The following is a 71,581-nucleotide window of genomic DNA, read 5'->3' on the forward strand; positions in this document are numbered from 1 at the left end:
CCTGTAATCCCAGCACTTTGGGAGGCCAAAGAGGGTAGATCACCTGAGGTCAGGAGTTCAAGGCGAGCCTGGTCAACATGGCAAAACCCCCATCTCTACTAAAAATACAAAAATTAGCCAGGCGTAATGATGGGGGCCTGTAATCCCAGCTACTTGGGAGGCTGAGGCAGGAGAATCGCTTGAACCTGGAGTGCGGAGGTTGCAGTGAGCGGAGATCGCACCACTTCACTCCAGCCTGGGCGAAAGATCGAGACACCATCTCAAAAAAAAAAAAAAAAAAAAAAGAATGTTTGCTGTAGTGCTGCTATAATTAGAGTTTTGTTATAAAAGCAAATGAAAAGAAATGGGTATATACCTAAAGCAGAATAAGATCTTAGATTAGAACATAAGGGTCCAAACTTGACCCTGTGATGAGATACCTGATCTTTTAGGGTAACAATAATTTTTTTAAATAGTGCTTTCTACTTTATAGCACTTTATAATTTATAAATAATTTTTATATCCACCATCTCATTTGATCCAGTGGATGGATTAGCCAATGCTTTTCAATTATGAAATATACATACACAGTTGGTTGCAGTGGTTTACACCTGTAATCCCAGCACCTTGGGAGACTGAGGTGGGCAGATCACAAGATCAGGAGTTCGAGACAAAGCCTGGCCAGCAAGGTAAAACCCCGTCTATACTAAAGACACAAAAAATTAGCTGGGCATGGTGGCATGCACCTGTAATCCCAGCTACTCGGCAGGCTGTGGCAGAAGAATTGCTTGAACCCGGGAGGCAGAGGTTGCAGTGAGCCGAGATGGCACCATTGTACTCCAGCCTGGGTGACAGGGTGAGACTCTGCCTCACAAAAAAAAAAAAAAAAAAAAGAAACACGCACACACACATACATACGTATATATATTATAATATATATTTTACTAAGATGCTAAGACTCTCACCTAATAAGCTGCATTTGGGCCATTATCACTCTGCTGTTTTTTACAGCATAATCTGAGCTACCTCTGTAACATAAAATAGACATCTACCCCATGAGAATCTTTATTTACCGGCAGAGATGTCTCTGCATGATTTTCAAAACAGACTGTGCTTTTAGTTTTTAGCTGCAGTTGTTATTGCCATCCTGCTGTTGACAACTCATTTTTCTAAACACCAAAACGACTAGTAGGGATGGTTACTTAGAAAATTGAGAAAATCTGTCAACTTTATGAAAAGCGTCACTGTGGTAGTCATAAGTACTGTTTTCCAAATATTTCCGAACTCTCTTGTCTTCTGGGTACACCACCAGTTTGCACTTTTGCCCCTTTTGAGGTTGTGGGGGACGATGATGCTAATTCTGCCCTATAAGTTGTGAGCAGAAATGATGTCACTTCCAAGTTCCTTAGGGATCAAAGCAATTAACGGATGCAAGGTCTTTGTGTGCTTTTCTTCCTCCCATGGTGGTAAGCAATATTCCACATAGGAACTGCTGCATTCATCTGGCTTCCATGATGAACATGCAATGTGTGAAAGAAATAAACCCTTTGTTGTTGTTGGAAATAGATGCTTGGTGCCCGAAAGAAAAATGAGCACTGAGACAAAGGATTTTTTAGCAATGGAATTTTTACTTCCAGGGCCGCAGAAAGGGTAGTCTCGCTAGCCATTTTGCCACGAGAGTACAATGAACAAAGGGAATACACACAAATTTATTCCTTACGCATTTGGGGTCATCCTTACTGCTGTGTTTGATCTCCACTGGTTAGAGCCAGAACTCACAATCTAAAGTAAAACCCAATTGGCTAACAGCTTAAAATTTTTCTAAACAGGTAAAAGCAATGGAAAGCTGGGACATGCCTGTGAGCATGTCCATCACAGATATTTTGACTAAAGTCCTTACATAGAATGTACTATGTGCTTGTAAGGATGGCATGTTTAACAACTACATAGGATAGGGCTTAACAAAGTTATTAGCACACTTACTCTTTTTTTTTTTTTCTGTGAGTCGGAGTATCATGCTTGTTGCCCAGGCTGGAGTGCAATGGCACGATCTCAGCTCACCGCAACCTCCACCTCCTGAGTTCAAGCAATTCTCCTGCCTCAGCCTCCCAAGTAGCTGGGATTACAGGTGTGCACCACCACACCCAGCTAATTTTGTGTTTTTAGTAGAGATGGGGTTTCTCCATGTTGGTCAGGCTGGTCTCGAACTCCCGACCTCAGGTGATCCACCCACCTCGGCATCCCAAAGTGCTGGGATTACAGGCATAAGCCACCACACGCAGCCAGCACACTTATTCTTCAACAAGAAAGGAAACTGTAAAAAGAAACTTTTCTACTTCCCACAGCCACCAAGACTTGAGGCTATTTGTTACCTCAGCTAGCCCAGCCTGTCCTGACTGGCATAGCCACTGAACCAGTCATTTGGTATCCTGAGGAGTTACTTGTCTGAACATTTTACTTTACTATCGGTTATTCTAGTGTTCTTCAAAGACATTCTTAGATCAAAGAAGAACCGTCCCACTCTTGACTGATGCATGCCAGACTACTCTGCCAGCCATGTGGCTCCGTGCTTGTCCACATAATTACAATTCACAGAGGCAGCTTGCTTCCATCATAAAGGCATGTAGAAGGTCACCCCACAGGCAGCAGAGGGCTGGTCTAAGGTGGAGCCCTCGAAGTGTGGCCTCCAGACCTGGGCCCCGGTGGCTTTCTTGTTAAAGCGTAAGTGTGCTAATAACTTTGTTAAGCCCTATCCTATGTAAATGTTAGATTAGACATGTCATGCTTACAGACACATAGTACATTTCTATGTCTTTGCCACTAGTCTACCACAAAGTAAGTACAGAACTCAAGAGTAAGCACTTAGAAACTTCTGTCTCCCAGACAAAAAGTAATTCTATCTAAGAGACTGAGGGCAAAACAGACTTCACAGAGGAGGTCAAAAGCTCAAGCTCTGTCTTACTCAGGAGTGGTGGGGGTAGAAATTCACTGAGCAGATGATGTCAGGAATGATACTCAGAACAGTCACACAGAGGAGTCTCTGTGTGAGTGAGAAACGCGTGCCCCCTCTGAGTGGATGAATTTGAAAATGTGCCCCCACTCCAAAGGATGAGGCCTCAGGCCAGGGTCCAGGGCTTGGCCAGCACTGAGGCTGGATTCCAATCCCACCCCAGCCATCTCAGCCAGGTGACTTTGTGCAGTGCAGAAAACCCAAACTAGGCCGGGTGCAGTGGCTCACACCTGTAATCCCAGCACTTGGGGAGGCTGAGACGGGCAGATCACAAGGTCAGGAGTTTGAGACCAGCCAGACCAACATGGTCTGTACTAAAAATACAAAAATCAGCCAGGCGTGGTGGTGCATGCCTATAATCCCAGCTACTCAGGAGGCTAAGGCAGGAGAATTGCTTGAACCCCAGAGGTGAAGGTTACATTAAGCTGAGATCATGCCACTGTATTCCAGCCTAGGTGACAGAGTGATACTCCATCTCAAAAAAAAAAAAAAAAACTAGTCAACTGACTGCACTGGCCCAGGTATGTGGGTCAGAAAAGTCTGTCTGCAGGTGAAGCTGCAAGGGAAACCAAGGCTCCTTCAGCAAGCTGCATGGCCTCCTCATGCGGGAGCAGAGATAGACAAAGGGAGAAGCAGGGGAGAGGCTGGCTCTGCCCGCACAGGGCTTCCAAATGGAAGAATCTAGGCGTGGTCTGCGTGTGAAGAGCATTGGAAGGAGAGGCCTGATCATCAGTGAGCACTGCTGCGCCAAGCTCTCTTGGAGCCCGAGGCAGAAGGAAACGTGTGCGTTCCTATGTGCACTTATCAAAATACCCTCCCATGCTCTGAACCAAGTGGAAAAAGCTAATTTAAAAGTCTCCAATAAAAAAATATAAACCCTCGCCCAGGTGCAGTGGTCCACACCTGTAATCCCAGCACTTTGGGAGGTGGAGGCGGGTAGATCACTTGAGGTCAGAAGTATGAGACCAGCCTAGCCAATGTGGTGAAACCCTGTCTCTACTAACACAAAAACATTAGCCAGGCAAGGTGGCATGTACCTGTAATCCCAGCCACTCGGGAGGCTGAGGCAGGAGAATCACTTGAACCTGGGAGGCAGAGGTTCCAGTAAGTCAAGATCGCACCATTGCATTGAAACCTGGGCAACAGAGCAAGACTCCACCTCAAAAAAATAAAAATAAGTAAAAAATAAATACATATATAAATGTTCCTTTCATCTCTCTTTCTTCTCTCTTTTAAAACAGAAATAAGTATAAAAAGGCCAGGTACAGTGGTCCACACTTGTACTTCCAACACTTTCAGAGGCCAAGGCAGCAGGAAGACTTAAGCCCAGGAGTACAAGACCAACCTGGGCAATATAGCAAGACCCCCATCTCTACCAAAAAAAAAAAAAATTTATGCAATAAAAATAGCCAAGAGGATGGGCATGGTGGCTCATACCTGTAATCTCAGCACTTTGGGAGGTCAAGACAGGATTGCTTGAATCCAGGAGTTCAAGATCTGCGTGGACAATATAGCAAGACCCCATGTCTACTAAAAATCAAAAAAATTAGCTGGGTGTGGTGGCATGTACATGTGAACCCAGCTACTCGGGCAGCTGAGGCAGGAGGATTGCTTGATCCCAGGAGGTCAGGGCTGCAGCGAGCAGTGATCAGCACCACTCCACTCCAGCCTGGTAACAAAGCAAGACCCTGTCTCAAATATTTTTTTAATTTTTTTAAAAGTATCCAAGCATGGTGGCACACACCACTTGGTTCAGAGCATGGGAGGGTATTTTGATAAGTGCACATAGGAACGCACACTTTTCCTTCTGCCTCAGGCTCCAAGAGGGCTTGGCGCAGCAGTGCTCACTGATGATCAGGCCTCTCCTTCCAATGCTCTTCACACGCAGACCACGCCTAGATTCTTTCATTTGGGATGGAAGCCCTGTGCGGGCAGAGCCAGCCTCTCCCCTGCTTCTCCCTTTGTCTATCTCTGCTCCCGCATGAGGAGGCCGTGTAGCTTGCTGAAGGAGCCTTGGTTTTCCTTGCTGCCTCACCTTCAGACAGACTTTTCTGACCCGCATAACTGGGCCAGTGCAGTCAGTTGACTAGTTTGGGTTTTCTGCACTGCACAAAAGCACCCAGCTGAGATGGTTGAGTGGGGCTGGAATCCAGCCTCACTGCTGGCCAAGCCCTGGACCCTGGCGAGTTCGTATCCTTTGAGAGTAGGGGGCACATTTTCAAATTCCTCCACTCAGAGGGGGCACATGTTTCTAACTCCCACAGATACTCGCTGTGTGTGGCTGTTCTGAGTACGTGTTCCAACTACTTGGGAGGCTAAGGTGGGAAAATTGATGGGACCTGAGAGGTGGAGGCATCAGTGAGCCATGATGGTGCCACTGCACTTTAGCCTGGGTGACAGAGCAAGATGCTGTCTCAAAAAAAGTTTTGTAAGCCCTTCCTTTCATCTTTTTTTCTTCCCTCTCAAAATACAAACTGTGTGTGTGTGTGTGTGTGTGTGTGTGTGTGTGTGTGTGTGTGTCTATATAAAGCTCTTCATTGCCCAATCTGTTTGTACCCCGTTGTCAACCCTCACAGACCCATGGCAGGCACACGGCAGCCACACAAACCCAAGATCTGAAGCTCATCAGAAATGGCTCCTCTCATGCGATAACCCAGAGTAGTAAAACAAGCCAGACAGCCCGGTTTTATAAAATGTTGATATATTGTTTATCATGAGCTTTACAGCATTTTTTTTTTAAGTCGGAGTCTCACTCTGACACCCAGGCTGGAGTTCAGCAGCACGATCTCGGCTCACTGCAACCTCTGCCTCCCGGGTTCAAGTGATTCTCCAGCCTCAGCCTCCTAAGTAGCTGGGATTACAGCCGCGCGCCACCACATCTGGCTAATTTTTTGTATTTTTAGTAAAGGTGGAGTTTCACCATGCTAGCCAGGATGGTCTTGATCTCCTGACCTCATGGTCCACCCATCTCAGCCTCCCAAAGTGTTGGGATTACAGGCATGAGTCACCGCAACCGGCCGGCATTAATTAAATATATATACTTATATAGTGGTAAGGCAGAAGGAGAGACTGAGGCAAGTATTAGAGCAGGAAGGAAAGTTTGTTTAAAAGCTTTAGAGCAGGAATAAAAGGAAGTAAGGCCAGCTGGGCGACTTGAGAGATCGAGTGCACAGTCTGACCTTTGACGCAGGGTTTTATACACTGGCATGCTTCCGGAGTCTTGTCCCTTCTCCCTGGATTCTTCCCTTGGTGTGGACTGTTCGCGAGCGCTGTGGCCTGCCAGCCCCTGGGAGGGGACCATACGCAGTGTGTTTGTGCGCGTGCTGCAGCTGTACACACGCTAACGTGAGACGTTCCTCCTGTATCAGTCGAATGTCCCTAGGTCGTCACATACCAGTTAAACTCTGCCATTCTGCCTCTCAGTGCTCATGCTTGAGCCCACTCGCCCAGCTCCTAAGATCTTATCGGGAAGCGGCTGCTCACCAGTTTCAGGTGTTTTCTATCTACTGGGAGCCTGCTTTTCCCTGGCACCGGCTGTGACCAATTACTACTACTAATTACATACTCAGAACAGCCGCACACAGCGAGTCTCTGTGTGAGTTAGAAACATGTGCTCGAGCCGGGCGCGGTGGCTCAAGCCTGTAATCCCAGCACTTTGGGAGGCTGAGGCGGGTGGATAACGAGGTCGAGAGATCGAGACCATCCTGGTCAACATGGTGAAACCCCGTCTCTACTAAAAATACAAAAAATTAGCTGGGCATGGTGGCTCGTGCCTGTAATCCCAGCTACTCAGGAGGCTGAGGCAGGAGAATTGCCTGAACCCAGGAGGCGGAGGTTGCGGTGAGCCGAGATTGCGCCATTGCACTCCAGCCTGGGTAACAAGAGTGAAACTCCGTCTAAAAAAAAATAAAAAAGAGAAACATGTGCTCCCTCTGAGTGGATGAATTTGAAAACGTGCCCCCACTCCAAAGGATGTGACCTCAGGCCAGGGTCCAGGGCTTGGCCAGCAGTGAGGCTGAATTCCAACCCCACCCCAGCCATCTCAGCCCAGTGCCTTTGTGCAGTGCAAAAAACCCAAACTAGTCAACTGACTGCGTTGACCCAGGTATGCAGGTCAGAAAAGGCCAAAGGTGAGTGACAGACTAACAGCCACCTGACCATCACCTGATGATCACCTGAGGTTCCTGGTACTGAGGGTGATCCGCGTCGACCCTGCCCAAACCTGACAGCTACCTACTGTAACATACCCAGGCAGATGAAGAAGAGGTTGTGGAGTTCCAACAGAGGCGGAGTGAAATGCAAGGCGGAGGTGGCAGTGGGGCAGGCAGATGAGGTTGCACGGGCTGCGTAAGCAGAGCGCCCCAGTGGGCCTCGCAGTGGAGCAGGCTGTCGCATCTCCAACGAAGCTGCCCCCATGCCTCTGTTTCCATATGGAGTCCCACGTTAATCCTGGCATCTGCAGCAAGATCCCTACGCGGAGGGGGAATGAATCTGAGTACTATTTGCAGAACCACACAAGACAGCTCTGAATGAATAAGCCTAGAGAACACCCGGAGATTCTTCCTGCGAATTTGGGTTCCCAGGCCGGGAAGAAGCTGTCGGAGCCTGCATGGAAGGTGGGTGGATCTGCAAAAAGACAGCGCGGCTGACCGGCTGACGCCTCGTCCCAACCCTGTCCAAGCAGAACTATCGCTCGGATACTTGCTCCAGATACAAATTCTGGGACCCTGACCCAGGCCGACTAAATTAGAACCTCCAGAAGGCCTCGAGACACTGCATGTTTTTAAGAAATCCCATGTGATTTTTAACACAGTATAAGTTTAGGAAGCGCTGCTGTGTTGACGATGAAAGGCTCCTGGTCTGGTTTGCAGAGGATTGGCCAGACTTTCCCGATTTAGTCCAAAAAGGCAGAAAGTGATTGGCTTGAGAGGGCAGAATCAATGGAAAGCGTTTATGAATTATTCCTGCCCCTGGGAATATTCAGCTTTCACTTTTCACCTTCTTCACCCCCACCTCTTTGGGGTATCCTCTCAGCTCACCCGATGCCACCGTTCCGCATCTGCACTGACCGGGGGCTCCCACCCAGCCTCCATCCAGGACGCGCTCGCCCTGTTTTTGTAAGAGAAAACATTGCCAAAAGCAGCTTATGCCTGAAAATTCAGGAAGATAAATTATCCCTGAGCCTATTTGCTGGCATTTTCATCTGTTTCCAGTTTGGTGTATATCACCTGAAGGGTCCTTGTTCGTCCATTTTGGTTCAAGTCAGTTTAGAAAAGAAATGCACTTTCTGCCAGGCCAGTGATTCATGCCTGTAATCCCAGCACTTTGGGAGGCCGAGGCGGGTGGATCTCTTGAGGTCAGAAGTTTGAGACCAGTCTAGCCAACATGGTGAAACCCTGTCTCTTATACAAAATTAGCTGGGTATGGTGATGGGCGCCTGCAGCTACTCGGGAGGCTAAGGCGGGGGGATTGCTTGAACCCAGGAGGTGGAGGTTGCAGTGAGCAGAGATCACACCACTGCACTCAGCCTGGGCGACAGAGTGAAACTCCGTCTCAAACAAAAAGAAAGAAAGAAAGAAAGAAAGAAAGAAAGAAAGAAAGAAAGAAAGAAAGAAAGAAAGAAAGAAAAGAAATGCACTTAGAAAACAATGCAATTGATGTTTGGGGAAAAATCCATCTAAAGTGCTTCTCTTATTATTTTTTGTTGTTGTTTTTGGTTTTGTTTTGCTTTGGGGTATGCTTTTCTCTTTTCTCATATTAAAGTTTGTTCTTCCCAAGCTTGACAAAGAAAAGCCTCAGGGAAATAAATCGGGATGTGATGAAATGTATCCAGCCCAAGAAGTAAAAAATTCCTTTCCTTTCTTCCACACAAAAATCTGACGGTTGATCAGCTGAAATTCATCAAAATTATTTGACTACAAATCGGCATTCAAGACAAGAATAGACAAGAGAGGAATCTGAGAGTTGTGTTCTCTGAGTGAAAGGCCATCATTCTAATTAGCCTGTGACCAAAAAAAAAAAAAAAAATACCCTTCTCCCAAAAAGTTTATTCATTTGACCCGTGTGTGCAGGCACTGTCCTAGGCTCAGGGAATACTGGCAAAAAAAAGAACACATTTCTGTCCTCTAAAGTCTATATGATAGTGAGAGAAAAACACACAAACCAACAAATAAACCTAAATTCAAAATTTCAGTACTCTGAAGACTTAGCACTATGGGAACCTGGCATTAAACTGCCTGCTCTGTCGGGCCAGGTGCAGTGGCTCATGCCTGTTATCCCAAAACTTTGGAAGGCTGAGGCCAGCATATCTGCTGAAGTCAGGAGTTCGAGACCAGCCTGGCCAACATGATGAAACCCCATCTCTACAAAAAATACAAAATTAGCCGGCATGGTGGCTTGTGCCTGTAATCGCAGCTACTCAGGAGGCTGAGGCAAGAGAATCTCTTGAACCTGGAAGATGGAGGTTGCAGTGAGATGAGATGGTGTCACTGCACTCCAGCCTGGTCAATACAGCAAGATTTCATCTCCAAAAAACAAAACGAAAAAACTGTCTGCTTATATCTCGGTTTGGGCCAGCCTGTAGTCTCAGCTATTTGGGAGGCAGAGGCAGGATGACTGTGTGAGCCTAGGAGTTCAAGATCAGCCTGGGCAACATAGTGAGATACCATCTCTGCAAAAGACACAAAGTGAATAAAAATGAAAGATCATGAAAATCAAGGTCACAGGAATGGATCACTCACTGTGAGTTAGGGACAGTTGGTGACATGCACTGCTTTTCAGCTACACAATTGACAACCTTGTTGTGCTACTGATTGGAATGGAAATGTGTTTCATTTGGCATGACAATGTGCATATACACACAGTGATAGGATGTAAGGGCACTCCACTTTCCCATGTGGAGATGACTCTCCATACCTTATGCTTACAGCCAATTTGTGTATACGGTGGCGGCGGGGGGGGGGGTGCAGGACATGGATGTGGGTGGATGTGTGGGTGTGTGTGTACACCCAGCCATCAGCAGATACCCCACACATACCAAGAATTTCTGAGATTCTCACAGACTCCTGAAGATATCTGGGGAGCATGAAAGCTTCTCCACAGCCAGGCATGGTGGCTCACCTGTAATCTCAATACTTAGGGAGGCCAAGGCAGGAGGACTGCTTGAGCTTGGGAGTTCAAGACCAGCCCGGGCAACATAGTGAGACCCCCATCTCCTTTTTATTATTATTATTATTTTTTTTTTTTAAAGACAGAGTCTCACCATGTTGGTCAGGTTGGTCTCAAACTCCCGACCTCAGGTGAGCCACCCGCCTCAGCCTCCCAAAGTGCTGGGATTACAGGTGTGAGCCACCACGCCCAGCCCCAAGACCCCCATCTCTACACAAAATCAAAAAATGCTGAGTGTGATGGTGCACACCTGTAGTCCAAGCTACTGAGGAGGCTAAGGCAGGAAGATTGCCCAGCCTGGGCAAGATCCTGTTAAAAAAAAAAAAAAAAAAAAAAAAAAAAGAAAGAAAGAGGAGAGAGAGAAAGAGAGAGAGAGAGAGAGAGAGAGGAGTCAGGGAGGGAAGGGAAGAGAGAGAGAGGCACGGAGTGAGGAGGAGAGAGAGAGAGACAGGGAGGGAGGGAGGGAAGGAGGGAAAGAAAGACTTCTCCATTATGCAGAGTATATAAACAGCCATCTTCTTCCTAAACTCTAGTTTTCTTTTAAAGTTAAATGCAACACACTCGCAGGCACTCTAGCCCTGATGACGTGGGGGAAATATACAGGTGCCAATTCATTGTTTCTGGTACTGCCACCAGGTTTGTCAGAGACAGGAAGGGACAGAGGACCTAACCAGGGCATTTGGGCAGGGAGGGGACTGCCAACATCATCAAAAGAACCTCCTATGAGCATGCTGTGTTCTGAGCTTTTAGGAGGACACTCTTCCTCACCTCGCAGAGGAGAAACTCGAAGGACGTTCTATGAGGAGGTCAAACCTATCTGCCCAATTTCACAGACAGGTCGTGACCCTTTGGGAATTCTAACTTAATATTTTCCTGAATTCCTGACTCTTAAGTCCCTAATTTTAACTTCACTGTAGCATTGTTTTATCTTCATTACTTTGCCAAGCCTCTGATTTTACAACTCTTCCTCCTACTTATCACTCCCCATCCCCTACCCCTCACTCTGACCTTTCTTCCCAATGAAACCCTGGTGCCCCACCCCTTCCTCTCCCTCCCTCTAGTTCAGTACAGTCAGACCTCCCTTGGACTCTCATTCTGGCTCCCACATATCCAGAGGTCATGGGCTTGTGACTTGGATGACTAAACTCATGCTCCCCAAGTTCAATGCACAAGCCTTTTTGATTTTGCTGAGTGACACGAATCATGGGGTTCTTTCTTGTGCAATTAATCACCTTCAAAGACACCACAGACTAGTTAGCTTTTACTTAAAAAGACAGTAGCTTTTGTCTAAAGAACTAAATCAGAAAATATTTAAGACATGGACTACATGTATCTGAGGTGGGGGGACGCAGTGGTGTTTACAAAATTCAAGTGCCTTTGCAAAGTATTTTACATTATCACCGTGTCCCCAATAACGTCATATTAACACAGCATGAGCACTATTCCCATGGCAGCCTCCATTCTAAAGCGAGGCTCTGAACAAGGAGGGTGTCCTGCAACACACAGAATTGATTGTAATCCACACCCAATCATAACACTTGCTAAAAGGTGAGGACCCATTCCAAGAGTGAAGACCAAATTCCATTTTCACCCAAAAGGTAAAGGAGTCTTTTGGGTTGGAGGTATAGGGAAAAAAACTGTCCAGAAAACTGTCCCTCCATGGCTCTTAGATTCAAATATGAGGAATAACAACTCAGCCAATAAAAGTCCAAACCCTAAGAGTTATGAGATGCTTCAGCCGAGTGCAGTGGCTCACATCTTTAATCACAGCAGTTTGGGAGGCCAAGGTGGGCGGATCACAAAGTCAAGAGTTCAAGGCCAGCCTGACCAACATGGTGAAACTCCATCTCTACTAAAAATACAAAAATTAGCCTGGTGTGGTGGCACATGCCTGTAATCCCAGCTACTTGGGAGGCTGAGGCAGGAGAATTGTTTGAACCGGGAGGCAGAGGTTGCAGTGAGCCAAGATCACACCACTGCACTCCAGCCTGGGTGACAGAGTGAGACTCCGTCTCAAAAAAAAAAAAAAAAAAAAAAAGGGAGAGAGAGATGCTTCAAGTTTATCTAAGGCCTTGCTACAGACAGAATTCCCCACATTGTCCCCAGCAGAGCTGGGGGATGTGTCCTCATCTTTTAATAAGTGTTATTATCATATGTCATTGGATTGAACTGATTAGTTCATTGAGCTTGAACATCACCAGCCAAGAGAGGACCCGATATTTTGCAGGAAGCTCTTCTGGAATCTGCTTCCCTAAAATGTCTAACCACAGAGCCACCTGTTAGGCCGTGATTATTAAAGATGGTTGGGAGGGAGCAGGGAGTTATGCCCTGGCTCCCAGCCCATCACTTGGCAGCTGGGTCGCCTTGGGTGTTACTTAGCCCCTGGGTGCTACAGTGTCTGCAGGTGTTAAATAAAAAGGGGATGACAATAGTAATAACTCATGAGGGTTTTATTTTTGGTTTGTTGTTGTCCTTGTCGTTTTGAAATGGAGTCTCCTTCTGTTGCTCAGCTGGGATGCAGTGGTGCAATCTCGGTTCACTGCAACCTCTGCCTCCCGGGTTCAAGCGATTCCTTTGTCTCAGCCTCCGGAGTAGCTGGGACTACAGGCGCGTGCCAGCGTGCTAAATTCTGTATTTTTAGTAGACACAGGGTTTCATCATGTTGGCCAGGATGGTCTTGATTTCTTGGCCTCATGATCTGCCCGCCTCAGCCTCCCAAAGTGCTGGGATTACAGGCGTGAGCCACTGCGCCTAGCCATCTCATACGGTTTTTATACACATTAAATTATATTATACAACTAAAGCACTTAGGCCAAGCAAGGTGACTCACGCCTGTAATCCCAGCACTTTGGGAGGTTGAGGAGAGCAGATCACAGGGTCAGGAGTTAGAGACCAGCCTGGCCAACATGGCAATACCCTGTCTCTACTGAAAATACAAAAATTAGCCAGGCATGGTGGTGTGCGCCTGTAATCCCAGCTACTCAAGAGGCTGAGGCAGGAGAATCGCTTGAACCCAGGAGGCGGAGGTTGCACTGAGCCAAGATCTTGTTACCCACTCCAGCCTGGGTAACAAGAGCAAAATTCTGTCTCAAAATTACATAAAGCACTTAAAACGAGCCTGGCACGGAGTAAGCACATAGTAAATGTTAGTGATGGCGATGTTCATGCCCCTGTAACATTTCCTCCTCTCTGGATGAACTAGCTCCAGTCCCATCAGCCATTCTGTATGTCATGAAATTCTAAAAATAGCTTCTCCATTACAAGCTCCTCCACTAGCGTGAGCCGCACAAATGTAGATTTTATGCTCTGATGTGGTGCCTCGTGGGAACAGCACGTGCCTTGACTTGGACTTCACAGCTGTGTCCGTGCTGCCTACAATGGCTTTGACTTTCTGGCTGTCATCTCGTCGCTGGTTCTTCTCAGTTTTCTAGACGCCTCAAACTACAAGGTCTTTTTCATAAAAACTACAGTCAAACCAAGTCTTTCCAATCTGTATTTATGTAATTTACTTTGAGGGCATGAATATATTTACATCTATTAAGGTCAATTCTTGGCTTAGGGGTCTTTATTCCAGCTTCTTGAAACATATTTGTATTCTGGTTTTATTATTCAGTCTTTCCTAATTTTATGTCATGTGCAAAACTTGAGAAATGTGCTTTGTCCTTATCCAAGTGGTTGAAGAAAACGTTATCCAAACAGAGGCAAAGATAGAGCCCTGTGGTACGTCCCTAGAGACTTCCATCTAGTAAAGGATCTCTTCTTGAATGTTTGAGTTATGACTCCACCTAACTCTGTTATCATGATCTCCGCCTTTTTCCATTGTTCATAAATATATCGTGCTAAAGATTGACACATGCTTTTTCTCTTTCAATTCCTTGTAGATAAGAAAAAAAAAAGTTGATCTGGAAGCATTTCTTCTTAGAAAGAAGAAAGGTAGTAGCTTTACATAATCACGAAGCATGGCGCTACCCCTATGATCGTGTTCCAGAGCTCACAGCATGGCTACATGGGTTTGTCAGGGGAGTTTTCTGAGTTGAGTTGATACAAACCCAGCAGGATTGACAGATCATCATATAGAAGGGGGTTGCGCTAGAAGCAACTGGAACCAGGGAATTTGGTGTGGCACATGAAGCAACCAAATTTTCACTAAAATGCCATCTTCTCTGCTGAGGACCATGATTGGCTTGGATTTGGATTGAATCACTGAGCTCAGGGCAAGTATCTTGGCTGAGCTATTACAAACACAAGTTATCTTCGGGAGCTGTCCAAGAACTACCTCTGCACCTGCTCCCAGAAGCTGCCCAGGGAGGGAGGGCTCTCCCAGGTGCGGCACATGCTCCCTGAAGGCAACCAGAATTCCATGCAAAGAGAAAGAAGGGATACAGCTGTGGGTTTTTGGCTCATTATGGGCCTTGGGGAATTTGAAGGAATCAACAACACAAACAGGTGAATAAGAATGTACTGTTGGTTGGGGCATGCTGACTCACACCTGCAATCCCAGGTGTGAGAGGCCACGGCGGGAGGATTGCTTGAGCCCAGGAGTTCAAGACAAGCCTAGGCAGTATGAGATCCTGTCTCTACAAAAGAAAATCTCAAAAATTAGCCAAGCGTGGTGGCGCAAGCCTCTAGTCCCAGCTACTCAGGAGGCTAAGTGGGAGGATTGCTTGAGCTCAGGAAATGGAGGTTACAGTTAGCCAAGATCACATCACTGCACTCCAGCCTAGGCAACAGAGCAAGATCCTGTCTTTAAAAAATAATAAAAATAGCCGGGCGCGGTGGCTCAAGCCTGTAATCCCAGCACTTTGGGAGGCCGAGGCGGGTGGATCACGAGGTCAAGAGATCGAGACCATCCTGGTCAACATGGTGAAACCCCGTCTCTACTAAAAATACAAAAAAGTAGCTGGGCATGGTGGCACATGCCTGTAATCCCAGCTACTCAGGAGGCTGAGGCAGGAGAATTGCCTGAACCCAGGAGGCAGAGGTTGCGGTGAGCCGAGATCGCACCATTGCACTCCAGCCTGGGTAACAAGAGCAAAACTCTGTCTCAAAAAAAATAATAATAATAAAATAATAATAAAAATAAAGAATTAACCGTTTACGGGATCCTGCGCTTTCTTATAAGACTGGCTGGGGGCTGGGCGCGGGGGCTCACACCTGTAATTCCTGTAATCCCAGCACTCTGGGAGGCCGAGGCGGGCAGATCACAAGGTCAGGAGTTCAAGACCAGCCTGGCCAACATAGTGAAACCCCATCTCTACCAAAAATACAAAAATTAACCAGGCATAGTGGCAAGTGCCTGTAGTCCCAGCTTCTCAAGAGGCTGAGGCAGGAGAATCGCTTGAACCCAGAAGTTGGAGGTTGAAGTGAGCTGAGATTGAGCCACTGCACTCCAGCTTGGGCAACAGAGTGACACTTTGTCTGAAAAATAAATAAATAAATAAATAAGACTGGCTGAATCCGGCCAATTCTGAGATGAGTCAAAAGATGAATGGAAAATAAAATCTCAAGCTGGGTGTGGTGGCTCATGCTTCCAATCTCAACACTTTGGGAGGCAGAGGCAGGAGAATCGCTTGAGCCCAGGAATTCAAGACCAGCCTGGGCAACTGAGGGAGACCCTGTCTCTACAATTCTTTTTTTTTTTTAATTAGCCATGTGTGGTGGTGTGCACCTGTGGTCCCAGCCAGTATTCAGAAGGTCAGGACTACCTGAGCCCAGGAGGTCACGGCTGCAGTGAGCCACGACTGTGCCACTGCACTCCAGCCTGGGTGACAAAGCAAGACCCTATCTCAAAAGAAAAAAATCACATTTAAAATTTTAAAATTTTTTTAGAAAAAGAAGGTCTCAGTAAAGGGGAGTGTGGAAGAACCAGTTGAAACCTTGAATATATTATGATATGAAACTAATTACATCAGAAGGTGGTGCTTGAAAATAACAAATTTTACCACCTGACTCAGACTTCTTAAGTGTTGTTTTATTTAAAATATTATTGTCTCTGATTAGGAAATACAGTCACGAGGACTAACAATTGAAATGATGTATAAAGGTATCCATTAAGCAGTGTTGCCCACCACCCCTCCATCAGTCCTGTCTCATGGGGGCAGGGAAAATGAAGACAGAACTCTTTGCCTTGCTTTGCAATCCCTCCTTTGAAGGCCTTCCGTCCCGGGAAGCAATGTTCATTTGATGTGGAAGAGGGACCTGGGTTTAACCAGAAACTGTCCTCTCCGTCCCTTTCCCATGGCTTACATGCAGAAGGGAGAGGAGATGACCAGAGAAGAAATCAGGGGAAGAAAAGGCAATGGGGGAGGCAAAGGAAAAGGAGAGGGATGCTTAAAATATAGAGTGAAGTTTGAGTAGGATTCTCCACTCAAAGACTTCTCTGGGAAAAGTGTCTAGAATTGAGTACACAGGCACTGACGGCAGAAAGAACACAAAACCACAACCCTGCTCCTGGTTACATTAATTCCATTAGGCCTGAGTTCCTCTGTAAAATGAAGGCTGTGGAGGCACCAACTAGAGGATTTCTGCAGACTTCCAAAACTCTAAAGTTTTTGGCACTGAACTCTTCTTTTTATTTTTGAGACGGAGTCACCCAGGCTGGAGTGCAATGGCATGTGCTCAGCTCACTGCAACCTCCGCCTCCCGGGTTCAAGCAACTCTCCTGCCTCAGCCTCCCAAGTAGCTGGTATTAACAGGTGCACGCCACCACGCCCGGCTAATTTGGGTGTTTTTAAGTGGAGACAGGGTTTCACCATGTTAGTCAGGCTGGTCTCGAATCCCCTGACCTCGTGATCCACGTACCTCAGCCTCCCAAATTGCTGAGATTACAGTCGTGAGCCACCGCACCTGATGCTGAACTGTTCTACTCTGAAGAGTCAAGAATGAAAGCTGGAGGTTGCAGAAATCAGGGTCAGGCACCCACACACAGATCCACCAGCATCCTTGGAACATCCTGAAGTCAAGAAAGGCACAGCACTGTCTGCCCCGGATGGAAGGAATTCCAGAAAACAGCTACAAGGTTGGGCCACAGAATTTCCAAAGACGGCAATCTACAAACCGGTGGTTGATTTCCCAGTTCCTGGATCTCAGCCGTCAACACCCGAGAAGGATTTTTTCTGAAGCGGCCACCTCCAATTCTGAAATAATCCCATGTTTCACATTGGGGCCAGGACGGTGGCAAACTTGCAGACCCTGACAGCCACAGGAGGGAAAGGAAGGAAAAGGTCGCCTGGGCACAGTCCAGTTCTCAGCAGTAATGCCAGGTCTAGAAATGAAGGAAGGAAGCTCAGAATGAATGCATGGGGGGAAATGGGTTTCGCTGCTGCATTTCCAGGGCCGGGCCATACTCTTTGTTTTGGCACACTTTTCCTGACAAACAGCCAGTGTTCTCAACACATAAATGCTAGCCGACATTAAAAACAACAGCAATGAGACCGTTCTTCCTAACGATGCCAGATCGCAAGCAAATGGACTGGAAATACCTTGGAAGGTTTCACAAAAATCAGACAAAGGGCAAAGGAACTCTGCCAAAGGAGATGGAGAGCAATTCTTTAAAGACAGTGGGAGCTTCATAAATACAAGCCTCTTAAAATGGGACGCATTTGCCTCGCGCCCTCCTGGGTGTCGGCAGCTCAGCTTGGTGCCCTGCACAGGAAAGCGGCTTTAGGGGGCTGCCTTTGCAAGGCTCCGAGGCCCTGAGGGTTGATACCTGAGGTGTCACCGCCATCTAGTGGTAGCATGGGGTATGGCCGCCTTGGACAGCCTCCGCCTAAAGTGAGAGGCAGAGACACGGTCTATTTCGCAACTGACAATGAAAGATGAGAGAGAGACTGTTGAGTTTTATTTCATCATCGCCCGTTTAGGTCAAAGGAGATGCCACTTTGGCTCCCAGCTATCAATCAACTGGCAACACCCAAGGACCAGGCTGGGCTACATTTGCACATTCCATTTCAGCCCAGGTGGAGATGGAGACACTTGGAAAGAACAGCTTCGGAATCTTCTTCACCAGTATGATTCTCAGATGCCAAAGCCTCCAGGCCCTGAGAGGTCCGTATTAAACAGAAGAGCTATCCTGTGGTACCCTCTCCAAAGAAAAGAAAGAGTAAAAAAAAAAAGTTTTGTTTCGTTTTGTATGTTTGAGATGGAGTCTTGCTCTGTCGCCAGGCTGGAGTGCAATGGTGTGGTCTTGGCTCACTGCCACCTCCAACTCCCAGGTTCAAGCGATTCTTCTGCCTCAGCCTCCCAAGTAGCTGGGATTACAGGGGCCTGCCACTGCACCCAGCTAATTTTTGTATTTTTAGTAGAGAAGGGGTTTCACCATGCTGGCCAGGCTGGTCTCAAACTCCTGACCTCATGATCCACCCACCTCGGCCTCCCAAAGAGCCGGGATTACAGGCATGAGCCACCGCACCCGGCAGTAATAATTTTTTAAAAGAGCTTATTTATGAGCCGGGCACGGTGGCTCAAGCCTGTAATCCCAGCACTTTGGGAGGCTGAGGCGGGTGGATCACGAGGTCAAGAGATCGAGACCATCCTGGTCAACATGGTGAAACCCCGTCTCTACTAAAAATACAAAAAACTAGCTGGGCGTGGTGGCGCGTGCCTGTAATCCCAGCTACTGAGGAGGCTGAGGCAGGAGAATTGCCTGAGCCCAGGAGGCGGAGGTTGCGGTGAGCCGAGATTGCGACATTGCACTCCAGCCTGGGTAACAAGAGCGAAACTCCGTCTCAAAAAAAAAAAAAAAAAAAAAAAAAAAAAAAAAGCTTATTTATGTGCAGAAGGTGTGTGACCTGAAGATGAGTTAACAGCCACAGCAGGGGGAAAAGGGACTGCTCAAATGGACAACACCCTTCTACCATCTGGCAAGAACAGGCATTCAGTGCATAGCTGGCCTGACTCCAGAGACTACTGTGTTTTTTAGAAGGGAAACAACAGGGCCGGGCATGGTGGCTCATGCCTGTAATCCCAGCACTTTGGGAGGCCAAGGCTGGTGGATTACAAGGTCAGGTTCAAGACCGGCCTGGCCAATATGGTAAAACCCCATCTCTACTAAAAATACAAAAATTAGCTGGGCATGGTGGCGCACACCTGTACTCCTAGCTACTCAGGAGGCTGAGGCAGAAGAATCACTTGAACCCCGGAGGCAGAGGTTGCAATAAGCCAAGATCACACCACTGCACTCCAGCCTGGGCAAAAGAGAGAGACTCCATCTCAAAAAAAAGGGGGGAGGTTGAAAAAAAGAGGGGGGAGGTCCAGAGATGATGCCATTTCTGGATCCTCTCCGACTCTGGAAGAGGTTGATTGAGGAAGGCAGCCATGGGGATAAAAGCTCCCACAGATCCTCTTCCCTAACAAGAAAGGCCCAGTGCAGTAGCTCACACCTGTAATCCCAGCACTTGTGCGAGGCTAAGGCAGGAGAATCTCTTGAGTTCAAGACCAGCCTGGGCAATATAGCAAGACCCCCATCTCTACAAAAAAATACATTTTTTTGTGTTTGTTTTTCAAGAAGCGATTCAAATTACTGCTCAGATTTTAAAACTTACTGTGACTACCTGTGTGAAGACCCATGCATAGATCCTGTTTCATTTTTACACAAATTTGGTGAAAACGCTGTTCTTGACACCCTGTGATCCTTGCCCTCCCACAAGTAAACCACACATGATCTCTGAAAAAATAAAATTAGCCGAGTGTGGTGGTACATAACTGTGGTCCCAGCTACTCAAGAGACTGAGGCGAGAGGATACTCGCACACAGGAGACTGAGGCTGCAGGGAGCTGTGATTGCACCACTGCACTCCAGCCTGGGCCAGAGAGCTAGACCCTGTCTCAAAAAAAACTAAAAAAGAAAGCTGATCCAGAGAATTTTACGATTTTATCTTTCACTCCTCCCCCGTTGCTTGGTTGGTAGGATGAAGACCAGAGAAGGAAGGAAGAGAGGGAAGGGAAGCTGGGCATGGTGGTTCCCGCCTGTAATCCCAGCACTTGGGGAGGTCAAGGCGGGCAAATCACTTGAGGTCAGATGTTCCAGACCAGCCTGGCTAACTTGGTGAAACCCCGTCTCTATTAAAAATACAAAAATTAGCTGGGCGTGGTGGCACATGCCTGTAATCCCAGCTACTCAGGAAGCTGAGGCAGGAGAATCGCTTGAACCCAGGAGGCGGAGGTTGCAGTGAACTGAGATCGCGCCACTGCACTCCAGCCTGGGTGACAGAGCAAGACTCTATCTCAAAAAAAAAAAAAAAGTAAGAGAAAGAAAAGAGGGGGAGAAAATGTGCATTTCCTGAGTCCCTCGCCTGTGATAGATAATATATGTGAAACCACATTGCTTTTTTCTCACAACAAACCTCATTAGGTCACACCTCCTGGGAAAGACCAGAGGACCTGTGTCACTATGTGTCCTTCCCCCTTTTCGGTACAAAGCTTGGCTAATCTTAGTGCAAAGCCTGCCAACCAAACCTCTGCGGCATATGCACATTCCCACCTCAGCACATCATTCGTTCACCTCCCCGCCCTCGCCACTGTCCCACTCTGGTTGGTCCTTTTGATGAGAAGCAGAGTAACAGGCTCTCAGGAGGCAACTCCCTGACTTAGCTACACATTTTTACATGTCATTCAGTTTCTACATAGAGGGTTTTGTTTTTTTGTTTTGTTTTGTTTTTTCTCTGTAACCAAAGAGAGACTTCCTATTGCTCTGCCCTACGGAGCTGTTTCTTGGATTAAGTCAATTATCGTGGTTAGGTATCACATCTTCGCCGAGAGATATTTGTGAACTAATTCTGTCGAATAGGGGACGCAGATTTGTCCTCTTCCACGACTAGACCTTGGGTGAAACATGAAACTGGCTTTGAGGTCTCCTCCCTGCCTTTCCTGGGCTGCCAAACCCCATTCCGAGGTGGCCATTCCTCTGCCTTCCTGGAGTGAAGCTTCAGGCCCCGTGACGATCCTGGCTGTCTCACCATTGACGGCCTCAAAAATTAGAGGAAACACACTTGTTTTAGAGGCAACAGAAGGAGAGACACATGGAGAGGTGTCAAGTACAAATGCAAAGGAAGTGAACCTTGAACTTCAGCTCCAAAATGAAGCCCACGGGGCAGCCCGTGTTCTCTCCCCCAGCATCTAATGCCCACTGCTGGTAACTGCTGCCACCCCCGAGAAAGTGGCCAGCACATCTTTATTGCATATCCAGGTGAATAACTTATTACACAATGAACACTCCTCCATTAGGAGACCATGCCCAGTTCCAGAATGCAGCCGTGAATACAGCAAATCTGTTTACAGAGGCTGGGCTGCAAGGAGCTGGGAGAAGAATCAGCGCCGGGAGTTTAGAGTGAGATTCGTCTACAAATTCTCCTGACAAGGAGCAGCTGGGCCCGTGCTGGTGAGGTCTGAAAGAAGAACTCCTGGCTGAGCGTACGGGGAGATTAGGTCCGGGAATTGACAGTGAGTTTGGGGACGGTGCAAATAGAGAGGCGTGACCTGTGAATTGGTGCTGGGGAGCTGCTGAGGCCCGACATGAAGCAGCATCAGAGAGGTGAGTATATTTAGGGTGGCCTTCAGCCTCTCCTACCCAGGCAAAAAGGGTTAGGGATTGGGGGTGCTAGCAAGTTGGCTTCCAGTGTAGATTCAGGCCAGTGGGCTGAGAGACAGGCCTTTGCTGTCCTTGCGCAGGTGTGCAGGTCTGGGCTGGGCCAAGCAATCCTCACAAAACCCACCGTAAGTTAGAGGCGTGTGAGCCCGTGTGCGCTCAGATGACCAGACCTTTAGTCCATGGAAAGTAACAGCAAGAGTAAGGGTCTAGGCTGGGAGCTGTGGCTCACGCCTGTAGTCCCAGCACTGTGGGAGGCGGAGATGGGAGGATTGCTTGAGCACAGGAGGTGGAGGCTGCAGTGGGCTGTGATGGCACCACTGCACTCCAGCCTGCGTGACAGAGCCAGAGCCTGTTTCAAAAAACAAACAAAAAGTAAGGGTCTAAACTTGAGTTGCCCGAGACTCCCACTTAAAAGAAGTATCCTAAGGATGAGACAAAAAAAAAAAAAAAAAACCTACAGTGCCACTAGGAACTGGAGTCTTATTAGCCCACATCAGCCCCAGCCTGGAAGAATCGTGGTTGAGGCTGGGAGGGAGGCAAGCTGTTCCTGTAGCGTTTTGTACAGTTTTCTCAGAGGACTCAAGATTTCGCCCACATCTCTTTGAGCTCCCGCTGGGTCTGCCACCTGACTTCGTTCGTCCTACTCTTCGGGACAGAGTTAGCTGCCCTCTTTCCTTCCTTCTAGTCATTGTAAGGGCTCGACCGGGTGTGGGCCCGTGGGATGGAGAATTCCTTTTGGGGAGGCCGACTCTGCAAAGGAAAAACTGTGTCGTGAAACCCACTCCAGTTCCCAGCCATTTCAGATCTCCAGTCTGGGCAGGAGTGTCGTTCCCTTCCCCTTCTCCCAAGGCCCCCACCCCCAAGTCCTCTCTATGCCAAGCACTCACTCTTGTCCCCCTAACCCTATGAGGCTGATCATAGGAAAGAAGACCCATCATTCCTTCCAATGGCCATCTAGGGATCATCAGAATGGCAACATCATCTGTTTCCAAAGGATCGGTGTTCCTGAGGTGCTAATGCCGTTGATAAAGGAGGAAAAAAACATCAATTACCTGCAGCTGAAAATGTGTGGCATAGGGGGCATAGAGTGTGTCCCCTGTCTCTTCAAAACCTGAAACAGAGGGAGAGAAGAAATTAAAGCATTGGGGCCCGCACCTGTGTTCACCCCGTTGTATCACTTATCACAGTGTGACATCTTGCCCATTTAATTGCCTGTCTCTCCAGCAAACCTTAAATTTCTTGGAGGGAGAGGCTAGGTCCTCAAGCCTAGGACCAGGCACAAAGCAAACACAATATTGGCTGAATGAATGAATAACTATGATGACTTTTCAGAACTTCACCAGAGCCCCACCTCATCCTAGGACCACTTCAAAAGCACATTTGAAAAGTCATAGAAACCAGTCTTTTCAGAGATAGATCTGGCCAGAGGTGTACCTAGAGTGAATCTCACTGGGGATTTACCTATTTCCTTAACCGCCTGACAAGAAAAATATGTATATATTTGTATCGTGTCTTTGGGAAGAGGCAGGACTGATGAGCAACTGTTTTCTGTGTATTGGGAGAAAAATCAGAGACTTGGGAACAGAAGGATAAGCACATGCAATTATCATGAATGCAATTCAAAGAAGTCATTTATTTCCCATCAAATTTCCCTGCCCAATTTGCTGAACAAACACTTAAACATCTTTATGTAGGAGACTGTGAAACACCCAAGGATTAACCAGAATGATCCCTCCTTGCAGTTGACGCTGGAGAGTAAGGAACATACGACAGGTATGTAAATAACGATGCAGTAAGACAGACCCTGATAAGAGCAAAGTCCCATAGATGCACAGGGCAGAGCGATTACCAGGGGAGGCTAGGGAATGCCTGACCCTGGAGAAGGGCAGAAGAGGGAGATAGCCATGCCAGGCAGAGGACAGACACACCTGGAGCTCAGGCACAGGCAGGAAAGCACCGTGACTTGGCTCGTCTGGACTGAGAGTGAAGCTTCAGAGGTTGTTGGTTCCAACTTCGGCAGGGCTCAGGAAGGATTTGATGAAATGGGATGGATCGGGGTAGCCAGGGAGGAAAGTAAGCAGCAAAGCACGGAGGCCAGAGACATATTTTAAGGGAGAAAGCTGACAGTGGCCCATAAAATGAGCGCAGGAAGGAAGACTCGTCCACGAACGAGAATAGGGAGTCCAGGAGTGAGGTGACGGCATGAAACCACAGGAACGGACAGGAGGGACTAGGTGGTAAAATACCCCCTCCTCCCCTCCTCCCCTCCTCCTCTCCTCCCCTCCTCCCCTTCTCCCCTCCTCCGCTCCTCCCCTCCACCCCCTCCCTTCAGACTTCCAAGGGCCCTAGACAGAGATCACAGCTACGGTGAGAAGCACCAGGAAGTTCCACACCTCAGGCTTAAGAGCAGAGGAAAGACCTATTTTTAGCTGGAGCTAAAAACATATGCTTGGAGGTTCCTCATTCCTGTCCTCAAACCACCCATCTCCTGTGATGAGACTTCAAGGTCAGTGTAAATCCTGGAGACCCATGAATAGGTCCCTGCGAAAAGGGGCGCCTTCAGCTTAGCCTCTTTTGCTTATGAAAACAACACGAGAACACCTGGCTTCTTACAACTCCAGACAAGAATAAAATCATTTGATTTTGTTGTTGTTGTTGTTATTTTGCCCAAGTTGGTCTCAAACTTCTGGGCTTAAGCGATCCTCCCTCCGCAGCCTCCCAGACTGCTGGGATTACAGGCCTAAGCCACCGTGCCTGGCCTGAATCATTTGATTCTTACATGTCCAATATGATCTATTCCTTCCCATGGGCCCAGAAACACATACCAAAAAAATGTGGTTCTTCACACTAAACCAGAATTCTTACTGCTTTGATGGAGATTTCCTGCTGGTTTGTGGTAAAAGGGCTTTCTCCTCTCTCTGCTCTGTGATCAGTGCAGGAAATCACGGCTTGGTTTTAAGCACTGAAAACTACATATTTCCGGAAGGAATGGCTCTCCCCTGCCTACACCAAGTGTGCAAAGTACTCAATCAAGACTCCAGAGGCCTGCTTCTCCTTCTCCTTGCCTCTAACAGGTTCGATGATTTTAAGCAAGAGCTGAGCCTTAAGGAACTTTACCTATTCTATCAAGGGTATCATCTAGAAAATTTTGCACGTTCCTTACAGTTATAATATCCTGTGATTCTCCCCCACCTTTCTACAAGGGATTCTCTGCCTAGCCAGGCTGTGTCCATACCTTGAGTGATTTCCTCTTGAGAGTAGGCTCTGTTCTCTACACCATAGCTCTTCTTCATGAGTTGAGGTTTACAGAAAGCATCATCAACAGGGTAATCCATGGGGTTTCGTTGCTTTGTGAGCAGCCAGAACTCGGGACTGACATAAGCCAACAGGAACACCCAGCCATTGGCAGCCAAGGCAGAGCTGAGGATGGTGTCATCCCACTGGCGGTCAAAGTCGGGAAGCAGGAGCAGAGTGATCCAGGCCACCCAGATGCCCACAGAGAGGAGCATGGTGAGGTAGATGTGGGCCCCGTGTCTCTTCCAGCCCACGAAGGAACCACAGAAGGTGAAGGAGGACGTGAGGAAGGTCAGCGCCATCAAGAAGAGGATGTAGATGAGCAGGAGGACAAAGTCTTCATTGCGATAAGGAGCGGAAAGCTCAGAAAAGACATTGACGTTGGTCCTATTCATGGTCAGGACAACATATTCAATAGCGATGACATCCTGGACCAGGCTGAAGCCCACGGCCAGACCCAGAATCACCAGCAGGGAGAGGGGCTTCCTCCCACGGACAAGCTTCGTCAGATTGAGAGCATGGGCTAGGAGGCAGGAGAAGCAGATGGAAAAGAGAATCCCAAAGAGGAAGAAGCGTGTGGGCCCCGTGCTCCCGTCCAGTCTGATGATGAAGGCGAAGGTGAGGCCAAAGATGCCCAACACACCCAGGAGGAAGAGAAACTGAGTAGGGAGCATCTTTCGCTTGTTGGAGTCCTGCACCTTGCCAATGAGGATCAGGAGAGCAAGCATGAAGGCCACCGAGGTCACAACCCCGGCTGCAGCCACTGTTTCCAGGACGATGCCCCAGGCTGCAGCCTTATCACAGAGTCTGTAGTACCTGGGGTTCAGGTCGTTGCGGCAACCATCAGGGGCTATTGCAGACATTTTGGACCTGCAGAAAAGGAATGTTGGGGTGGGGAGAAGGTGGTGAATCTCACGATGCAGTCCTTAGACACAGAAGACTAAAAAAGGATTAGGAAACCAATTTTGCATGTTTCGCCAGAGTTTTGCCTTTGAGCTCACTACACTAAGTAAAGCTACTAACTGTCCCCTACCTCCCATAGTAAATTCTAAAACCTGATGAAGAACAGGAAGAAATCTCATATGTCCCTTCCCTCAGATTAACCATATTATTATTTCCCTTAAAGCCAGAGAACCTAACACTCTGAAGAGGTATTTTGGAGCCTAATTGCAAAAAATGTCACAGGACTGGGCATGTTGGCTCATGCCTATAATCCCAGCACTTTGGGAGGCCGAGGCAGGAGGATCATTTTTTCTCAGAAATTTGAGACCAGACTGGACAACATAGCAAGACTCCAACTTCATATTTAAAAAAATTAGCCAGGCATGGTGGCACGCACCTGTAGTCCCAGCTACTCAAAAGTCTGAGGTGGGAAGATCGCTTGAGCCCAGGCGTTCAAGGATCAGTGAGCTATAATCACATCACTGCACCCCAGCCTGGGCAACAGAGCAAGACGCTGTCTCTTGAAATACATATATGTACATATTACAGATTACATGCCAGGGTGCCTGATATTTTTTTGCTAGTGTTTTCTTAGCAATTAGTGAACATGGAACTATCTAAGCTTGAAGTTAACACTTTACTCATAATTTAGCAGCCTCTGTCTTTGGACCTGATCCAGTTATCATTTGTAAGCATCCTAGTCTCTCATGGATAAAAGGAGTTTTCTGGATGGTAGATTTTTCCACAGAAGGCCAAGCATTCCCTTCTGAGCTAGTGGCTGGGTCCTCTTCCTTGGCTCCCTGGTCTCACATTAGAATGATTCTGCCCTCCTCCTTAAGATTTGTAAAGATGGCTCCACTAATTCCAAAAAGTGGTGGAAGGAATCTTGCCTGTCATAACCAGCTATAAATTGGCTACTGTAAAGAGGAGAGTCCTGGATAGCACATAAACAGCAGGTAATCCAACAAAAAATAATCTTCAGAGCTAACATGTTCAGTTTTAGTATGGCTCCGATTTTTACTTCTTTTTGGGGGAGGGGGACAGAGTCTCACTCTGTCGCCCAGGCTGGAGTGCAGTGGCACGATCTCCACTTACTGCAGCCGACACCTCCTGGGCTTAAGTCATTCTCCCCCCACCTCAGCCTCCTGAGTAGCTGGGACTATAGGGCTTCGCCACCACACCCGGCTAATTTTTATATTTTTTGTAGAGATGGGGTTTCACCATGTTGTCCAGGCTGGTCTCAAATTCCTGGGCTCAAGGGATCTTCCTGCCTCGGCCTCCCAAAATGCTGGGATTACAGGCGTGAGTCACCCTGCCCGGCCTTAAAGTTTTACTTCCAATCACTTTATGTATAAGTTACTTACTTTAATTTCATCGAAACCCTATGAGGTAAAATTATTATCCCTATTTTACGGATGAGAAAACTGAGGCAGAGAGAAGTCAAGTTACATGCCCAACATCATACAACCAGGAAATGGTAAAGCCAGGATCTGAATCCAGGGTGTCTGGCGCCAGGACCCAGCCTCTCAAGTACTCTAGGTGCCCCCTCTCAAGTTGCTCTTAAAATGTGATCTGAGATATCCTTCTCTCTCTTCTTTTCTCTCCCTCTTTTTCTCTCTCCCTACCCCTCCCCTCACAGATGCCTCTTTATGACCCTGGTTCCACTCTCCTAGTTCAGCTCCAGGAGGATAGGAGATCCCAGGTTATGGACCCTCCACAAATCGAGTAATCTGCTTACTCATTCAGATAATCAGGAATCCACCGGCTGTATAACAGTTTACTTCCTATATATCTATCTTTAATCTATCAGGAGAAAGGCTTCTTTCTCTGCTCCTACAACCTCCGTGTGAATTTTAGACCCAGCTCTTTGCCCGTATCCCTAGGAAATCTAAATCCTCAGGATTCAGGGCACACGTGGGAAGATAAATTGAGAAACGAGAAAAGAGAAAGGAGTGTCCCCATTTTCTCAAAACACACGGCTTGAAAATTCCAAAGTCAACGTGGAACAAGATGTTGAGATTCAACAGGGCTAGACGTAGCGACAGTCCACTTTCTCTTTTTTTTTTTTTTTTTAAAAGAAGGAAGCGAAGGGAAGGGCTAGTCCAGTTTCTCAACAATTTCACCCCAATTATTTTAATGCTTATTTAAGTGTCTCCTACACTATTCTTTTTGTTGCGTTCCATGCTTTTTGGGCATGGAATTTATTTTTTCTTGAGTTTTTTGTTCCCCAATGGGATTGTTCACATGGCAGCAAAAAGTTTTGAATGGACTGGAAGAGAACCACAGTGTGGCAGGAAAGAGGTCAGAGTTCGAGGAAGGGAAGGCTCCCGGAGGTCCCCTCCAGCCCTAAAGAGGGACAGAGATGATGCAGCAAGAAATCCGAAAGAAGAAGGACTGGGGTTGGGAAGCAGGAAAAGGTGCAAAGCTTCCGCTGAATCCTGCCTCTTTCCTCAGAGTAGAAAAAACAGCTCGGAAAAAGCAATCTTCTTAGGAGGCCAAGGCGGGCGGATCCCCTGAGGTCAGGAGTTTGAGACCAGCCCGACCAACATGGCGAAACCCCATCTCTACTAAAAATACAAAAATTAGCCAGGCGTGGTGGTGTGCTCCTGTAATCCCGGCTACTAAGGAGGCTGAGGCAGGAGAATTGCTTGAACCCACGAAGCAGAGGTGCAGTGAGCAGAGATTATGCCACTGCACTCCAGCCTGGGAGACGGAGCAAGACCCCATCTCAAAAAAAAAAAAATACACAAAATTATTTTTTCTGTTAGAAGAGATAGTCATCTTACCAAAATTATTTAGTTCATATAGCAAGTAGGAAAAGATTGTATATATGTATATAAATATATATGCATACATATGTATGATGCCTGTGAATGTCATGTGACTATATATCACAATATTACAGTGTTAGTGTAGTGTGTTAAAATGACACCAGATATAGCTTACAGTAATAGTGTAGTGTGTTAAGGTGAGACCAGATATAGCTTAAATCAATTTTCCTGAATTTTAATAAAATTTGCCTCTCCAAGCTTAACTTTATATATATATATATTTATTTTATTTATATTATATATATTTATTTATTTATTGGTGGGGGAGACGGAGTCTCACTCTGTAGCCCATGCTGGAGTGCAGTGGCTCAATCTCGGCTCACTGCAACCTCCGCCTCCTGAGTCCAGGTTCAAGCAATTCTCCTGCCTCAGCCTCCTGAGTAGCAGGGATTATAGGCAAGCACCACTATGTCCAGCTAATTTGTTGTTGTTGTTGTTGTATTATTAGTACAGACGGGGTTTCACCATGTTGGCTAGGCTGGTCTTGAACTCCTGATCTCATGATCCACCCACCTCAGCCTCCCAAAGTGCTGGGATTACAGGCGTGAAGCACCGTGCTCGGCCAACTTTATTTTATATAGTCATTCATTCAGCAAATATTTACCAAGCATCACTATGTGCTGCTCACTGCTTTAGGCACTCAATGGTAAAGGGGGAAACAGATACATGCCCTACCACAGTAGAAGAGAGAGACGGATGGCACCTGTCACTATGGCCATGGGCCTTCCACCGCCTTCCCCACAGTGGATCTGTCACCTGCACACTCTGCCCTCCTGGAATCTACACCACAGCCACCTCCTACCACAAGCAGAGCACAAAGAATGGGTTATGCTTCACCTCTGCAGGGCAGTGCAGAATGAGAAACAGGAAGAAAAAGGCAAATGAGGTTCAGATACAGGCAGCCCCTGCAATCCAAGCACCCAAGTCTGATCCACCTTGCCTTCAAATGTCCCTCTTTGATATGAGTAAGGGGAGGTATGAGGGCTCTCCCAGGCTACAGCATGAATGTGAAAGAGGAAGACCCTGTCTCATTCAAGGGCTTTGGGAAAGGAACCCAGGCCCTGGGCACTTCACTTCCTCTCTCCACACCTGGAGGGCAGATTAATCACCAGGCGTGGTCTCACAGGAAAGGCATTTCCCTCTTCCCTTTATTCTCTCACTCTCCCTGCCCCTCCCTGCCAATTGCTCCTTCCCCACCCACCAAGGTATTGCTGTTTGTGGACAGGTAGTTGTTATCATAATTACCTGATCGTTAATGAAGGACTTTGAACATGATGACTCTAAATCTTGACAGAGATTGATGAGGTGTTTGCCTCAAGGACCGTTCTGATACTGGACAAACAGGCATTAAGGCAGAGCCCCCATCTAGAACCTACAGGCTTCTCTTCCTGTGTAGCTGTGCAGGAGGGGCCTCCTAAGCACCCACAGACCAGGATCAAACAAGAACAATGGCAGTGGATGTGAAGAGAAGAAAACAACGGCTGGGCACTGTGGCTCACGACTGTAATCCCAGCACTTTGGGAGGCTGAAGCAGGTAGATCACAAGGTCAGGAGTTCAAGACCAGCCTGGCCAATATGGTGAAACCCCATCTCTACTAAAAATACAAAAATTAGCTGGGCGTAGTGGCACGTGCCTGTAAACCAAGCTACTCAAGAGGCTGAGACAGGAGAATGGCTTGAACCTGAGAGACGGAGGTTACGGTAAACTGAGATTGCACCACTGCCCTCCAGCCTGGGTGACAGAGCAAGACTCCATCTCAAAAAAAAAAGAAAAAAAGAAAAGAAAGCACCAATTTCCCCAAATTTCACCTTCACCTCCCACCTCCCAATCATGCGAGAGGGATAGAGAAACATATCTTGAAGTGCCTTTAAAACATTTAGGCCAGGTGCAGTGGCACATGCCTTTAATCCTAGCACTTTGGGAGGCTGAAGTGGGCTGATTGCTTGAGCCCAAGAGTTCAGGACCAGCCTGGGCAAGATGGTGAGACCACTGTCTCTAGAAAAATAAAAATTTAAAAAGTAGCCAGGTATGGTGGTGCACACTTGTAGTCCCAGCTATTCGAGGCTGAGGTGGGAGGATTGCTTGAGCCCAGGATTTTAAGGCTGCAGTGAGCTATAATCATATCGCTGCAATTCAGCCTGTGAGACAGAGCGAGACCCTGTCTCTATTTTTTTTTTAATTAAAAATTAAAGCCAGACACAGTGGCTCACACCTGTAATCCCAGCACTTTGGGAGGCTGAGGTGGGCGAATAACCTGAGGTCAGGAGTTTGAGACCAGCCTGACCAATACTGTGAAACCCCATCTTTGAAAAAAATTTTAAAAAAAAATTTTTTAAAAAACTTACTAATGTTGTCATTATAGAAAGTTTTATAATGGAGTCTCATCTATCCATCACTTATTTCTAAAGTTATTACTGTATGGCCAATTTTGCTTCATCTGAATTCCCTACCCCACTCCCTATTTTTAAGCAAGTCCCAGACATCATATAATTTTATCTATAAATAGTATGTGTATTTTTTTTTTCTTTTCAGGATAGGTCCTCTCTCTGTCGTCCAGGGTGGAGTGCAGTGGTGTGATCGTGGCTTACTGGAGCCTTGACTTCCTGGGCTCAAGGTAACTTCCTACCTCAGCCCCCGCAAGAAGCTGAAAGTATAGGTGCATGCCACCACACCTGGCTAATTTTTTAATCTTTATTTTTTGTAGAGATGGAGTCTTGCTATGTTGCCCAGGCTGGTCTTGAACTCCTGGCTTCAAAGGATCCTTAACCCTCGGCCGCCCAAAGCATTGGGATTACAGGCATGAGCCCCCATGTCCAGCCTAGAATGTTTCTCTAAAAGAAAAAAACTCCTTCTTAACCATACTTTCATAACTAAGAAGAATCTTTTACTATCAACTATCTAGTTAGGATTCATATTTCCAAATTCTCTCACAAATGTCTTTTTTAAAAAAAGCCTTCTTAGTAAATTTTTTAAATCTGGATTACTAATTAGTTTGGAATTATCATTCTTAATTCACCTCTGTTGGCCTCCCCCACCCCTTCCCTAGCCTGATAGCGATTGCTCAACTAGTGTTCTGAGTACGTTGAATTTAGTCAGAGGAAAATAAAACTCGCTAGAGTTATGAATAAGCAAGTCTGCACTGAAAGGGTGCCAGGTTGCCCAGAGAATAACCCAAGCAAGGGAAAGACACTGGAAGAGAAGGACAGGGTTCTGAAAAACCGAAAAGGATTTCTAGAAAGAAGCATTTGAGAGGGACAAGAGACGTGATCAGCATTTGGGAATGTGAACTGTCCAGAGGTAGAGAAACAGCCTGGGAGAGGAGCAAGGGCTGGAGCGGTGAGGAGAAAAGAGAATGAGACTTGCGTGGTTCAGATTTTATTTGTAACCAAAGTCAAGGGAAGGGAGATCTAGAGTCCCATCAACAAAGAACTTGCTCCTATAAAGACTGCCGGGCACAGTGGCTCATGCCTGTAATCCCAGCACCTTGGGAGGCCCAGGCCGGCGGATCACCCGAGGTCAGGAGTTCAAGACCAATCTGTCCAACATGGAGAAACCACATCTCTACTAAAAATACAAAATTAGCCGGGCGCACAAAATTGTGGCGCACAAACTGTAATCCCAGCTACTCGGGAGGCTGAGGCAGGAGAATCACTTGAACCTCCAGGAGGCGGAGATTGCAGTGAGCTGAGATCGCACCATTGCACTCCAGCTTGGGCAACAAGAGCGAAATTCCGTCTTAAAAAAAAAAAAAAAAAAAAAAAGACCAAATGGACCCCACCCCTTCACTTGACCTCGAGGTCCTTTCCTCCAAGGTCGTTTTTCTCTTTTCTTTTTTTTTTTTTTAAATGCCCAAGTCTGATGAGACACACATCTCACAAATTCTCTCAGCCTTTGCTCCCATAGCACTTATTACACAATCCAGCCTGTCGGTAAGTCTGTCTCCCTCTAGACTCAAACGCTCTGTGCAGGCAGAGACTGAGTCATTAAACGTTTTCTCTCCCAGCAACTTGCCTAGCACCTGATGCTCAGTAAATGCCTAACCAGAATGGATGAGGCAGCAAGAGAATGGTGCCCAGTGCGTCGGGTAAGGGGGGAGTCCTGAGCAGGCTGTTCATGAGATAGGGTAGGGCGGGCTGTGCCTGGTTTCCTCTCAAGCCGCCGGGCTGCTATCCTTAGTTCTACCCACCCTTCCTCCCACCCTCCTTCTCATGCGGGCTGCCAAAAATTGCGCTTTGGGTCTGAGATTAGGAGCGCCTAGCCACGTCTGAACCCTGCTCCTATCTTATTGGAGACAGGTGGCTCCCAGGAGAGCATGGATCCTGAGGTTTTTCTGGTAAGCAGGGAGGGATTAACTGGGATCCAGACATGTGCTCCACCCAGCACTCAGTGACTAAACCCTGCACTTCGGAGGAAGATGGTAATGTTTCAGCATGAGTAGCCTCTGGCCTCGGGCATGAGCAAAGGACTTTGAGTATGAGGATGAGCCCCTCTTCACTTCTTCCAGCTGCTCACAGTTAACACACAGCCATCCGATAATACAAGGATGCCCACAGCTGAGACCCTGGAATCACTTGGTGCTGTCTTAAACCCTTTTGGAAAGAGTCTAGGCATGAAAGAAAGGTTTAATCAACCAGTGGAGCTGGGTGCAGTGGCTCACGCCTGTAATCCCAGCACTTTGGAAAGCCGAGGCGGGCAGATCACTTGAGGTCAGGAGTTCGAGACCAACCTGGCTGACACGGTGAAACCCCGTCTCTACTAAAAACGCAAAAATTAGCCAGGCGTGGTGGCACGCACCTGTAATCCCAGCTACTCAGGAGGCTGAGGCATGAGAATCACTTGAATCCAGGAGGCAGAGGTTGTAGTGAGCCAAGATAACGGCACTGCACCCCAGCCTGGGTGACAGTGAGACTCCGTCTCAAAAAAAAAAAAAAAAAAAAAAAAGCAGTGGGAGGGAGGGAGAGGGAAAGGAAGAATAAGGACAAGAGGAAGAGGGAGGAGAGGAGGAAGGGGAGGTCACTCCTTGGGCTCAACTCCAAGCCCTCTGTTCTTCCTCCCCTTTAGGGGGAAGGGGTTTCAGCTTCGAGGCTGTGTGGACATAAGTCACCTGGCCTCTCAAAGCCTCCTCTTATCTATAAAATGCAGGACACACTGCTGAACTAGGTGGTCTGAGCTCATGTTCAGCTCCACCATTCACCCATCTGGGGAGCTTCATGCACACAACTTCCAGATCTCTTTCTTTCTACCCCTCACCCTCACTCCTGCCCCATCTCCTGTCATTAAGAGTATGTGCCACAAACTCCTATCCAAACGCAAAGCCTGGGCTGGTGGTGAGGTTGAAGGGCCTGAAGAAGAGGCACACCAAGGGACTACCCACCTGAAGGACAAAGCCAGAGGCTCCTGGAGCAGTGCTGACCCTGGACGTGGCCTTAAGTGACACAGCATTGACCACTGTGCAGGGACAAACATCAACATGTGATGAGTCTCCCACCTTGGGCCTCTGACCCAAGACTCCTCTTCACAACCAGAGAGATGGGAAACGTGTCTAGAGTTGCTTATGCCTAGGCCTGCAAGGTTGCCCATGCTGATTCTGTGCAGCCTTTCCCAGAGCATCTGAGAATGAATCACCTGAGACCCTGAACTTTGCAAAGACAAACTGATTTTGTCTTCCTTCCTATGAGATTTCTCTCATTCTGTCAAAATGTGTCTTCACACCAGCCCAGCCCTGAAAATGTGTGACTTTCAAGCATCTTCGTTTTCTCTCTATTCTCGAATTGCTACATTCAATCAGTAGTAATAACAACAGTCACGATGTAATAATGAATAAGAATAATGACAGCCACTGTCACCTCCTGAGTCCTATTATGAGTCAGGCACTATGCTGTGTCATTGTATGTTTTTACACATATTCTCTCATTTACATACTTTACACTCATTATCTCATTTATACGGAGAGAAACCTAACTCAGAGGAAGGTACATGTCCGGTGTCACATGGTCAGAAGAATAGCTGTTTCTGAGTAGTCACAATCATAATTCAGTCCTCCTTTTTATTTCTAAATCACTGTCATCATTTCTAGGGATTTTCCCCTGACCCCAAGTCTCTCCACTCAACCCACCTTATAGTCAAGCATTGCCTTGCTGAGAAGTCTCCAAAACAGGCAACCCTGGCCAGGCACGGTAGCTTATGCCCAGTACTTTGAGAGGCCGAGATGGGAGGATCGCTTGAGCCCAGGAGTTTGAAACCAATCTGGGCAGCAAAGTGAGCCCCCAGCTGTACAAAAAAAAATTAAAAATTAGCCAGGTTTGCTGGCACACACCTGTGATCCACCTACCCAGAGGGTGAAGTAAGAGGACTGCATGAGCCCAGGAACTCGAGGCTGCAATGAGCTACGATCCTGCCACTGCCCTCCAGCCTGGACAACAGAATGAGACTCTCTAAACCAAAAATTAATTAAATAAATCAATAAAAATAAAAGCGTGGCCACTGCCCTTGGGAGGAATAATTATCACACCGACATACAACGAAGAGGGTATGGAATACACCAGGAATGCTGAGGATGCGTGGGAAACAGTGACCCATTCTACCTAGTGGGGTTTTTTTTAATGTTTTCAATGCTTTAGAGAAGCAAGCAGGGAGACGAGGCATGAAAGATGAACAGGAAATGGTAGGAGATTTTTTATGAAGGTAGAAGAGACAGGGCTTGGGGAATGGAGAAGCCCAGGTTAACTCCCAGATTTCTGGCTTAGGCAACTGAGTGGCACCATTGTCGCAGCCTAGAAATTCAGGTTTGCAAGGAGAGATGCTAAGTGTAGCTTTATTGGGTCTTGGGTAAATTTGCAACCTGCAAGTGGAGCCCCAGGAATAATAAAAGCCAAAAGAGCCAAGTCCTCCTGAGGGTGTACTCTGAGCCATACATAGTTTCTTTTCTTTTCTTTTTTTAATCTCTCTTTTTTTTTTTTTCTTTTGAGACAGACAAGGTCTCTCTGTCACCCAGGCTGGAGTGATGCAATGGCATAATCACAGCTCACAGCAGCTTTGACTTCCCGGGCTCAGGTGATCCTCCTGCCTCAGGCTCCTGAATAGCTGGGACAGACAGGTATCACCGCCACACCTGGCTACTTTTTGTATTTTTTGTAGAGGTGGCATCTCACTATGTTGCCCAGGCTGTGCTTGAACTCCTGAGGCTCAGGTGATCTGCCTGCCTCAGCCTCCCAAAGTGCTGGGATACAGGCATGAGCCATTCGTGGTTTCATTTACTCCTCACAACAACCCTATTATGCTTCCTTTTAACAGCTGAGGAAACAGAGGCACAGAGAAATTACATAACTCGCCCAAGATTACATGGCTCTTAAAAGCCACGCTCATTGACACTGGGTTGTGCTAACTGTCTCTGCACCTTGGGCATATGGGTTGGTGCTCAGGAGAGGTTTGTGCTGTAAGCACAGACTGGCAGTCATCACCTAGAGGTGGTATCTAAATCCTTGAGAGGAGACAAGATCACACAGGAAGCCAAGGAGAAAGTCATGCGGAGCACCAGCTCAGCTAGGTAGGAGTCCACAAAAGAGGTTAAAAAGGAATGATCACCCGGGCATAGTGGCTCATATCTGTGATCTCAGCACTTTGGGAGGCCAAGGTGGGTGGATTACCTAAGGTCAAGAGTGAGAGACCAACCTGGCCAACGTGGTGAAACCATCTCTACTAAAAATACAAAAATTAGCTGGGCATGGTGGCGCACACCTGTAGTCCCAGCCACTCGGGAGGCTGAGGCATGAGAATCGCTTGCAGGAGGTGGAAGTTGCAGTGAGCTGAGATCACGCCACTGGGCTCCACCCTGGGTAACAGAGTGAGACTTGTTCTCAACCAAAAAAAAAGCGTATTTGCTCCTTTTTGTCTTTCATGACAGATCCATCCTCAATTTGAGCTTCAAGAGCCTTTCTCCAACTGGTCCTCCCACCTAGCTCCTCCTTCCTTCTTAACTCCCCTCTCCACCTCTATGGAATTTGGGTTCATCTAAGGTCTTCTCATGCTCTTTACCCCAACACATGAATTATTCTCCTAACCAGAAAGATCCTCTCCCTCCTATTTATGGTCCGCTTAACATATTTCTGCAAAACTTTGCCCAAGATTTAACCTCTATCATGAGTTTTTTAATTTTTTTTTTTTTTTTTTTTTTAGATGGAGTCTCACTGTCACCCAGGCTGGAGTACAGTGGCATGATCTCGGCTCACTGCAACCTCCGCCCCCTGGGTTCAAGCAATTCTCCTGCCTCAGCTTCCAGAGTAGCTGGGATTACAGGAGCCCGCCACCATGCCCAGCTAATTTTTGTATTTTTAGTAGAGACAGGGTTTCTCCATGTTGGTCAGGCTGGTCTCGAACTCTCAACCTCTGGTGATCCACCCATCTCACCCTCCAAAGTGCTGGGATTACAGGTGTGAGCCACTGAGCCCGGCCTTTTGTTTTGTTTTGTTTTTGAGACATAGTCTCGCTCTGTCACCAGGCTGGAGTGCAATGGCATGATCTTGAATCGCTGCAACCTCCGCCTCCTGGGTTCAAGCAATTCTCCTGCCTCAGCCTCCCCAGTATCTGGGACTACAGGTGTGCACCACCATGCCCAGCTAATTTTTATATTTTAAGTAGTGACAGGGTTTCATCATGTTGGTCAGAATGGTCTTAATCTCTTGACCTCGTGATCCGCCCACCCCAGCCAGCCTCCCAAAATGCTGGGATTACAGGCATGAGCCACCACACCTGGCAATTATTATTATTATTATTATTATTAATCCTAAAGCTTTTTTTTTTTTTTTTTTTTTTTAAAGACTGAGTCTTGCTTTGTCGCCCAGGCTGGAGTGCAATGGCACAATCTCAGCTCACTGCATCCGCACCTCCCAGGTTCAAGCAATTCTTGGGTCTCAACCTCCTTAGTAGCTTGGATTACAAAAGTGCACCACCACACCTGGCTACTTTTTGTATCTTTAGTAGAGGCAGGGTTTTGCCATGTTGGCCAAGCTGTTCTCAAATGTCTGGGCTCAAAGGATTCTCCCACCTCAGCCTCCCAAAGTGCTGGGATTACAGGTGGGAGTCATCGCACCTGTATGTAATCCTATTGCACTCTAAATGTGTTGATCTCTTCATAGTTTTTACAATTAAATATTTCTTGGCACTCAAGTTTTTCCATATCTGTGTTATATATTACAAATAAATATCAGTGCTGAGCTGCCTATCGGATAACAACGTTCTTAAGAACATAGGGCAAATCTATTTGTTGGTATCCCCTCTACTCTATAGTCTTCATGGTAGTTGCTGAGCAAATGCTTTGGACTAAGACCGAGTGCTGAATATATTTGCCCAAAGCAAGTTATTTATTAGCAAGTGTGAGTAACGGGGAGGAACATTTTCTGAAGATGAATATGTGCTGATCCTAATCCTCATATTTCTACTCAGGCTGAGTTCTTCTAAGGGAGCCACAGAAATCCCTCTGCCCTTGATAAAGGATTAGTTATAAATACAAAGCATCTATAAGAAAATCTCCAGGATCACCTATTCTGGGTAGCCTTCCCAATTCTGACGACATTAACGTGATTAATCGGATGGGTGCAGTGGCTCATGCCTGTAATCCCAGCCCTTTGGGAGGCCAAAGCGGGCAGATCACCTGAGGTTGGGAGTTCGAGACCAGCCTGACCAACATGGAGAAACCCTGTCTCTACTAAAAATCATTGAACCCAGGAAGCGGAGGTTGCAATGAGCCAAGACCTCGCCATTGCATGCCAGCCTGGGCGACAGAGGGAGACTCCATCTCAAAAAAAAAAAGTGATTAATCATAGCAATAACTTATGAATAACATCTGAATAACATCACTGAATTGAGTTTCTATGTAATAATCAGAGAAAATAAGTCATCACAGCCAGATCAAAACAAGTATAACCGCAATGTTCATCCTGATTTCTGCACTTCCAGGAAGTTCCCTGGAATTATTACCATCTTCCTCTTCTTCTAAACAAAGCATGTAGATTTGATTAATGTAAATATAAAATGAAATGCTGGAAATCATTTTTTTAATAAAGCTTAATATTTTGAGTGACGTTTCTAAATCTTTTTTTTTTTTTTTTTTTTTTTTTTTTGGTGCCGTGACTCAGATGGTTCTAAATCTCTTATGCCCAGAATTCTAAGAAATACAATTTCCAGAAAATAAGAAAATGAAGTAATGTCCTCTGCTGATATACTATCTTAAAACTCTCAAAGATCCCTTATTCCAATACGTGAGGGTAATATTCATTGGATCCCACAAGTTCAAAGCTCAACTAATCACCTCTCCTCACAAGCTTATCTTTCGAAGCCCCGTGAATCGCGTTGCCATCTACTCAGCTGCCTAGCAGATCTACAAATATGATATATACTGTCCAATGTGGGAGGAGATGGGGACGAGCAAACCACATAGTCTAAAATTAGATGACAAGTAATAACAAGTAATTATTATTACAACAAATGTAAATGGTAACTGCTTTATTTTGGAAAAAAAAATACTAAACTATATCATATCTAAAAGAACCTAACCGAAACAAAAAGACACACAAGAGTTAAAAGCAAAAGAATAGAAAGAAATGAAAATAAATTCAAAAGGAATACTAGCAGATACTTATTTAACAAGTGTTATGTGTCGACACAAAGTTAAATAGGTCGTTCAAGGTAAAATAAGCAGAAGTTGAGGCTTTAATATCATACAAAATTGTAATTAAAGCAAAAAGGTATTATATGGACCAAAAAGCTTGTGTTATTTAATTAGGGATGCTCTACACTGAAGACAAAATCATCGTCAACTTTCATGCGCCAACTAATATAGCACCAAAATGCATAAAACAAAAACTACTGAAGGCTGGGCGTGGTGGCCTACCCCTTAACCCCAGCACTTTGGGAAGTGGAGGCAGGAAGATTGCTGGAGCCCAAGAGTTTGAGACCAGCCTAGGCAACGCTGCGAAACTCCATCTCTACAAAAAATTTAAAAATTAGCCAAGTGTAGTGGTGGGTGCCTGTAATCCCAACCTCTCAGGAGGCTGAGGCAGGAGGATCACTTGAGCTTGGGAGGTGGAGGTTACAGTTAGCCAAGACAGTGCCACTGCACTCCAGCCTGGGCAGCAGAGCAAGACAGCAAGACCCTGTAGAAGAAGAAGAAGAAGAAAAGAAGAGGAAGAAGAAGGAGAAGGAGAAGGAGAAGAAGGAAAAGAGGAAGAGGAAGAAGGAGAAGGAGAAGACGAAGAAGAGAAGAAGAAGAAGGAGGAGAAGAAGAAGAGCAGCGGCAGCCACAAATGCACAGACCATATAGTTTGACCACAGTGCAATAAAAATAACAATCAAAGAAGAAACAAACACCCTGAACTCCTTGGAAAGTCAAAGACTTCTCAAGCAAAAATACTATTCAATTTATTGTTTACTATATTAATTCCTCAGCTTAATCTGGGGACTTAAATTCAAAAAGAATACTAACAGATACTGACTTAGTCCCCAGATTAAGCTATTTAGCAGTGGACCCAGAATGAGAAGAATAAAATCACACCGTCAAAATTGTTCTTCATACCCTGTTGTCTTAAATAACCGTTAAAGACTAGAATACAAAAAAAGCAGGTTCTAAAGAGGACTCCCAAGGTGATGTGTGCAGATAGAGAGGGACTAGACTCTAAACACAGGAGAAGAAATTGAGGGTCTCCACAACACCCCTACAGGGAACTCAGGCCCAGGCCCTTGCGGGATCACAGTTCCATGTTCCGGGGGAGCTGGCAGGAGAAATCAGTGGTCCTGACTCAAGGTTGAGCACTCTTCCCAGGAAACCAAAGGGTTCTGTTCATTCCATTCTGCCCTTGAAACACTCTCCTCACCACACTCTTGGAGGCGCCACTGGTCTTCCAGGTGGCACCGCTCCCAGCCTTTCCTTCCCCTCATTCCTTCCCTCGCCTAGCAGACACCAGAAGGAAAACCAGGAGGGTGGGTGCCGCCCTCTGCCCTCACCCCCCCCCCATGGTCCCTAGCCCACACAGTGTCTGAAGTGGCTCAAGTGTTCCCCTTCAGAAATGAACCCTCGGCAGTGGCTGATTGGCCGAACCCTTCAACAGGTGTGGTGTTTACACAAGCCTCTGAGGAGAAAATCAGCCTGGAAAGATGTCAGGAATGAAAAGTCCTTCAAATTCCTTGATTCTGAGCAGGTTTCAGCTGTTGGCTAGCCTTTCCCATGGATGTTTAGAGCTATGTGCTAGCCTTTCCCACGGATGTTTAAAGCTATTTGCCAGCCTTCCCTGTGGATGTTTAAGGGACCATCCTGAAGAGCATCTAGGCTATTTCCAAGTCCTATCTTTAGAGTTGGTGGTGGAAGGTGAGCTCTTAGTGCGCATTCAACTTCCATCTGTCCCGGGTTCCTGAGCAATTCCAGGGACATCAGTGTGGAACTGACCACCACATACATCAAGAGAAAAGGGATGGGCTTCTAGATCGAATTCCCCAAACTCAGAAGGGTTCTTTGCAGCATCTGGGTGAAGAAGCAGCTGTCCGCCGGGCGCAGTGGCTCACGCCTATAATCTCAGCCCTTTGGGAGGCTGCGGTGGGCGGATCACCTGAGATAGGCAGTTCAAGGCCAGTCTGGCCAATATGGAGAAATCCCATCTCTACTAAAAATACAAAATTAACCAGGCGTGGTGGCACATGCCTGTAATCTCAGCTACTCTGGAGACTGAGGCAGGAGAATCGCTTGAACCCGGGAGGTGGAGGTTGCGGTGAGCCGAGATCATGCCATTGCACTCCAGGCTGACCAACAAGAGCAAAACTACGTCTCAAAAAAAAAAAAAAGCAGCTGTCACCGTGTCCTCCTCCTGCCCCTGCCACTTGTTTCCCACTCTCCCTCCACTCCCAGGCCCTTCGCGTCCTTTGAGATCTTTCTACCTCTATTCTTTTCCTTCAGAGTAATCCCAGAGCTACTCACCTCTGCCTGGCTGGATTCCACCTACTCAAAGTTTGTAGATTGTGTCCGAGCAGAAAGGATTACCCTGATTATATCTTTGTTCTCTGACTCTATCTTAGCCTGGGAAACCCGCAAAGAAAAAAAAAAAATCCTGAGTTGTTAAACTAGAGAAACTGTTATCCTGGAGAATTTTTTTCTCATCGCCAACTCTTTTCCATTACCAGGATTTCTCTCGTCTTCTACCCCACCCCTCCCAACGCCCCGCTCTCCCCAGGCGATTTAAATCCGGAGGCCGGCGCGCGCTGGGCTCCCGGAGCCTCACTTACCCTAGTGCCTAGGCTTTGGCGGTGAACTTGGTGCGGCTTCCCGCGCGAAGAGGGCAGCAGGCGAGCCCCTCACTGCTGGGGGAGCCCTCGGGCAGCTATCCCGCCCTCGCGCGCAGAGCAGTTATAAAGGCGGCCCTGGCCAGAGGGAGGGAGCGAGCGAGGGGTGAGCAGAGGGACAAGGGGCGGGGGAGGGTCGGGGAGAGGACACGCCTATTCCAGTTCCACGGCACTTCATGCTGTTATGAAAATAAAGTCCCCGTGCCAGGGAATGACCCAGAAGCCGTCTGACGTCAGAGGCACAGTCACCCCTGGAAGCGGGGCGGGGGTGACCACTCCGGCCCAGCCCAGTGCATCGAACTCCTCCGGGACGCGCGCACGCGCTGGTCCCACGCCGTGGGTTAGAGAGGGGAGCCGGAGCAGACCCGCTCCACATGGGCCCCGCCGGCTGTCACCTCCCGGGGGAGCCACACCCGCCTCCCCGCAGGCACTGCCGTCCACCCGGGGCAAGAGCCGAACCCGCGAGATGGCAGCAGCTCCGCGGTGAAGTCCAGTGGGACAAGTCAGCCTTCCTCCACTTTCCTTCACCCTTAGCTTAGCCTTTCTCTCCATTCCTCTCCCAGCCACTGCCTTGTGGGAAGCCAGATTTAAGAAAAAGGAGACAGCAGCCTTCTCGGGGCTCCCCAGCCAAAGCCACGTGAAAGCCAAGGAGAACTTCCCCAACAGGTCCGTAGTCTGCCCAGCAGCTCCACCTGTCAGAGTCTAGACAAGCACCATTAGCGCTGCCCCGGGGCCGAGAGATCAGTATCTCTCTCTCTCTTCCTAGCTGCCTCTCCTAAAGCCTTGACAATGAAGGCTGATTGAACGGGGACGCCAGATGAAATTATGGAATGAAGGAATTTGCTTTGGTGCCTGGTTTCCCCTCCCTCCACTGCCCACTCCTCTTCCGGGATCAAGCCAATCGGACTGAAACTTGTCCTTGTTTACTTGTCAAACAACCCTGGGGAGGCTGCCGGCCTGCGCCGGGGCTCAGGCCAGGTTCTACCCCCTGCCTCACGGGAGGCAGGACGGACGCCGCTTTGCAGGTGGTGATCAGCGCACTTGGTAAACGAATCAGGATTATTCTGCATATGAATAAATGGAGGAAGCCCCGGGGTTCCCTGGCTTTCCTCCTCACTTCTCCCCAAACCCCAAGTGTCCAGAGCCTAAAGTGCTTTTAAAATATGACCTACTGGTGACTATGACCCCACCGTTGTTAGGTTTTTATTTCACTCCTAAAAAAACACAGGCGGTTCCTTGAGTGTTGGAACACTTCCCTTGAGGTGTGCAGCCCAGAGATCCGAGAGTCCACCTGGTTCACTTCCAGGGCTCCCAGGAGTGTGTGTGGCAGAGAGGGGTGGGTACTGAGAGACTGGGGGGGACTGCAAATGACCGTGCTTTACAAGGTGCCATCCGCTAAGCTAAGTCAAGGCTTCTCTCTGGACCCCAGCGTTATCTGTTCAAGGAGGAAGTTCAACTAGACTACCATTGTACAATGGAACTATAATTCAAGCCACAAACACAAGCCTCATTTGTTTTGTGGTGTGTGTTTGTGTGTGTGTGTAAGACAAGATCTCACCGTTACCCAAGCTGGAGTATAATGGCGCAATCATGGCTCACTGCTGCCTCAACCTACCAGGCTCAAGGTATCCTTCCACCTCAGCCTCCCAAGTACCTGGGACCACATGTGTGCACCACCATACCTGGCTAATTTTTTTGTTTGTTTTTTGTTTGAGACAGTCTCACTCTGTCACCCAGGCTGGAGTGCAGTGGCACCATCATGGCTCACTGTAAGTCTTGACCTCCCAGGCTCAAGCAGACCTCTCGCCTCAGCCTCCCAAGTAATTCTTTTTATTATTTTAGAGACAAAGTCTCACTGTGTTGCAAATGCTGGTCTCAGACTCCTGGGTTCACGCCATCCTCCTGCTGGGATTACAGGTGGGAGCCACCACACCTAGCCCACATACATAATGTTAAATTTCTAGCCGCACTGAAAGAAGTACGAAGAAATAAGAAAATTAATCTTAATAATATTGTATATTTTCTTTTACCCAAATACTTCAACATGTAATCGATATTTTTTAAAATATTCAGGGGCTATTTGACTTCGTTTCCAACTATATCCTCAAAAACCCAGTGTGTCTTTTATACTTACAGCCCCTGTCAGTGTGGACCAGCCACGTTTCCATTGCTCAAAAGGTGTGTGCATCTTGTGGCTACTCCACGGGACAGTGAGGACTAGTCATCCCTGAGGGCTTTTCCAGCATGGAGTCTGAATCATCATGCCTAGGGTGAGTTTCATGACATCAAGCAAAAGACCTCAAGTCTGAGGATGGAGAAAGAGCAAAGACGATGTGGCTTTGAGGATCCTACCCCATCTCTACACCCGTCCCCCACCAAGACCACATTCTTATTAGGAGGACCTCGTCACCGTTCTCTGGATGGTGTCTGTCTGGCAGGTCCTGGGTGTGTGAGAGAGAAAGCATGTGTGTCGATGCTTGTTCCAAAGCCGTCTTCAGTTGTTGTTGTCCACTTTGCTATTGGCTTTGCTTGTTTCTCGTTGTTGTTATTTTTAGAGACAGAGTATCGCTATATTGCCCAGGCTGCAGCACAGTGGCTATTCAAGGCCACCATAGCTCCCTACAGCCTCCAGCTCCTGGGCTTGTCATCCTCCTGCCTCAGCCTCCTGAGTAGTGCCATTGACTTTGGATGTCCCACCTTGTCCTCTTAGTACTCTCCTCTTTTTTTCTCCTCCCATCCCTTTATGGGGACACCTGCCTGCACAAAGCCAGGACTGGGTGAGGCCGATGAGGCACCTAGAGCACGGAATTCAGGGAGGTGCTCCACAACTTTAACAGTGAGGGCCCCTGCCGGGCGCGGAGGCTCATGCCTGTAATCCCAGCACTCTGGGAGGCCGAGGCGGGCGGATCAGCTGACGTCGGGAGTTCAAGACCAGCCTGACCAACACGGTGAAACCCTGTCTTTAAAAAAAATTAAAAAAAAAAAGAGTGAGAGCTCCTTTAAATTCTGAGCTCTAGGCCCCTTGCTTGCCTCTCCTAGTCCCAGCCCTATACCTGCATCCCTGGGGGCTGGCTCTCTGGAAGAAGATAGGGAAGACTAGGGCAGGCGGAATAGCTGAGTGATTCCAGGGTGTCTCAATGATTTTGAGATGCCCCAGAGGAGAAGATGGACAGGAGCAGTAGACGGAATCGTTCATTTCCTAGGTCTTTCATCCTGCTAAAATGGTCTGGAGACCAAGGCTGAGGGTCCTTGGGAATCAATGGATGATACAGTAGGAAGGGGGTCTGGAAACCCATGTTTCACTCCCAACTCTAGTTATCCTCCTTAGAGTGTCACCGGATTGAAAGTGACAGGTAGCTTTGTTAAACAACACAAAAGAAAGCTTACCAGACGGGAAATGAGAAGAGAAGAGAGAGCCCCATAAGGGTGCCTTGCTCCCCCCAAAAAGAGAGGCTTGTCTGATGCTGTAGAGGACCTTCATTCAGCTGCAAGGCAAGCAACGTGCAGGAGGGAGTTGGGGGGGCCTATGGCCCAAGAGCATGGGCCTGGGTCTGCCTCATTCAGAGAGTCCCAGAACCCAGTCCCTGCTGACCACTTTCCTTCTGATGCCCACCAACCATCACTGCCATGATCCCCACTCTTGATTGCAGGAATAAAGCAAGAACACAGACAGCTCTACCAATGTCCTGATCCTGACCCCCTTCCCAATGCTGCCTTGGAATTCCGGGCAGCAGAACCTCAGGCCTGGGGCTTCCCCTTTCTCTCCCTTTGGAAGAGATAGCAAGATGGAAGAGATGGAAGGTGCTCTTTTTTTTTTTTTTTTTTACTGGCAAGATGGAAGGTGTTACTTATTCCTCTCCCTGACTCCAATTAAATCCCATGTAAGAAGTACCTGAGTTGGTCGGAGAAAGGCAGAGGGGAATTCTGTTTCCTTAGGTCATTACTCTGTTGGAACTGCTAGTGTCAGTGAACCACAGGGCCCGCCAGATTCCTGCTAATAGTTCTTCCATTCAGTCACTAAACAACACTGGAAGCATTTGAGAGCCCCTAGTGCACTATGCATTGTAGGGAAGTAGGAGAAAGACCCGACTCAATCTCCTCTGAAGAGAATGTCTATGTTTATTCAGTCATTTAGCAACTATAGATGGTCTTCTATGTAACTATGCTGGAGAATCAAAAGAAAACTGCCTCTAAGATGCTCAGTCTGGTGGAGAGATGGGCAGTAATCAAACAAAACCAGTGCATTGTGTTAGGTGTCACACCAGAAAAAAGGCACAGGAACCACAACCAGGAACAAAAAGCTGCAGTCAGTGCTCACCCCAGAATTCAGGGTAGACCCCAGTGAGTAGGAGAGGCTTAAAGGATGAGTAAAGGCTTTTCAGATGGAGAAGGGAAGAAGGGTAAGGATAAGGAAGGGCATTCAGGCAGACGGGGCAGAATGCACAGAAACACAGAGGCCTGTGTCAGCTCCGCCTGTTAAGAAAATGTGAACACAGACCGGGCACAGTACCTCATACCTTTAATCCCAGACTTTGAGGCAGGAAGATTTCTTGAGTCCAGGAGTTCAAGACCAGCCTAAGCAACATAGTAAAACCCCCATCTCTACAAAAAAAAAAAAAAAAAAAAAAAAAAAAAAAAAAAAAAAAAAAATTAGCCAGGTCTGGTGGCATTTACCTATAGTCTCAACTACTCAGGAGGCCAAGGTGAGAGGATCTCTTGAGCTCAGGAGGTCGAGGCTACAGTGAGCTATAATGGTGCTACTGCACTCCAGGCTGGACAACAGAGCGAGACTCTAGGGGGGAAAAAAGTCTGAGCACAACATGTGGGCAGGAGGAGAAGGAGATGGCCAGTGGCCAGCTTGAGTCCAGAGCCCCAGACTCATCTTAGGAGCCGAAGGGCACAGAAGGCATGAAGTCAAGACGGTCACGATGCCACGTGTGAGAGGAAGAGCCATTCCTGTGGCCCGAAATCTAATAACTGGTGTCTTTACAGGAAGAGAGATAAAGAGATGCAGAGGAGACAGACACACAGAGAAGGACTTGGAAGACAGAGGCAGAGCCTGAAGTGATGCTGCTACAAGCTGAGGAACCCCAAGACTGAAGGCATGAGATGCTTCTCCCTCAGAGCCTCCAGAAGGAACCCACCCTACCTTCACCCTGATATCGAACCTGCAGCCTCCAGAACTAAAAGGCAATACATTTTTGCTGTTTTAAGCTGCCCGGATTGTTGTACTTTGTTAGGGCAACAATACACCTTTGAAATGTACAGCTTTGAAATTTTTGCATATGCCAGCAGGTTATGTGTCACGATAAACAGAGTCCACCTAGCACAGCAGGAGTCTCTAGGGCTCCATCTCCAAAGGGCTTGGTTTCAACCCCCACCCCCAGGTGGAATGGGGACAGGAGTGTCGTGTGCAGAGGGCAAACACGTGCCTGCAGAGTGAGAGAGATGACACCTGAAGCCCCGGAATGCAGTCAGCAGGCTGGCCGGTCCCAGCACTGCCTCTCATGGGGCCTCTGTTGTTATCAGACTATTTTTAAAACGCTGTGGTTACAGCTCAGACTTCCCCACCTTTTCTGGGATGGACTTTAAGATTGCAATCATTCCCAGGGCCTTCATTCCGAGGAAATTCATAAACCGAAGCCCCCAGGCTGAAACCAGAGAGGTGCTACCAGTAACCCCAAGGCTGGGTTAGAGAATCCCATTAAGTGCTCAGACTGGTTCAGTGATGTGAAACCCAATACAGCTGTGGGATTCTCCTTCCTCTTCATGAATCCGCCCAGACTTCTCTGAGCCTGTCCCAGGGTAGGGAGGGGAGCCAGTGGCCAGGAAGGCTCATAGCTCAGCCTCATTTTTGATCAGATCTCAAAAATCAGTCTATTCTTCTGGTTCTTGCTGCTTAAAAGCCTTTGCCTGACCTAGAGGCAGTAATTTGGAGTGAACTTGAACCTTAGAGTTAGGAAGAACTGGCCTGAACCCTGCTTAACAACATGATGGTCTATTTCCTCATCTAAGAAAAGGGCAGTCACCGCACTGAATTCACAGGGTTGTGTTGAGCATCAAATGCAGTCTACATCTAGCACTCAGGAGATCTTCAGTAACATTCACTCGCCCACTCTTGGATTTCTGGCACCAAAGGCAGGAAGGAAGGCAGCTTCGTGAATCTGCACATGAAGACAGGCCTCGGAGCTGGCAAAACTGCCTTCCAGCCTCTCCCTTGGTCAGGCCTCCTCACTTCCTCCCACCCAAACACTCCTGAACTTTCATAGATTGCTCAACCAAAAAACGAATTCACACTAGAGTGTTAAAGGACTGAAAAGCTTCCCAATGACCCTTTCTGGGAATATTTTCCATTTAAAGAAGGGCCTATTAATTCTACTTAGCAATAAAAAGGAATGAACTGCCGGACACAGTGGCTTACACCTGTAATCTGAGGCAGGTGGATCACCTTGAGGTCAGGAGTTGGAGACCAGCTTGGCCAACATGGTGAAACCTTGCCTCTACTAAAAATACAAAAATTAGCCGGGCATGGTGGTACGCGCCTGCAATCCCAGCTACTGGGGCGGGGTGGGGGGGTGGCTGAGCCAGGAGAATCGATTGAACTCAGGAGGCAGAGGTTACAGTGAGCTGAGATTGGGCCACTGCACTCCAGCCTGGGTGACAGAGCAATACTCCCATCTCAAAAAAAAAAAAAAAAGTAATGAACTACTGATACACACAACATGGATCTCAAAAACTCTTATGCTGGAGAGGGAGAATAAAAGCCTGTAACCCCAGCACTTTGGGAGGCCAAGGTGGGCAGATCACTTGAGGTCAGGAGTTTGAGACTAGCCTGGGCAACATGCCAAAACCCCATCTCTACAAAAATACAGGTGTGATGCACCTGTAATCCCAGCTGCTCAGAAGGCTGAGGCAGGAGAATCACTGGAACCTGGGAGGCAGAGGTTGCAGTGAGCCAAGATCATACCATTGCACTTCAGCCTGGGCAACAGAGCAAGACTCAAGAAAAAAGAAAAGAAAAGGGGGAGGGGGAGGGAGATTACTAAGAGCACTAAGAGTAGAATTAATTCTAAGGAGTTAATTAATTCTGAAGGATGACAGAACAGGCTACAGAAGGCATTTCAGGAGAAGGTTCTAGTCTGAAAATTATTTGGTGTTCTTTCCAGGCATAAGAAGCAGTTTTGCTTTGTTATGTTTTGTTTTGTTTTTTGTTTTGTTTTGTGACAGGGTCTTTCTCTCTGTTGCCCAGGCTGGAGTGCAGTGAAGCGATCTCTGCTCACTGCAACTTCAACTTCCCAGGCTCAAGCGATTCTTCCACCTCAGCCCTCTGAGTAGCTGGAACTACAGGCATGCACCACCATGCCCTGCTAATTTTTGTATTTTTATAGAGATGGGGTTTTGGCATGTTGCCCAGGCTGGTCTCGAACTCCTGACCTCAAGTAATATGCCCACCTCAGCCTCCTAAAGTACTGGGATTACAGGTATGAGACACTGCACCCCGGCAAGAAGCTATTTTGGAAATGTGGTTTAGACACCTGAAGATTTAGAATTCGTGATGACTTATCTCCTCTCTGTTTGTTCTTCACTCCCTGGCTTGAGACTAGGATATGTATTCATTCAACAAATATATATTGAAAATCTCTACGTGCCAGGCCTTCTTCCAGGAGACAGGAATTCTGCAGTGAACAAGACAAAGTCTCTGTCCTCATGCATTTAACGTTTTAGTGGAAGAAAGAAAACAGTAATAAAGTGAATATGTTCAGCAGAATCAGGAGAAAGAGAGAGTGCAGGTTTGAAGGGGCAGGTGCTATTTTATATAGGGTGGCCTGGGAAGCCCTTGATGGAAAGGCGACACTTAGGCAGACACCTGGAGGCAGGAGAGGAGAGAGCCCTGCAAATATCTAGGGTCGGACATCCTGGGGAGAGGAACCATAGTGCCAGGCCCTGTGCTTGACCTATTTAGGGTACAGCCAGAAGGCCCTAGAAATGGTAGAGGAGGGAGGAGGGAGAGAGTGGAAAGAGAGAGGCATTGGGAAATTGTGGGTTCACAAGACAGGCCTTGCAAATTGAGAGGTGCTTGTCTTTTCCTCTCAGTGAGGTGGGAAGCCATTGGAAGATGAGGAACGATATGATCTAAGGCTCTAGGAGGCTCACTCTCCCTTCTCCAGGGTTGAGAGCAGATGGGGAGAGGCGGTGTGCTCCCATAGGGTAGCCTGGGAGGCCTTGCTGGGGGTGAAGGTGGTTTGGAAAAAGAAGTACCTGGAGCTGGTAAAAGGTGCCAAGATTCCGGTTACATTGTGAAGATAAAGCCAACAGAATTTGTTAATGGCCTGAATGTGGGATATGAAAGAAAGAAGAGTCCAGGACAATCTCAAAGTCTGGGGGACTTTGAATATCATTGAACGTTCTTATTGCTATGTATTTGTTATTGAAAAAAAACTAGGGCCCTTATTACTAAATTCTCCTTTAAATTAAATGACCATATTTCAAAATACAAAATGAGATGGTATGAACTACCAAATAGTTTTGATGCCATCCTCAAAGGGCAAGGGGCAGTTCAAAGATAAAGAGACCTAAGTTTCAAAAATTTCAGGATATTGGACCCAGCATGGTGGCTCATTTCTGTAATTCATACACCCTGGGAAGCTTAGGCAGGCAGATGGTTTGAACCAGGAGTTTGAGACCAGCCTGGGTAACACAGTGAAACCCCACCTCTATTTAAAAAAAGAAAAAAAGTTGCAACACTGTAAAGGTTTATGGGATCCGTTTTGGGGCGAGTATTTGAAACTGGGATGATCCCTTAAAACATTATAACCTCTTACTTTCCCCAACAGAATTCTGGAGATGCTTTCTCATTAATTCTCTTCACTATTTCATGGTCAAATCACTGGTGCCGGTGTGGCTGAGCTGGATGGAGTGGAATACTTTGACAGTGAGGCAAGAGTTTGGTGACACATCAGATGTTAGGATACAGATGTTAACATGAAGTTTACCAAATTCAGAGTAGTCTAGAATAAATCAATCATCATTTATCCAAAACGGGGAAGTATCACGGGAGCACAACTGACGTTTTCCATCTTGGTTTTTACTTTGTTTTGTTTTTAGACAGAGGAGTGCAGTGGTATAGTCTCAGCTCACTGCAACCTCTGCCTCCCAAGTTGAAGAGATTCTCCTGCCTCAGCTTCCCAAGTAGCTAGGATTACAAGCACGTGCCACCTCGTCTGGCTAATTTTTGTATTTTTAGTAGAGACGGGGTTTCTCCATGTTGGACAGGCCGGTCTCGAACTCCTGACCTTAGGTGATCCACCCACCTCAGCCTCCCAAAGTGCTGGGATTATAGGCATGAGCCACCATGCCTGGGCTCCATCTTGTTTTTATCCTCTGTGGCACCATCTTGCAGAAGTTTGAAGTCATAGGTTTTTTTCATGATAGTTCACGGGTGAGATGATTCACTTAGAGTCCACGTATAGAACACAAATTCCTTTCTCTGTCTTCAAGCCACAACATTTATCCCCCAGCAAATAAAATAAGGTGAGAGAAAGGAAAACATTTCTACTCTCCTGGACTGGAACAATCCAGAGTTTCAATTTAGGGAGGCAAGGAACACCTTCACTTTTGAAATTGTTCTCAAAGAAACTTGCTTCCCAAATGCACTCAGATCTCCTGTGTCCCTAAGCAGGTGGGCTGGGCTAAGACCTATCAAATGAAAAGTACCTTGTCTGAAATTTACTTGATGAGTCAGTGGAACCCAGAAAAGCATTCCTACAGAGATAAGAAGGTCAGTAAACAAAGTTAATTCTCCCCTGAGTATAGAGGAAATATTTGGCTTTTCAGTGCAGACGGGCCTGAGGTTCTTATTTTTTTATTTTTTATTTTTTTAAGATCATACAGGGAAGGGGGAGAACACCAAGCCACTTTCATCTTGCTGAAGATGAGGGCCCCAGCAGTATGACTACTTGGTTTCCCATAACCAAGGCACATCCTGATCTCCTGAGAAAGAACTTTTGAATTGTAAAGTAGTATGGCTGTCTTCCCACAAAATAATAACTCTGTGTGTGTGTGTGTGTGTGTGTGTGTGTGTGTGTGTGTGTGTGTGTGTCTGCAGTCAGAGAGAATGTTTCATAGTTTTCAGAAGATTTTCTTCTACATGTGGTCTTGTGTAAGTCTTGCTCTGTCACCCAGGCTGGAGTGCAGTGGTACCATCTTGGCTCACTGCAACCTCTGCCTCCTGGGTTCAGCCAATTCTCTTGCCTCAGCCTCCCAAACCCTCCTGGGATTTACAGGCACATGCCATCATGCCCAGCTAATTTTCTGTATTTTTAGTAGAGGCGGGGTTTCACCGTGTTAGTCAGGACGGTCTGGATCACCTGACCTCATGATTTGCCCACCTTGGCCTCCCAAAGTGCTAGGGTTACAGGCGTGAGCCACCGTGCTGGGCTGGCCTGAGGTTTTTTAATATGTTCTTTCATACAGCCTCACTTATGGTTTCCTGAGGTATCTGAAGAAGAATAAACCACCTGGGGAAAGACAGAGGTAAGAATCAAATGTTACTTGAAGGCCTACTGTGTGCTGGCTCTCCTTTTTAGTGCAAAAGGACGAAGGAGAACTGTTCATGTATTCTCTCTACAAGCTTGTATAAACTACGTACTATGTGCCAGGTATGGGGAGTGTTTTAGATGAAACTGAATCAATGAATAAACAAACAGGCCACATTGAAATTAAAAATAAATCACCTTTGCATCCAAGTGTCCTTAGCCTCCTCTCTTGAGCTAGAAAATCTGATTACCACCTTTGCTACCTGTTCTTCTGGTTGCCAAGTTTGTTTGCTCTGTTGGTAAAGGATCCCAAGGAAAATAGTCAGAAGGGATAGGAGTAGGGTCCCACTCAGTCTGCTCTCCAGTCCCCAGGCCATGGCTGAGTCTGGTTCTAGCCTTGTCCCAGAGATGGGCCAGTGGCACCCGCAGACACAAGGTATCATCTGGGTTCTTTAGGATTTTTCCCGCATTCCAAGATGGGGTCTCACTCTGTTGCCCAGGCTGGAATGCAGGGTAGGATCATGGCTCACTGCAGCCTCGACCTCCCAGACTCAAGCAATCCTCCCACCCCGAGTACCTGAGACCACAGGCACCCACCACCACACCTGGTTAATTTTTAAATTTTTTAATAGATACGGAGTCACCCTATGTTGCCCAGTGGTCTCAAACTCCTGTGCTCAAAAAATCCCTCCTCCTCTACCTCCCAAAGTGCCGGGGTTACAGGCATGAGGCACCATGCCTGACCCGATACCATCTGTTTAACAGGCTCATTCCAAGATCAACACAGACTCAAACCCAGAGTGAAACTCCTGTGGAGAGACTCTGAGCTGCTGCTGAGGAAACACCCCAGAGCCCCACCATCAGGCACACACTGCAGTGGAAGCTCCAAGCCACCCTGGCCTGTGGGAGGCGGGCGGCAGAACAAGGGTGCCATTGGGCTCTCCATTCACCCACGAGTCATTTCCTTATTTCTCTTGTACTGCCCCAAACCACGACTGCATGAAATGCCTTTTCAAGATATTGATGGGTGTGGCCTTGGGAGGGAACAGTGTAAATAGGGCCTGACAAAGGTGGGTATTGAAGAGAGAAGAGATCTTATGGGGAAGTGGGAGAAGACCAAGCCACTTTCATCTTGCTAAAGATGAGGGCCCAGGAGTATGACTACTTAGTTTCTTATAACCAAGGCACGTATGGATCCCCTGAGAAAGAATTTTTGAATTGAGACCTATGGGAATTTTATTTTCTCATTGCAAAGAAGTGTGGCTGTCTTCCCACAGAATACTAACAGTACGTGTGGGTGTGCGTGTGCGTGTGCGTGTGTGTGTGTGTGTCTATATGGAGACAGAGAGAATGTTTCATAGTTTTCAAAAGATTTTCTGCATGTGTTCCTGTGTAATTCTCACAGAATAACCATAATGTCAGTACAACCATATATAGCAAGAGCCTGGAGCTGGCTAAGCCTGAATGCCGATCGCAGCTCATTCTTTAAATAGTTACATGACCTTGGGCCAACTATTTAACCTCCTCCTTTGCTGCACAATGGGGTAATAATACTTGCTTTGAAGTAATATTAAACATATTAGCAATTATATTTGGGGTGGGGAGACAGGGAGGAAATAGACTAGCGTCTGGCCCATGATATGGCATCAGTAAGTGATAGCATTAGGTGGGAATAAACTTGACCAGTGAGACAACTGAAGTTCAGAGAGACCAAGTGATGTGTCTTAGGTCCCAATTCTGGTTGGCTGGGGAGGCAGGACTAGAACCCAGGTCTGTAGACTCTTGTTCCCAGCATCCAGCTGCTATATAGCACCCTAACTCCCACCTTAGTACCTGCCCAAGGATAACATTTTTAGATAGCAAACTCCGCCATCCTGCATTTTTTTCTTCTTCTTTTTCTCTTTTGAGACAGGATCACACCCTGTCACCCAGGTTCAAGTTCAGTGTCGCAACCTCAGCTCACCACACCCTCCATCTCCCGGGTTCAAGCCATCCTCCCGCCTCAGTCCCCCATGTAGCTGGGACTACAGGCATGCACCACCACACCCAGCTAATTTTTTTTTTTTTTTTTTTTTGTATTTTAGTAGAGACGGGGTTTCACTGGATTCTGCATTTTTTTAATCCTGCATTTTCTGCTTTCACTCAAAGGGGGAAAAAAATGAAAGAAATGTCATACCTGAGCCCAGAGACCACCAAGGCTCCCTATTTTCTGTGGTGAAAGGGTTTGTAACCTGGTGCCAGTGACTGAATTGTGCCCCTCTGAAATTTACATTTGAAGCTTCAACCCCCAGTGCCATGGCATCAGGAGGTAGGGCTTTTAGGAGGTAATTAGGTTTAGATGAGGTGATAAGGGTAGGATCCTTATGGGGGTTGGTGCCCTTAGAAGACACCAGAGAGCTTCCTCTCATTCTCTCTCTCTCTCTCTCTCTCTCTCTCTCTCTCTCTCTCTCTCTCCCCCTCTCTCTCTGTCTCATCCTTCTCATGCAAAGAAAAAGTCACATGAGCACACCGAAAGTTGGCAGTTATCCATGAGCCGGAAAGGGAGCCCTCACCAGAACCCAGACATCCTGCTACCTGATTAGACCTCTAGCCTCGAGAATTATGAGCAAATAAATACGTTATTTGACTACCTGTTCTATGGCATTTTGTTATTGCAGCCCCATCAGACTATGACACCTAGTGTCCATGGAGCCCCCCCCCACCACACACACACACACACACACACACACACACACACACACACACTGACTCTGGATGGGACTCAAGTTCAGAACCCTCTCCCTCATCGTCAGAAATATATTGTTTGAGTTCAGGAGATCCAGACAAGCCTGGACAACATAGCAAGACCTCATTTCTACTAAAAATTTTTAAAAAGTAGGCTGAATGCAGTGACTCACGCCTGTAATCCCAGCAGTTTGGGAGGCTAAGGTGGGTGGATCACTTGAGGTCAGAAGTTCAAGACCAGCTTGGCCAACATGGTGAAACCTCATCTCTACTAAAAAGACAAAAATTAGCCGGGTGTGGTGGCGCACTCCTGTAGTCCCAGCTATTCGGGAGGCAGAGGCAGGAAAATCGCTCGAACCAGGGAGGCGGAAGTTGTAAGACGAGATCACATCACTGCACTCCAGCCTGGGCAACAAGAGTGAAACTGTGTCAGAAAAAATAAATAAAAATTTAAAAAGCCAGGTGTGGTGGGGCACATCTGTGATCCCAGCTACTCTCAAGGCTGAGGTGGGAGGACCACTTGAGCCTGGGAGGTCAAGTCTGCAGTGAGCTATGATCATGCCACTGCACTCCAGCCTAGGCAACAGAGCAAAACCGAAAGAAAAGAGAGAGGAGGGGGGGAGAGGGGAGGGGAGGGGAGGGGGGCAGAGGGGAGGGGAGGGGAGGGGGGAGAGGGGAGGGGAGGGGAGGGGGGAGAGGGGAGGGGAGGGGAAAGAGGAGAGGGGAGGGGAGGGGGAGAGAGGGGAGGGGAGGGGGAGAGGGGAGGGGAGGGGGAGAGGGGAGGGGAGGGGGAGAGGGGAGGGGAGGGGGGAGAGGGGAGGGGAGGGGAGGGGGAGAGAGAGAAAAAGAGAGGTAAGATAAGAAAGAGAAAAAGAAAGAGAAAGAAAGTGAGAGAGAGAAAGAAGGGAGGGAGAGAAAAACGAAAGAGAGAGAGAAAGAAGAAAGAAAAGAAAAGTGTGTGCATTTTTCTTGAGTAAATGTCCATGGCTTTCATCATATTCTCAAAGGAATCCATAAGGTTAGAAGCGCTATGAACCTGTATCCCTTCACCTGTGTACCTGCCAGCATAGGTCAGTTTGCCTTAGAAGGCGCACCTGGCTCTTGATGTTAAAGGCTCCCTCTCCAGGTGACAAAAACGGGCTGGGAGGGATAGACCAACACAGGGCAGAGGAAGGCATGGTCTGTCCAGGGGGAAAAACATTTCCTTATGTCAGCTTTTTTTTCCTTTTTCTTTTTTCTTTTTTAGATAGAGTTTCACTCTGTCACCCAGGCTGGAGTGCAATGGCATGATCTCAGCTCACTGCAACCTCTGCCTCGCGGGTTCAAGCAATTCTCCTGCCTCAGCCTCCTGAATAGTTGGGACTACAGGTGTGCGCCACCACGCCTGGCTAATTTTTATATTTTTAGTAGAGATGGGGGTTTTCACTATGTTGGCCAGGCTGGTCTGGAACTCCTGATCTCATGTGATCAACCTGCCTCGGCCTCCCAAAGGGCTGGAATTACAGGCAGCTTTTTATTGGAAGCCTATTTGCTTATTACAGGAAAAAAATATGTATCTATAGATGGTAGGGTTTTTTTTTTTCCTCTCACTAAACTACATCATGGAATAGTCGTCAGAAGGAAACTTTTGTGTTTAACCAGTATCGTTTCTCTTTCATGATAACGACATCTGACATCCAGAGTTTTTGCTGTTTCCAAAGCCCTTGTGTTGTTTTCTCTTGTTTGTTTGTTTGTTTGTTTTTTAAAGACGGGGTTTCACCATGTTGGCCAGGTTGGTCTCGAACTCCTGACCTCAAGTGATCCTCCCAAAGTGCTGGGATTACAGGCGTGAGCCACCATGCCCAGCCACTTTGTCTTGTTTTTAATCTTTATAGAAACCCTGCACAGCAGATGCCACTAGCCTCACTCTGTAGATGAAGAAACTGAAGCTTGGAGAGTTAAGTAATCATTAGAAAGTGTGCGGCACCACCCAGCCCAGCCCTAACTCCAGAGCCAAGTCGTTTCTGCTGCATCCCTCTGCCTCCAGAGAGGCCCTCTGGCCCTGCAGGTGGCTTTCACATTAGAGACTCTTTCCCCCCAGAGAACTGTATGGAGGTCCCCGCCCTGCTGAGCTCATTTGAGGCTAATGTTGCCCTGAGGCCTTGGTAAGTTAGTTACACAGTCTGCTTTTTAGACTATTAGGTTTGGCAGGGGCTGTGGCTCCGCCCTTAATTTCTCTTTCCCAAGTGAAAATAGCTGATGCATTGCCTTCGCTGAAGCCGGGCTGGCATCTCTTAGCAAATGTCTCCATTCATAGCTTGTTTTCCATAATTCGTGTTTGGTGCTATTATTGTATTTCTGCCCATTCCAAGACGCAGAATGGAAGTATCAAATGGCCGGGTCTTTATTTGGTATTAGTCAGGGACTTCATTTCTCGGGATCCAGCTCACCTGTAATCTTAGGGCTTCTGGCAGGCAAGGCCACTCTCGTCTAGAACAAGCTGGGAAGGAGATGCTTTCAGTGCCGGGCCCCCCCACTCCACTCCCCTCCCCAGTTCCACCCACTAATTCCATGTCCTTCCCCATACCCTCTCTGTCCTCTGAGCACCTTCTCACTTCTTACCTGCTCTAGTTTGCACTAACATCTGTTGAGCACCCTCCTTATTCCAGTCCTTATTCTTATTCTTATTCTTATTCTTATTCCAGTCCTCTTCCTTATTCTGCCGATACTCCGCTTTATCCAAATCCATTTTATGCTCCCAGGAAGAAACTGATAAGCATATTCATGGCAGGGTTTATAAAGCAGATAAGGTTTAATGGGCTAAGCTCAGGACACGTCAGTGGAAACCAAACACCTTGCAGCATTGTAAATATAAAAATATCGTTAAGCCAGGTGAGGAAGGAAATGTATGCCTTGGTTTAGCTGTGGTTGACTGGAAGTGGTTTCCTATAAGACCTTGAATTGCGTTAGGGATTCACTCGTGCTTCTTTTCCAAGACAGTTCAGTGCAGTGCTACATATTAAGCATCTATTATGTGCAGGGCATTGTACTAATCTGGCAATACAAAGATCTCTGCACAAAGGAGGCTCTCAGACTCCTGCAACTATGGAAAGGTAATAACGACATTTTTCAGAGGATTTTTTTTTTTTTTTAGATGGAGTTTCCCTCTTGTTGCCCAGGCTGAAGTGTAGTGGTGTGATCTCGGCTCACCAAAACCTCTGCCTCTCGGGTTCAAGTGATTCTCCTGCCCTTAGCCTCCCAAGTAGCTGGGATTACAGGTGCCCACCACCATGCTCAGCTGATTTTGTATTTTTAGTAGAGACGTTGTTTCTCCATGTTGGTCAGGCTGGTCTCTAACTCCTGACCTCAGGTGATCCACCCACCTCAGCCTCCCAACTTCAACTCACTACAGGTTCAGAATGACTGCTTTACAGATTTAAATTATAAAATAAGCCCAAAGATAAGACACTAGAAAAAAAGAATGAACACACAAATGGAACTAATTTATAGTTAAGTCTCCTCTCTCAGTTACAGTAACCACCCAAGGGGCTGACCTCGTCCGTTGCCTAAAGCCAATTCATCAAGATAGGGGAATTGCAATAGAGAAAGAGTAATTCACACAGATCCAGTAGTGCAGGAGACTAGAGTTTTATTCTTACTCAAATCAGCCTCCCTGAGCATTCATGGAGCAGAGTTTGTTTGTTTGTTTGTTTGTTTGTTTTTGACACGGAGTCTCGGAGTCTTACTGTCTCACTCACTCTGTCACAGAGTTTTTAAGGATAACTTGGTGGGTGGGGAGAAGCCAGTGATCCAGAAGTGCTGATTGATAGGGATGAAATCATAGGGAGTCAAAGCTGTCTTCTTGCCTTCAGTCAGTTCCTGGGTGGGGGCCACAATATCAGATGAACTAGTTTATTGATCTGGGTAGAACCTGCTGACCCATCGAATACAGGGTCTGCAACATATCTCAAGCACTGATCTTAGGAGCAGTTTAGGGGTGGGTTAGAATCTTGTAGCCTCCATCTGCATGACTACTAAACCATAATTTCTAATCTTTTTTTTTTTTTTTTTTTTTTTTTTTTTTTGAGACTGAGTTTCCCTCTTGTTGCCCAGGCTGGAGTGCAATGGCGTGATCTCAGCTCACCAAAACCTCTGATCCCTGGGTTCAAGCAATTCTCCTGCCTCAGCCTCCTGAGTAGCTGGGATTACAGGAATGCACCACCATGCCTGGCTAATTTTGTATTTTTGGTAGAGATGGAATTTCTCCATGTTGGTCATGCTGGTCTCAAATACTCCCAACCTCAGGTGGTCTGCCCGCCTCAGCCTCCCAAAGTACTGGGATTACAAGCATAAGCCACTATGCCTGGCCATAATTTCTAATCCTGCGGCTAATGTTGGTTTTACAAAGGCAATCTAGTCCCCAGGCAAGAAGGAGGTCTGCTTTGGGAAAGTGTTGTTACCATCTTTATTTAAACTATAAACTAATTTTCCCCCAAAGTTCAGCGTACACCCAGGAATGAGCAAGGACAGCTTGGAGGTTAGGAGCAAGATGGAGTCAGTTAAGTCAGATCTTCTTCACTATTTCAGTCATACTTTTGCAAAGGCAGGTTCAATCTGATTTTCTGCTGTGAGTTAAGGAGTTCTTCCCACAGGTACGAGGGACCAGAGGAGGCCCTGAATGGCAAGCAGGGGAGGGAAAACAGAAAGGCCTAGAAAATCCACTCCAACTGTTTGACAGTGTTGCTTTGAGATGCAGGAAATGAAGAGTGATTAGCATGGCCGGGTGTGGTGGTTCAGGCCTATAATCCCAGCACTTTGGGAGGCCAATTGGCCAAGGCGGGCATATTACTTGAGGTCATGAGTTCAAGACCAGTTTGGCCAATATGGTGAAACCCTGTCTCTATTAAAAATACAAAAAATTAGCCAAGTGTGGTGGTGCATGCCTGTAATCCCAGCTACTTGGGAGGCTGAGGCAGGAGAATTGCTTGAATCTGGGAGGCAGAGATTATTGTGAGCCAAGATTGCACCACTGCATTCCAGCCTGGGCAGCAGAACAAGACTCTGACTCAAAAAAAAAAAAAAAAAAAGAGTGATTAGCAAGGTACCCAGCGGTACCTGATGTTATTATTCATTCCTCTTTCACGTTCCTATCTCAGGCCTTCAAATCACTGGTAACCATAGCTGTCATTCACCTCACGCTGTGATGAGGGCTGGGCATGCATTTTTTCATTCAAGCCTCACAGCAACTGAATGAAATGGACATTATGTGTATCCCCACATTATAGGGAGGAAACTGAGGCTTAATACGGTTAATAGCTGGCCCAAGAGAGAACCAGGATCAACTCCGAGTTTCTCCCGTCTCTCTGGCTCTAAGGTCATCACCACCTTAGATGGAGGCTGATGTGCACCCCCTCCAAGGGTTTCTGTGGATTCTCAGTGGAGCTCTGTGCCACGGAGGAGAGCCAGAAGGGAAGCAAGCCCCAACCCTGCAGGGCTGAAGAGGCTCCCCGAGGTTGCTGCCTACTCACTGCACCACCAGTCTCCACCCAAAGGGCTTTTTTTGTGTGTGTGTTTGAGACGGAGTTTCGCTCTTGTTATCCAGGCTGGAGTGCAATGGCGCGATCTCGGCTCACCGCAACCTCCGCCTCCTGGGTTCAGGCAATTCTCCTGTCTCAGCCTCCTGAGTAGCTGGGATTACAGGCATGCGCCACCATGCCCAGCTAATTTTTTGTATTTTTAGTAGAGACGGGGTTTCACCATGTTGACCAGGATGGTCTCGATCTCTTGACCTTGTGATCCACCCGCCTCGGCCTCCCAAAGTGCTGGGATTACAGGCTTGAGCCACCGCGCCCAGCCCCCAAAGGGCTTTTAAAGGAAACCAGGGAGTATTGTTCCCCACACATGGAGTCTGATGGTGTCACTTGGAGCTGAGAAGAGGCTCCTATGAGATCCCATTCTGAAAGGGAGCAGGCCAGCCTAGTCTTTGCAGGGAGGCAGGGCCCACTGGACTAGAAGTTAGCTTTATCACCAGCTCTTTATTCTTTTAACATTTTGTTAATAATCAAACATCAGCTACTATCAGGTTCTGTGCTAGGTCCTGATTAAAATAAAAAGCATTGTTCCTGCCTTTAGAAATGGTAGTAGTCACATTGGCAGAGGCAGGTAGGTGAAGCTGTGCTACAGTGTAGGAACTGCTGAAAAGGAGAAGTTTTGAATAAGACTGGGTTTAATTCTGAGTTTGGCATGTAAGTGCAGTGGAGTTATTTAAAAACTGTAAGCTTCAATTTCCTCAGCTATAAAATGGAGATAATGAGACCTTCTACCTCTTAGGCTTTGTTGAAAGGATTAAACAACAAATGTTTAACTCTAAACTCTAAATGTTTAACTCTAAACTCTAAATATTTAACTGTAAAATGTTTAACTCTAGGACTGTTCCTGGTTATCTGGTGAGTAACTGCCAACCCTCGCAATCCTGGGCAGGTGAATTAACCCCTTCCTCTTCAGCTTTCCAATCTGTAAATTCAGGCTGACACAGCTTCAAAATTTCTGGATCTGTCAATCAACAGAGGTCACCTAAAAACTCTGAGAGAAGTTATAAGAACATAAAAGGAATAAAAAGCCCTCAGAAGGGCTGGGCTCAGTGGCTCACTCCTATAACCCCAGAACTTTGGGAGGCTGAGACGGGCAGATCAGTTGAGGTCAGGAGTTTGAGACCAGCCTGGGCAACATGGTGAAACCCCGTCTCTACTAAAAATACAAAAATTAGCCAGGCGTGGTGGTGTGCACCTGTAGTCCTACTACTCAGGAAGCTGAGGTAGGAGGATCACTTGAACCTAGGAGGCAGAGGTTGCAGTGAGCTAAGATCATGCCTCTGCACTTCAGCCTGGGCAACAGAGACCCTGTCTCAAAAAGAAAAGGGGGAATAAAAGTCCTCAGAGGGCTTCTAGAAAAGCTGGGAGACTAAGAGGAGCAATGCATTGAACACAGAAGTGAGTGAGTGTGAGCCGTATGTGCCTACTCTTCCCTCTGCGGTTCTTCGAAGGGTGAAGGGAGTAGAGGGTGGATGATGGGGTGACACAAGAATGCATAGGAGAGACTGGGCAAGGTGGCTCACTCCTGTAATTCCAGCACTTTGGGAGGTGGAGGCAGGCGGATCACGAGGTCAAAAAGTCAAGACCATCCTGGCCAGCATGGTGAAACCCCATCTCTACTAAAAATACAAATATTAGCCGGGCATGGTGGCGGGCGCCTGTAGACTCAGCTACTTGGGATGCTGAGGCAGGAGACTCACTTGAACCCAGGAGGTGGAGGTTGCAGTGAGCCAAGATCGCGCCACTGCACCGCAGCCTGGCGACAGAATGAGACTCTGTCTCAAAAAAAAAAAAAAAGAATGCAGAAGATTTTATCAATCAAATCCCCATATAGAATCAAGAACAAGCCTGGGAGGTTCATGGACCGGCGAAGAAATGACAGTAGATCCTTTCAGCATCATTTAGATTATAATCAGAGACCTTCAGGGTTGCCTAAGTCAGTGGATGAGAGCACTGAGCTCATGCTTTGCCCACAGTCCCAGCGGTCACCCTGCTGTCTCAGATGTCTTTCCTCAGAAGCTCTCTCCTGCAAGCAGCAGCCCCTGGAGTCACCTGTCCCCAGGTCCCTCATCTCATCAGGCTCATCACAGCTCTTCCTTTCCACCCATCAGCCTGGATCCAGGCCTGCACCTTCCAAGAACACAGACTCCACCACCAACCTGTGTCCACAGAGCATGTTTGAGAAACACAACTTGAAAGGCCAGGGATGCCCCCACAGAGTGGCCAATCACATCTTGCTAGTGTTTTCCATGCCAATAAAACCAGAAAAAGCAAATAAACACTTTCAGTCTGACCCAAAGGAGAACAAATGAGGCAGTTATAAGAAGATAGGGTGTGACCCTATAAACATAAACTGGTAGAGCTGGAAAAAACTCCTTCAAAAAGAATGGCTCACCTTGATCCATTTCCCTTGCAGTGATTACTGGGGCACATTATTATCAGCAATTGCAGGCATTAGTAATGGAAATGAAAGCCGTATCCCCCAGCTAACCATCGCTGCCCAGTTACTCGTAGTTACTTATCTGTCTCTATTAGGTAGCACATATATTGAATTCATGCCTAAATAAACAAGAAAAAAAAAAGGATAATTTTCTGGCAGGAAATTCTTATGTAATTAGTCAGCAGCTCCCGCCCTGGTCTGTCACTAAGCAGCACTGTGACCTTTAGCAGGTCCACATCTCTTCATCCCCATCAGCATAACCTCAAGCCCAACCCCCACATCCCTCTCCTGGACCACCACAGTGGCTTCCAGTTCATCACTGTCTCTAGTTTTTCTTCTCTCCCAAACATTCCCCACTCTAGAAACCTTCTGTATAGAGATCCTCCTACAACCCCAATCTACTCAACTCTCTATTGCTTAAAATCCATAACCTCTTACTCAGCCCAGCCCAGTGGCTCACACCTGTAATCCCAGCACTTTGGGAGACCAAGGTGAGAGAATCACTTGCACCCAGGAGTTTGAGACCAGTCTGGGCAACGTAGCTAGATCCTGTCTCCACAAAAAATAAAAAATTAGCCGGGCATGGTGGTGCTCACCTATAGTCCCAGCTACTCAGGAGGCCGAGGTGGGAGGATGGCTTGAGCACAGGAGGTCGAGGCTGTAGTGAGCCACGATCATGCTACTGCACTGCAGCCTGGGTAACAAAACAGACCCTGTCTCAAAAGCAAACAAAAATCTACAACCTCTCTCCATTTACTCTAAGGCAAGTTAAAACATCCATATATGGTTTACAAAGTCATTTATGATCATTTATTTACCATTCCAGAATGGCATATCTCCATTCCATTCACCCTTTTTTTTTTTTTTTTTTTTTTCCAGACAGAGTCTTACTCTGTGGCCCAGACTAGCCTCACTGCAACCTCTGCCTCCAAGGTTCAAGCAATTCTCCTGCCTCGGCCTCCCAAGTAGCTGGGATTACAGGCGCACACCACCATGCCCAGCTAATTTTTTTTTTTTTTGTAATTTAGTAAAGACGGGGTTTCACCATGTTGCCCAGGCTGGTCTTGAACTCCTGACCTCAGTTGAGAGCCTGTCTCGGTCTCACAAAGTGCTGGGATTATGGACGCGAGCCACCTTGCCCAGCCCCCCACCCCCTTTCTTTTTTTTTTTTTTTTTTTTGAGACTGAGTCTCACTCTGTCGCCCAGGCTGAAGTGCAGTGGCACAGTTTCAGTTCACTGCAACCTCCACCCGCTGGGTTCAAGCAATTCTCCAGCCTCATCCTCCTGAGTAGCTGGGATTACAGGCACATGTCACCATGCCCAGCTAATTTTCGTATTTTTAGTAAAGACGAGTTTTGCCATGTTGTCCAGGTTGGTCTTGAACTTGTGACCTCAAGCAATCTGCCCGCCTCAGTCTCCCAAAGTGCTGGGATTACAGGCATAAGCCACCGCGCCTGGCCTCTCCATTCACTCTCTTAAGTTCTATGTTCCAGCTATATATTTACATACCCATGACTCCCTGTATAATACTCATAATAGCAACAATGACCAACATATGTTGTTTCCTATGTATCAGGTTTGTTCTAAAAAACTCTTCTCGTTCAAGTTGATGTTTGAAAAATAAAGAAAAATAAATAAATAAGACTTTTCCTGCATTAACTTATTTAATCTTTACAACTCTACTAGATAATGACTACAATTATTTCCATTTCAGAGATGAGGAAAGACACAGAAAGGTTAAATAACTCTCCAAAGTTGTCCAACAAGTAAATGGTATGAACCTGAATACAACCTGCTTACCCTGCCCTCACCCCTTCTCCTCTCTCGGTCTTAGTACAAGAGGCTCCTTCTGCCTGGACCACCCTTTCTTTTCTCCCCTTTTCTTCACTTGGCTAACTCCTCCTCCTCATCCGAGGGTCCCCCTAGAAACATCGCCTCCTCTGAGAGGGTTCCATTCCCAGGCAGGCTGCTATCTTCCCTCAATGGCAGTTAGTCTCCAAAGACGGCTGCCACTGAATGATGCCTCCCAATAACCAGGCCTTTACACAGTTCTCTCAGATATTGAATCACAGTTGACCCCTTACTGTGAAATACAGCGGAAGTGATGCTGAATAAGTTCCAGGGCTAGGTCAAAAAAAGCCTAGCAATTTCCGCCGAAGTCTCTTGGAAAAGTTACTCTGGGGATCTATAAGGAACGTAAACAATTCAACAAGCAAAAAATAACCCCATTAAAAATTGGGCAAAAGATATGAGCAGACACTTCTCAAAAGAAGACATACAGGTGGCCAACAAACATATGAAAAAATGCTCTACATCACTAATCATTAGAGAAACGCAAATCAAAACCACAAGGAGATACCAACTCACACCAGTCAGAATGGCTATTGTTACACACACACATAAATAAACATATATATATATGTATAAATATATATACACATATATATTTATACATATATACATATATATGCATATATATATATACACATATGTATATATTTTTATGTGTGTGTGTGTAACAATAGCCATTCTGACTGGTGCAAGTTGGTATCTCCTTGTGGTTTTAGTATATATATATATATATATACATATATATATATAATTTTTTTTCTTGAGACAGAGTCTCCCTCTTGTCACACAGGCTGGAATGCAATGGTATGATCTCGGCTCAGTGCAACCCCCACCTCCTGGGTTCAAGTGATTCTCCTGCCTCAGTCTTGTGAGTAGCACACACCGCCACGCCTCACTAATTTTTTTGTATTTTTATTAGAGACGGGGTTTCACCATGTTGGCCAGGCTGGTCTCAAACTCCTGACCTCAGGCGATCCACCCACCTCCACCTCCCAAAGTGCTGAGATTACAGGCATGAGCCACCGAACCTGGCAGAATGGCTATTATTAAAAAGTCAAAAAACGAAAAATAATGGGAAGGTCACAGAGAAAAGGAATGCTTACACACTGCCAGTGGGAGTGTAAATTAGTTCGGCCATTGTGGAAAGCAGTATGGAGATTTCTTTTTTTTTTTTTTTTTCGTTTTTTAATTTTTTTTTTTTTTTTTTTTTTTTTTTTTGAGACGGAATTTCGCTCTTGTTACCCAGGCTGGAGTGCAATGGCGCGATCTCGGCTCACCGCAACCTCCGCCTCCTGGGTTCAGGCAATTCTCCTGCCTCAGCCTCCTGAGTAGCTGGGATTACAGGCACACGCCACCATGCCCAGCTGATTTTTTGTATTTTTAATAGAGACGGGGTTTCACCATGTCAACCAGGATGGTCTCAAACTCTCGACCTCGTGATCCACCCGCCTCGGCCTCCCAAAGTGCTGGGATTACAGGCTTGAGCCACCGCGCCCGGCTAATTTTTTTATTTAAAAAATATATTTTATTTCTTTCTTTCCTCGTCCCACCTCGGCCACTGGGTTCCGGAGCGGGGTGCAGCAGTATGGAGATTTCTAAAAGAACTTGAGAACTGGCCAGGTGCAGTGGCTCATGCCTGTAATCCCAGCACTTTGGGAGGTAGAGACAGGCAGATCACCTGAGGTCAGGGTTCAAGACCAGCCTGGCCAGTATGGTGAAAACCCAACTCTACCAAAAATACAAAACTTGGCCAGGCATGGTGGCAGGCACCTGTAATCCCAGCTACTCAAAAGGCTGAGATAGGAGAATTGCTTGAACATGGGAGGCAGAGGTTGCAGTGTGCTGAGATTGTGCCATTGCACTCCAGCTTAGGTGACAAGAGTGAAACTCTGTATCAAAAAAAAGGGAAAAAAAAAAGAACTTGAGAACTACTATTCTACCCAGCAGTCCCACTACTGGCTATCTACACTCCCCTCACCACCACCCCCCAAAAAAAACCATTCTACCAAAAAAATACAGGCATGCACATGTTTATCAGAGCACTATTCACAATAGTAAAGACATGGAATCAACCTAGATGCCCATCAGCAGTGGACTAGATAAAGAAAATATGGTATATCTACACCATGGAATACTATGCAGTCATAAAAAGAATGAGATCATATCCTGTGCAGCAACATAGGTGGAGCTGGAGGCCATAATCCTAAACATATTAACACGGGAACAGAAAACAAAATACCGTATGTTTTCACTTGTAACTGGGAGCCAAATATTGGGTAAACATGAAACATAGAGATGGCAACATGGCCAGGCACAGTGGCTCACGCCTGTAATCCTAACACTTTGGGAGGCTGAGGTGGGTAGATTACTTGAGGTCAGGAGTTCAAAACCAGCCTGGCCAACATGGCGAAACACGGTCTCTACTAAAAATACACACACACACAAATTAGCCAGGCGTGGTGGCAGTTGCCTGTAATCCCAGCTGCTCAGGAGGCTGGGGCAAGTGAATCGCTTGAACCCAGGAGGCAGAAGTTGCAGTGAGTCAAGATCTCTCCATTGCACTCCAGCCTGGGCAACAGAGTGAGAGGCTCCACCTCAAAAAAAAAAAAAAAAAAAAAAAAAAAAAGATGGCAGCAATCTTTATGGAGACTACTAGCGGAAAGGGGTTGTAGCAGGGACATGGGTTGAAAAATTACCTATCAGGTATTACACTCACTACCTAGGTGATGAAATCATTCATACACCAAACCTTGGTGAAGTACAATTTACCCACATAACAGATCTGTACATGTGCCTCCTGAACCTAATATAAAAGTCAGAAAAAGAAAGAGTCACTCTGGAGCAAATCGGACACTGCAAGAAGTACTTCATGCTGTGAAGAAGCCAAGCGAGCCACGTGGAAAAGTTACATGGAGTTGTAGAGATGCCCAGTCAGTGCTCAGCTCTCCTAGCCATCCCCAGCTAAACTACGTATGTGATGAGGAAGCCGTCTTGGATATCCAGCTTGATTGAACCTTCAGATAACACCAGCCTTGGCCACCACCTACCTGACTGCAACCACGTGAGAGAAGCCAAGAAAGAACCACGAAGCTAACACAACCCAGTTGACCCACAGGACTGTGAGGTTAAATAATACATTTTTATTTTAAGCCACTAATCCTTAGGGCAGTCTTATTAAGAAGTAATAGATTACCAGAACAATTAGTATACAGTGGTGACCAATACAGTGTGTCTACTCTGTAATGGCAAAGACAGTCAAGCAAACTGACCAGGACCACACAGCAGGCTGATTTAGGGTGACGGGGGAAGGGCTAGGGAAGAACAGTCCTGTCCTTAGCACAACTGAGCTGAAAATCAACAAAAGAAAGCAAATGGTGTGACTGGTAAAAGCATGAGCTTTGAAACCATCATTCTCAGCAAACTGACACAAGAACAGAAAACCAAACACTGCATGTTCTCACTCATATGTGGGTGTTGAACAATGAGAACATGTGGATACAGGAAGGGAAACATCACACACCGGGGCTTAGGGGGTGGGGGTGCTAGGGGAGGGATAGCAGGAGGTGGGGGATTGGGGAGGGAAACATTAGCAGAAATAGCTAATGTAGATGACGGGGGGATGGATGCAGCAAACCACCATGGCACGTGTATACCTATGTAACAAGCCTGCACATTCTGCACATGTACCCCAGAACTTAAAGTATAAAAAAAAAAAAAAAAAAAAAAAGAAGCATGAGCTTTTGAGTCACCTGGAGCTGTGTTTGAATCCTAGTCCTTAACTTGTTTTTTGAATAACTTAAAGAAAGTTTCTCAAACTCTCTGAGCATTTCCTTTAGCATTTGCAAAATGGAGACAATAAGGCTTAGTTTAGAAGATGGTGGCCAGGAGTGAGGGCACATGTAGTCCCAGCTACCTGGGAGGCTGTGGCAGGAGAATCCTTTGAGGCCTGAAGGTCGAGGCTGCAGTGAGCTATGATCACCTCACTGCACTCCAGCCTGGGCAACAGAGTGAAACCCCATCTCTTTTATTATTTGCTTATTTATTTTTTTTGAGACAGAGTCTTGGTCTGCCACCCAGGCTGGAGTGTAGTGTGTAGTGGCATGATGGCTCACTGCAACCTCCGCCTCCCAGGTTCAAGTGATTCTCCTGCCTCAGCCTCCCGAGTAGCCGGGATTACAGGCACCCACCACTACGCCCAACTAATTTTTGTATTTTTAGTAGAGATGGCCACCATGTTGGCCAGATTGGTCTCAAACTCCTGACCTCAGGTGATCCGCCCACCTTGGCTTCCCAAAGTGCTGGGATTACACATGTAAGCCACTGTGCCAGGCCAAGGCCCCCTCTCTTAAAACCAAATGGTTATGCCGAGCACAGCAGCTCCCGCCTGTAATCCCAGAACTTGGAGAGGCTGAAGCGGGTAGATCACTTGAAGTCGGGAGTTCAAGATCAGCCTGACCAACATGGAGAAACCCTGTCTCTACTAAAAATACAAAATTGGCCAGGCGTGGTGGCGCATGCCTGTAATCCCAGCTACTCGGGAGGCTGAGGCAGAAGAATTACTTGAACCTGGGAGACAGAGGTCGCAGTGAGCTGAGATTGCGCCATTGCACTCCAGCCCAGGCAACAAGAGTGAAACTCCATCTCAAAAAGAGAAAATGAAGAGGGAGACTGATTCTTATACTTTGGTTTATACTAAATAGAAGACTGAACTGTCCTCTCCATAAGGGCAGAAAATCAATCTTGTTCATTCTCGTATCCCCATGCTGATAATAGCACCTGTATACTGTAGCTGCTAAGTATGAAATGAATGAATGAATGAATGAATAGAAGAACTCATAATAACTGAGCACATACAAAGTGTCAGAACTAGGCTGAGCGTTTTATCTAGAGCATCTCATGTACTTTTCATAACCATCCTATGATACAGGCAACACAGCTGTTTGTGATGGAAACCATTCTCCTATATTTAACACTTGTTCAACATTTCCTATCACAACACCAGGGTTGTCTTACTGGCCAGAGAGAAGGCTCTCACTGCCACACAAAGTTTGTCTTCCAATTGTTACATATATATGTGAATAACCTTTAAAGGTTTAAATCAGTTGGTGGAGGAAATTAAGCTGAGACGACCATCCAGTAGCTGGCGTAGAAAGGGAGCCACACATCTAGATCCCCTCAAGGCCATTACTGAATATTTGCAACTCATGGATGGCAGGAATCTCAACTAGGGAGATCAAACTAGATGTCAAGAGAAGAAGAAATGAAAGGACTTTATTTCTTTTATTCCAAAAAGGAAACGAAAGGACTTTCTTCTTTGAGAAGTCCCTACATTTTTGCTTTCTGTCAAAGAGAAAATATACCTATGTCAGAGTGCAATCGGGAAGCAGAAACCACAGAGTAATTTAAATGGGCGACATCTAATTCAAATAATTATGAAGCTAGGATAGGAGCGTAATTGTAAGATGTAAAGAGAATGCTAAAGGGAACTTTAGGGCTGAGGGAGAGTATTCAAGGAAAGACATACTTAGGGGCAAGTTTCTCTTCAAAGACTGAGGTGCAGGTCTCTTTGGAGAAGGTGTGGTTGCAGCCCACTGGATGGCAGAGAAGCAAGTTGCCCAGGCCAGAGCTGGTTCACAGTCACGGGGCAATCAGGAAACAACCGTCTAGGCACAGGTGAGCTGAGGCTGGGGGACAGGTGAGCTGAGGCTGGGGGACAGGTGAGCTGAGGCTGGGAGATGGGTGAGCTGAGGCTGGGGAGCAGGTGAGCTGAGGCTGGGGGGCAGGTGTGCAGGAGGAGTCAGGGCACCAATGTGGGGGCAAGGCCTGGAACCTCCAGCATCTGCATCAGAGTGCCTGGGTTGGGGGTGCATGGTCACTGAGAGACTGCACATTTTGGACATGCAGTGGAGTCAGTGCACTATTAGATATCCTCACAGACCTGCACCGTGATCACTCGTGCAGGAAGAATAAGAAAAAGAAAAAATGCAACACATCAGAACTAAGAAGAGAAGCCTGCAATTTCCCTCCATTGTCTTCTACTGAGACAACTTAGCGTCATTCTCACCAGAGGAGAGACGCTTAGCGTCCAGTCCATTATCTCAGAACAAGTACTGACGGGTGGATGTGGGGCTGAAGGGCCATAAATCGATGACTAGCACAGTACCTACATATGAAAGGAAAACATGTTAAAAATATTCTTTTTTTTTTTTTTTTTTTTTTTTTTTGAGATGGAGTCTCACTCTTGTCGCCCAGGCTGGAGTTCAGTGGTGCAATCTTGGCCCCCTGCAACCTCCACCTCCTAGGTTTAAGCAATTCTCCTGCCTCAGCC

At 47.0% G+C, this 71,581-nt stretch overlaps 1 protein-coding gene across 1 annotated transcript; it reads right to left on the reverse strand.

The window, feature by feature from the left end:
- Positions 1-12,299: 12,299 nt before the first annotated feature.
- GPRC5A (G protein-coupled receptor class C group 5 member A) lies at positions 12,300-42,230 on the reverse strand. Its single transcript, XM_003934532.4, has 4 exons — positions 42,077-42,230; positions 24,978-25,906; positions 22,795-22,853; positions 12,300-22,492 (listed from the first exon to the last, which is right to left on the reverse strand). The coding sequence occupies exons 2-4, from the start codon at positions 25,897-25,899 to the stop codon at positions 22,424-22,426; spliced, it is 1,050 nt and encodes a 349-aa protein (XP_003934581.1). The 5' UTR covers positions 25,900-25,906; positions 42,077-42,230; the 3' UTR covers positions 12,300-22,423.
- Positions 42,231-71,581: the final 29,351 nt, after the last annotated feature.

This window comes from Saimiri boliviensis, chromosome 7 (genome assembly GCF_048565385.1).
Source record: "Saimiri boliviensis isolate mSaiBol1 chromosome 7, mSaiBol1.pri, whole genome shotgun sequence".
Classification (NCBI taxonomy): domain Eukaryota; kingdom Metazoa; phylum Chordata; class Mammalia; order Primates; family Cebidae; genus Saimiri; species Saimiri boliviensis.

Excerpts from the sequence above, each read along its gene's own strand:
- GPRC5A (XM_003934532.4), bottom strand. The coding sequence starts at position 25,899 with ATGTCTGCAATAGCCCCTGATGGTTGCCGCAACGACCTGAACCCCAGG. Across the intron at positions 22,854-24,977 it reads TCAAGAGGAAATCACTCAAG|GTTTTGAAGAGACAGGGGAC; the intron begins GTATGGACACAG and ends CCTCTGTTTCAG. Across the intron at positions 22,493-22,794 it reads CCACACATTTTCAGCTGCAG|AGTCGGCCTCCCCAAAAGGA; the intron begins GTAATTGATGTT and ends TTTCCTTTGCAG.